This window comes from Alosa sapidissima, chromosome 15 (genome assembly GCF_018492685.1).
Source record: "Alosa sapidissima isolate fAloSap1 chromosome 15, fAloSap1.pri, whole genome shotgun sequence".
NCBI classification, from domain to species: Eukaryota; Metazoa; Chordata; class Actinopteri; order Clupeiformes; family Clupeidae; genus Alosa; species Alosa sapidissima.
The window spans coordinates 5,799,462-5,860,409 of record NC_055971.1 but is presented as its reverse complement, the minus strand read 5'-3'; the positions used below and the strand labels follow the sequence as shown (position 1 = coordinate 5,860,409).

The following is a 60,948-nucleotide window of genomic DNA, read 5'->3' as shown; positions in this document are numbered from 1 at the left end:
AACGGCAACGAAATTGTGAATTTCCAGAGCGTGTTACTCCAAACTCGGCAATCGACTCCTACGGACTTTCCCCTAAAGACGCCAGCTGCAGCAGCAACATTTCCGGAAAGGTACTGGCTTGATGAAATTCATTCTGGACTCTCTGTCCGACCACATAAAGACCTCGGGATACTTCGGTTTGGCTTTAGGGACCCTCTACTCACTACCACGTAAGTGTAATGTTGTTTGGAACTGTAGAAGAGGTATAAAAATAGCGTTTTGTAGCGGCGAAATGACTTGCCCTGGTCACTTCCAGGCTAACGAGTTTTGACTAAAAACGGTAAAATCGAACTTTCTCAAAACACATCCGAATAACATGATTTTGATGTCAACTCAACGTATGTACTCCCAATCATTCGTAAATTGATCTAAAGTGCATTTTACTCCAGATAATTCCTTTAATTTCGCGCTGGATTTCGAAAAACAAAAGCCGACCGAGTGCAAGTTGTCACATGGTTAAGTTGCAATAGATGTATGGGTAATAAGGTCATTTGACAACTTTGGCCAATGAATGTAACCAAAAGCGAACTGCATTACCCACAATTCCGTGCCACGTATAGTTTCAAAACCGGAAGTGGAATGAACGCGCTGCTTGGAACGTAAATGAGTCTGAGCGAGCAGAAAAGGTTGTGCACCGATTCATAACAAGTGTTGGATATAACGACCAGTTCATTTCAGTTTTTTTCCGATACGGGGCTTCACGTATCGATGTAGCCGTATCTTACACGTTAAAAACGGATACCGATACTATCGGTTAATCTTTACACCCCTAATTGATATTATTCTAATCCTTGCAGATAATACTTTTTTGTTCTAATAAGCAGTCTACCTCTTGTATAGCAGGCTATATACTCTTGCCCTTCCTCTTAGTAGTAGAAACTATTGTTCACACACGTTTTTTATATTAAATGCAATAGAAGGTTTTAGGTTTTATAACGGTAAAGTGCTTCTCAGTGTATGATCTATTTTTATCATAACTTGATTTTTTGCCATAGAATCAATTGCTTCTTAATGTTTTACTTGTGTATGGGTGGAAGTGCTGAAACTTCATATTGAAGCTCATATTTATTATGACCGCCGCTAGCGAAGCGGTGATATAGGGATTGTCAGTTTTTTTTTTTTTTTTCCCCCGTCATCTACTTCCTGAATGTTTGGTCAACGATACCCGGGACACCGAACCACATGAAATTTGGTGGGTATGTAGCCCCACTAGACTTTTACGGAAAAAATTTGTTTTGTCCCCGGGGGCCACTCCGCCCCCCGTGCTGGGCCACCCGAACCGCAAAAAAAGCTGTTTTTCCTAAATAACTATGTGAGAGAGAGGCATTTGCAACCCCCAACTCACATTTAAGGGATGGGCGTGTCCAGAAAACTCCAGTGGTTGAAGGGTTGGCAGACAACAAATAGCTCTCGAGATTTAAGTGATAAAGGTGCAGGTTTATTTACAGTGCGCAGGTGCAATATATGAAATAACAAACAAACAAACAAAAATACTTTGAAAAAGAAAACAAAACCGGCCATCATAGGCATTACAAACTCACACATACAGCCTCGCAGCAAGCTGACGCAGTACTCTGCCATTCCAAACTACTTCCCATTCCACTCTCTCTTTCTCCCTTAAATAGGCCTACCAATCAAAAGTGAATTGGTAGAGCTCACTATCCAACAGGGTGTAATACATGAGGTATGACTATGGACCTTTTCCATACAGATACATAACCTATGACATAACACATAATTTTACCATACAAAGTACATAAATGGCCACACATATACTTTACATACAGACAGGGACTTTACATGCAACAATCATAACAAATAATAACAAACTAATTAAACACACGCCAACTCACCACCCCCGCGCCAAACAACCCACTTTCCACTGTCCCGGGACAGTGAATAAGGAACTGGCTCCAATGCGGTTCGTGTTTCCCCAGGGGACCAGTATTCGGACGCACCCAACAGAAAGTCGGCCAACAAGATGCGTGAGTGTTGTATATGTTTCAAAAGTGAGTTTATTGCTACTACGGAACGAACAATGGAGCTGAATCAGTGGGTACCTCACTGTTCGCTATGTATGTTGATAAATAAATGTAGTAGACTGAACTGACATGCATTGTGGTTGTTTTAAATGTAATGTTTGTAGCGGTCACTAGCACGGTAGGTTTTGAAACGCCGCGGGTCGGTGTATGTGATGCACGTCGGGAACTGTATGCGTTTATCAGTGTAAATGCTATGTGGGAGCTGCATGTAGGGAATTAAGGCTCACTAACGGTGAGACCCGTGAAAGCGAGACCTTCGCTTTTCACAAACTACCTGAACCGTGGCACTGAGGATGAACAATCTTTTATGGTATGTTGGTCTCAAGGGCCCACATCAACCTGGCCCATAATCACTCATTTGTGATTTGCACCCTCCCGGTGAAAATGCAATATTATTCTGTTTTAATCGCCCCTATCTTCAGTTAAGATGTTCAGAACTGCACCAAATTTTATGTGTATGATTGACCTGGCATTCTCTGGGGGTATGCCAAGTTTTGTAGAATTTCATCCATGGGGAGGTTTAAAAAAAAAAATGGGGTTATGTGTACATTTAGTGACTGTACACTCATTGGCCTGTATATGGCGGTGCACACATATACACATGCACACACACACAGGCACCCACATACTATCGGTATTAGAACGGCCGATACATAATTACAAATTCAGTAGGATTAACAGAAAGCCAAAATAAATATTCATCATCATCATCATCATGGCTGCATTTCCAGTATTGGCGATAAGTAGTCGTTTGTCCACTAGATGGCGCATCGTTGCAGTGAGACGTAATTTTGTTGGAAGTTAAAAGTAGGTTGGAAAAACAATGGACGCTTCCTACAAGGACTGTAGTTTACCGCAGAGAACAAATAAGGATAGGACGATGTTCACATGAAATGTAATTCCCATTTCTTCTTGAAGCCGAAATAAATCTGAGGATGTTTATCGGACATTCTTGGTTTTTACTGCAGGTACGTTAATCTTATAATATCAATAAGGACCTAGGTAATGTTACCGTTAGCGTTGGTTGAGTGATGGAGGCATTGATTGATTGGATTTGTAGAAAACTATAAATGCGGTTATACCAAGCAAATTGATAGCAGCACTGTAATTGTATCTTTCGACTGTCATTTGTTGCACATGCTACAAAAATCATTCTGTGCAATGGAAGATTTACCAACGTTACACCGGTCTGATACAGTTTTGCCTATACATGCGTGAGACTGAGACGCCTGTTTATTTTGTTTTAAGTGCGTGCAGGGTGTGAGAGGGGAATCGATGTGCTTTGATTCCAGCTTGGTAGTTGTAGTCTGTGAAATTAAAAAGCACGTGTGTGTGAAGTATCCAAACACTGACCCCTTCATTTCATTATGGCTGCTTTAGCAACACACCTTAAGCTACTGTGTAGTGGGTCCCATTTAGAAGTGGCTACTTCATTCGCGTTTTCCTTGACTCATGGAGCTGCGTGAATTTTATTACAACTTTTCGCCACGATATGGCAGTTTAAGTCCGCTTGATACTGTAAGGCGTAAGCCATTGGTTTCCAAAGGAGATTTTATTTGTGTCGCCAGCATAGCCTATTGACAATTTATGTTGTAAATAGGCCTACCTTATAAGCCTACCTGTAGCTTAGGGAAGCTAACAGCTTTCTATTAGGATCTAGTTTGTTAGTTACAGTTTTGTCATAACTCCCTGATGCATTTTTGCATTTAGAATAGCCAGAGCGTGGATATCTCAATCGGAAAATTAAACCATATCGGGTGCCTATGGACTACTGGGTGAACCCAGCCTGATCTGCCCGCTATTTATTTTTTGATTTCTTAAAAGATTGAGCTTGGTCTGGTGAAAGCCAGACTAGCCATGGACCTCAGTTACACAATGCAAGGGAACATGAATCAGCCTATATTTGCACGAACAATAACGGACAACAGCTCTTCAACTTTGGCCCGTTAAAATGTGTATGAACAGTCTAGCGACGCATTTCATCAAGGCCCATTTGGACATGTCAGTTATTTGGACCACTGGTTAGATGTAAAACAGCATTTCATTTCAGACTACTGTTACTTAATTTGTGCATTAACAATAACGTTTCAGACTACTGTTACTTAATTTGTGCATTGACAATAAAGTATCACATGAACTAAAGATGACTAAAATCTTATGTAGAAGAAGAAACATTCACAAAAAATCCATCCATCCAAAAATGACCTTTGTTTTTGATAGCTGTTGAAAACGGCATGGAACTGACAGAGATGTTTTTGTTAATAAATAAATAAATAAATAACATTATGCTGATACCTTTTGCTTTTCCCAAATACAATGTAGCCTACAGGTGTAAGTGACCTTTCATCAATCCAGTTGCAATGGATGAACTGTGATGAACTACCCTATTTGTGATTGTTTAGAGATTTTAAAGGTTTTATAACAATGCTACATCTTCTTTGGCTATTCTACAATCTATTCACCTTTTCAGCACCAGTAGGCTACTTTCTGTGCAGCCGCACACACACACTCAGGCATGCCAAACAAGCATATACAAAAGTTTCAAGAGTGGGGGATGGAGTAAAATATGGAGACAAATTGAAGTGTGATTTCTTTTCGCGGAACGGATGTACAGGACTGAGCTGCGGTCATATTTTGTACCACTATGCGGTACATCTAATTGCATATGTTACACAAAATCATTGTCACAATCACAATCACAATCAACCTCCTGTATAAAATAAAATATATGAAATGCATTTTAACATATGTATTCACCATTCATTATGTGTACTACAGAGACTTAGAAGGCATTTTACCCATCATATGCTTCTTTGTGTTTAATTCAGGCCGTATTAGAATAATATAACACTTTGGAGCAAATATACAAAACAATAAACGAAAGCTGGATGCCAAAATAGCAAATATCTCCACAGCTACAGTAAATTGTCCTGGAGAGCTGACATAAGCAGGAATAAAAGTGATCCAGACTGCACAGAATATCAACATACTAAATGTGATGAATTTGGCCTCATTAAAGTTATCAGGCAGTTTACGAGCTAGAAAAGCCAGTATGAAACACAAGAGTGCAAGGAGTCCAATATAGCCTAATATTGCCCAGAATCCTATAGCTGAACCCACATCACATGCAAGAATGATTTTGTCTTTGAAAAGGTTCATATTCTTGTATAGGAATGGAGGAGATATAGTTAACCACAGGACACATATAAGCACTTGTATGAGAGTGAAGCCAAGAACACTGAGTCTCTGTTGCAGAGGCCTAAACCACTTCATGACATTACTGCCTGGAAGAGTGGCTCTGAAGGCCATTAACACCACTATTGTTTTCCCCAGAACACAGGAGATGCAGAGAACAAAGGTGATCCCAAACGCTGTGTGACGCAACATACAGGACCACTCAGAGGGCCGACCAATGAAAGTAAGAGAACAAAGGAAACACAATTTTAATGAGAAGAGCAGCAGGAAACTCAGCTCTGAGTTATTGGCTCTAACAATAGGTGTATCCATCGTTAACATAAAAATAATGGCTGTGATTACAGTTAAAAAGACAACAAACAATGAAAAAAACAGTAAGACTATTCCCATAACCTCTGTGAATAAGAGAAACTCGAGAGCTTTTAATACACATTTATCTCTGCCAGGATTTGGCCAGTATTGTCCTGGGCACAGTTCGCAGTTATTCGAATCTGTAAGAGAATTATGATCACTATGGTTAGAGATGCTGACCCGCAGTATTGGGACGGGTTATGTAAACCAGAGCTCAGACAGTGCATCCTGAACAGTGTTAAGAGAATGCATAATGACTCACAGGCCAGGTTTCTATGCATTCTATACCTTGTCTCTGAATTACCTGTTTCACTGCTGATCTCACCCTCTCCACATGGTATACAGTCATAGCAGCAGACAGGCCTGCCTTTCTGTACAGCCTTCCTGGTGCCTGGAGGACAGCTCTCATTGCACACAGACACAGGCCTCTGTGTGACAAATCACATTTCAGATACCAACGTATTATGATAGAATAGCCACACAATCACTCTAAGATCATTTTCACTTATTGAAATCATTTTAACACAGTCAATGTAGCTGTAACCTCCAAGTCATTTAAGCCCTGCCCTTGCCAGCCTGCAAGATTGTAATAATAATAATAATAATAATAATAATAATAATAATAATAATACATATTCACTTTGGACAAAAATGTCTGATAAATACCATAACCATAAACATAGTATTAATAGTAGTAGTAATAGTAGTAGTAGAACAATTATAAATATGTGACTACCTGAAGATATTGAAAAGTTGAGAAGCAATTATATAAATATGCACATAAATCATGTTATCAAGATGTGACAGTTTTATCATTTAGGTACACTCCTGCTATGGATATGGTGTGCATTATTACGCATTATTATTATAGATAACTCCTTTACAACTCATATCTATCATATTTCCTGATTCTGCAAAGATTAGATTTTTATTTTTGTATTTCATATAGCTCTGTTTTTATTTCATATAGCCCTGTGGATTACTTGTAACCTCATTTTTAAAAAGCCAAGAGGTGAAGACCATTTACCATTCCCAATGAAGATGGTGACCTGCCTCTAATCTTTCAACAGTACAAATTATCATTTGAAAAAGGAGGAAATCCAAGGCACTCTTTGTATCCAAAAATATATAAAAAGCCTTTATTTTACATGGCTATGTCACATTTAAAAACATGAACTGGGCAGCAACCCACGCGTATAGCCTTCACAGGGTATCCGGCACAGATACCCAGACAGACATTGACCTGACCATTTACATTAGACTTGTTATGTAAAGGCCAAGCCAAATGTGTCATACAGTGGCGTAACAAACCAATGGTGGGCCCAGGTGCGAGAGCGCTACGCGGTCCCCATACCGACATACTTTAGCCCAGGATGAATTAGCTCTGATACATGCAATACACATTAAGGGTGACTTCAGTTGTTTATGCAAAGGGCCTGAGGCACCGAAGTAGTTTAGTAGTTACAGATTACAATTTCAAATAAAAAACACACGATTACATAGGATCCATTACATGTGAAAACATTAAAAATAATTTTATTAACAGCCTGCAGGCCAGGGTAATCTAATATTACTGCATTAACATCAACTCGCATGGAATTATGGGAACACTCAATGCGCTCAATGCGCCTCTTCAACCCTCTGCTGAAACTGCAAGCGTAGATTGCTTGCTTATAAACTCGCACTGCGCAGAAACAAAACGTAATGTAGCCTAACTTATTTAACCATGCAGAAACCAAATAAAATCATTCATATGCATACAATCACCAATATGCGTGAATTAGGCCATTAGAAGAAGGCCATCTTACAAGCCTTTCGTTGTGCAAAACAGTCAACGATGTTCCCAATATTTAATGCTCTGGCTCTCGTATTTTCAATGGAAACATGCTGCTGCTAGGTGTCCTGTCCTCACGGTCACTCTTGGTTGCCACCCTTTCCCCTTGCTCTTTACGCTCCTGCCGCTTCTTGCAGACGCTCTCGTGTTTGAAGGACATTTTGGTCGGAACGATGACTGAAATGTGCAGCCACCATCCATTCAAAAATCAAAAAAATCACTTAGCCTACCCAGAAATCCTTGCTGCATCTCAGTAGAAAGAAAGATACTCTGGCGAAACAGTATGACGACAAAGAAAGATGGTAATTTGATTTAGCCGTTTTTATTTGACAGTTTGATTCTTAATGGTGAAGTTCTTAAAAAAAGGAGGCAGGGCGGGGGTAGCGACGGGCCCCGGGAGGTCACGGGCCCTGGTGCAACGGCACTTGCTTCACCTACTATAGTTAAGCCACTGGTGTCATATGATTATATCTTTACATTCACTTTTACTGTTATGTTGAGAAATATCCCCTATATCTATAATTAGTATTCATGATCCTGTGGATGTTTAAATCTGAGCTGCCCTGACAGGCCTAACCCATGCAGGCCGAGCAAAAAGGGAAATACTGAAATCAGTCTCTCCTGAGGAGAAGGTCAATTGTTTAATCTTGACCTTAAAACATTAATAAGTGTGTGTGTGTGCGCGCATGCACGCACACGCGCAAGTGCGCGTTTGTTTGTGTGTGCGTGTGTGTGAATTTGTGTGGTTATGTCTATGTGTGCGTTCATGTGTTTTTTGTTAGTATATTACGGTATGCATGTTTTGTTTGGGTGCATGTACTGTTGGTGTGGGCCATCAGGCATGTCCATACAGGGCATTTTTGTAGTATATGCTTTGTTTGGAAGCATGTCCGACAAATCTGACCACAATGTTCTGTCATCGTAGATTGTCATCAGAATGATGACATGCTGTGTGTTTTTCCAGAGTAATTGGTCTCACCAGTGTGTATTTTCAGATCACTTAATTGGTGAGCCTATTGTAATTGTTTTGTCTTAGTTTGTCACTTTGCTCTGGGAAAGACATTAGGTTAGACTACTTGTGACAGTTACTCAAAATAAACAATTAATTTCTCACGCTTGGTTTGATTGGGACCTGTGTTGCTATTGTATGCCCCATAGATGTCATTTAAATTTATTTTCTTGCCAGGTGAGGTTTAATTAAAGAGCCAGGTGTTTACATGTTTTGAAGGCTAAATTTCATCCAGGTGACTGCCTCTCAGTCTGAGCCCATCTGGCAGCTTGTGGCAGAGTCAAAGCCTCCTAGGGAAACTCTCAAAGCAGTCTGCCTATCAAGAAGCAGCCCTTAGCTTGGTCCCCAGAGAGTCCCTCACCTGTTTGTCCCACTTCACTGTAAACAGCAACTCAGGCCTACTTGTCCAGCATGACCCCTGTTCAAATTAGGTAAATGAGACATGGACATGAAAATAGAACTTTGAACTTTAAAACATTCTATACCGTATTATTCCTTTAGAGTACTTTACTTTAATTCATATTCAACCTTCTCCCAACTCAACACTGGATGTTTGTAATGCTAAACCAGTGTGCACTTTACATAGAAATGAGGTGAAAAAGTTTTTGTCATGGTCAGACACAAAAGGCCTCAGGCCAGTAGTCTCTCTGACTTCAGAGGCATTCTTACTCAGAGTCAAGGTCATAACCGCTACGCACTGTAGGCCAACATATGTTCCCACCAATGTTTGGGAATTATCCAATATTGTCCTTCAGAATGTGCCCTAGGCTTTATTCTCTTCTTTCTATGCTATTGTATTCTATTCTATTCTATTCCTAGTGTGAGTAGGCCTGCTTGGTGTTCAGCTTTTGCTGTATCTACGTTGCAGTGATGTTGTATGACTATTTGTTGGTTCAATGGTTTGTTGACTTATGTGGTAGGCCATTTTGTGGGGGGGGGGGGGGGGGGGGGGTTGCCTAGGGGCCCACAAACCAAATTAAAACATTTAGTTAACATTTAATTAACACAAACTTTAGGGGAAAGTCCGTAGGAGTCGATTGCCGAGTGTGGAGTAACACGCTCTGGAAATTCACAATTTCGTCGCCGTTTTTTTAAAAAAAAAAAACATAGTCCAGGGGGGCTACAGACAATGTTACCTAGGGGCCCACAAACCAAATTAAAACATTTAATTGTAGCTGTACAACATTTAGTTAACTCTTCACACATGATGTCAGTGGCATATCCCATTTAGAATAAGCATCAGTTGAATAAGAAACTTTATAAGAAGGGTTGGGAGAGGTTTTGTGTAGGGATAAATTATATGAAGTTGGGTAACATTAGCTGTTAACCATAACATGCCGAACACAAAATTAATTGGAATTGGAAGAAATCCTAACGGGTCCATCACATAGGCTACTATAGTTTGTATTACTGTTAACTTTTTGAAGCTATAAAGTTAGTAACATACGTGGCATGTGGCAAAACAAAACCGCATGCATTTTTCAAGCTTGTACGACCAAACTTGTCCAACCTAGCAACAGTGGCAATGGGGCTTGGGATCGACCCAGCTGGGTCTTCCTCAGGCAAATGTCATTAAGCAGTGGCTCAAGCGTATAAATAGAGCATATACCTACTCAGTTGATCATTCATCGGCTGAGCACATTCACACTAATTACTTAGTCCCATCACACTAAGTGTGTGGGATTGCTCTGGTGTGAAATTATGTCATTGTGGGATAAGGTAACATACAATGTATTTTTTTTTTACTTTGCGAGCCATGGAGTCTTTTTCTATTTCTTTGTTTTTTTGTGGGGTAACTGTATATGTATTTTCATCACTACTTGTCTTATGTGGTGACACATGTGTGATGGATAAGGTGATACTTAGGCTTTCAAGGCCTTGGTAATTAGTGTGAATGGGCTCAGCTGATGAATGATCAGCTGAGCAGGTTTATACGCTTGAGCCACTGCTGAATGACATTTGCCTGAGGAAGACCCAGCCGGGTCAAAACGTTGCAGCACATAATAAATGTATGGGAGTTTTTAGCAAAGTGCGGGCATCTCATCCTTTTTGAGTTCTAGTGCCATTTTCCCTGCACCTGACCGGTGGGGACGTGCACACTACTACAACTACTCTAGAAGGTCCAATCATGACCAAACATTCCTTATATGCAAATTGAATTTCATGATATTCCATCCATAGGGGAATCTCCAACTGACACACATCTAGAAGCGCTTGACATGAAAATGTGATACTTGGCCCTATTTGATGACATACCCTAAATTGGTGTGAACTGTTGTGAATCTGCTTGGACCCCGCAATCGCCGCTTGATTAAATATTTAGTATACTGTCAATCAATCAGTTGTCAATGAAATTTACTATTTTGATAATCAATAGATTAGTTTGAGTAATTTTTTTTAAGCGTAAATGCTCTGATTGCAACTTGAACTAAGCTTAATATATTTGGGGTGTGGATAAAACAAGACATCTCAAAATGTCATCTTGGGCTTTAGGAAACACTGATAAACATTTTTCAATATCACAATAGGAAATTCAAGCAGTGGTATAATTAAAAAATAATAATTGACAGATGAATTATTGTTAATTGTTGTTTATTGTTAGTTGCAGCAATATTTACATGTGTCATCACATAGTTCTAAACCTAAAGAATGAATTGATATTATTCTAATCTTTGCAGATAATACTTTTTTGTTCTAATAAGCAGTCTTCCTCTTGTATAGCAGGCTATATACTCTTGCCCTTCCTCTTAGTAGTAGAAACTACTGTTCACACACATGTTTTTTTTATATTAAATGCAATAGAAGGTTTTGGGTTTTGTAACGGTAAAGTGCTTCTCAGTGTATGATCTATTTTTATCATTAATGGATTTTTTGCCATAGAATCAATTGCTTCTTAATGTTTTACTTGTGTATGGGTGGAAGTGCTGAAACTTTGGAGTCATATTGAAGCTCATATTTTATTACATATGTTACACAAAATCATTCATCACAATCAACCTCCTGTATGAAATAAAATATATGAAATGCATTTTAACATGTGTATTCACCATTTATTATGTGTACTACAGAGACTTAGAAGGCATTTTACCCATCATATGCTTCTTTGTGTTTAATTCAGGCCGTACTAGAATAATATAACACTTTGGAGCAAATATACAAAACAATAAACCAAAACTAGATGCCAAAATAGCAAATATCTCCACAGCTACAGTAAATTTCCCAGGAGAGCTGACGTAAGCAGGAATGAAAGTGATCCAGACTGCACAGAATATCAACATACTAAATGTGATGAATTTGGCCTCATTAAAGTTATCAGGCAGTTTACGAGCTAGAAAAGCCAGTATGAAACACAAGAGTGCAAGGAGTCCAATATAGCCTAATATTGCCCAGAATCCTATAGCTGAACCCACATCACATTCAAGAATGATTTTGTCTTTGAAAAGGTTCATATTCTTGTATGGGAATGGAGGAGATATAGTTAACCACAGGACACATATAAGCACTTGTATGAGAGTGAAGCCAAGAACACTGAGTCTCTGTTGCAGAGGCCCAAACCACTTCATGACATTACTGCCTGGAAGAGTGGCTCTGAAGGCCATTAACACCACTATTGTTTTCCCCAGAACACAGGAGATGCAGAGAACAAAGGTGATCCCAAACGCTGTGTGACGCAACATACAGGACCACTCAGAGGGCCGACCAATGAAAGTAAGAGAACAAAGGAAACACAGAGTCAGTGAGAAGAGCAGTAAAAAGCTCAGCTCTGAGTTATTGGCTCTAACAATAGGTGTATCCATCTTTAACATAAAAATAATGGCTGTGATTACAGTTAAAAAGACACCAAACAATGAAAAAAATACTAAGACTATTCCCATAACCTCTGTGAATAAGAGAAACTCGAGAGCTTTTAATACACATTTATCTCTGCCAGGATTTGGCCAGTATTGTCCTGGGCACAGTTCGCAGTTATTAGAATCTGTAAGAGAATTATGATCACTATGGTTAGAGATGCTGACCCGCAGTATTGGTAAGGGTTATGTAAACCAGAGCTCAGACAGTGCATCCTGAACAGTGTTAAGAGAATGCATAATGACTCACAGGCCAGGTTTCTATGCATTCTATACCTTGTCTCTGAATTACCTGTTTCATTGCTGATCTCTCCTTCTCCACATGGTATACAGTCATAGCAGCAGACAGGCCTGCCTTTCTGTACAGCCTTCCTGGTGCCTGGAGGACAGCTCTCACTGCACACAGACACAGGCCTCTGTGTGACAAATCACATTTCAGATACCAACGTATTATGATAGAATAGCCACACAATCACTCTAAGATCATTTTCACATATTGAAATCATTTTAACACAGTCAATGTAGCTGTAACCTCCAAGTCATTTGAGCCCTGCCCTTGCCAGCCTGCAAGATTGAAGACAGACAGCTGTATATGAGGACGCCATTCTCTTTACATTATCATTACATTTAATATTCGCTTTGGATTACCGTACTAGGTTTTTATCATGTTTTATTATTTGATTGATGAGCATACCTGCTTTGAACCCCCAGGCCACACTACAGTGTCCTCACTGAGGACAAAGCGACGTCCTGCTGGCAGTGAGGCATCATAGTAGCCCACAGGCTTAAATTGCACTGTTCCATCTGGCCCTTGATGCCAGTTCACCACTTCATACCTGGCTACGGCCGCACCTGTACTGTCAAACCACACCTGCTCCTTGGTCTTTATAGTGAAATTTACTCTTTTCAGAGACTCAACCACCTGTGGTAAAAGAGACATGATATGCTACTTTTGTATGCAGTTGAAGTGTAGTCATAGCATTATTTCTTTGCTTTTTTTTGTACTATAGTAGATGTACCTTCCAAGGCTCGGTTTGCAATTCTTTGTCACATCCAACATGGGCCTTGCATTGTAGAAGGCTGTGCAGAGAATGTGCTATAGCATAAATGGCTTTATAGATGTTGCTTGAATATCTAAGTTCTGGTACATCCTCATTATAGTGCCTCCACTCAATAAGGTCTTGATGTTTACTGCACAGATTCTCATCTCCTGATCTGTTATTCTTGTGACACTGGAAAGACGTTTCCCAAAACTGTTTTATCACAAAATCATTAAAGCCACTTATGTTGGCTTTCCCCACCGCGAAGCCAAGTGACCCACCCAAAACGCTGAAGCTTGTTGGGGTAATCAGACTGTCAGCCGTAATCCAGGCCTCAACACCAATCATTTGTAACCCGGTTATGTTTTGGAGAGTGAGCTGTTCCAGCAGATTATTCATCTCAACATGGGCTAGAAATGCTACTATCACTTTGGCAGTTCCCGCTCTGATAACATCCACAACCTTTAGCAATTTATTAGGCTCTGTTCTGTGAAATTTTTCTGAGTATTCCACGCATATGCCCTCCTCCTCTGCAGCGTCAAGAAATATTGCCATCCCATTGTTGCCGTAGTCACTGTCACTGTTCACTGCGCCCACCCAGGTCCAGCCAAAGTGTTTGACCAGCTGAGCCAGGGCCCTGCTTTGGTAGTAGTCGCTGGCTATGGTTCTGAAGAAGGAGGGAAACTCTTTTCTACTGCTTAGACACTCACACGTAGCAGAGTGGCTGATCTGACAGATACAAATGAATTTAAATATTTATATATAAATAAAATAAGGAAAGTTAAAAACAAATATGTATACTGTATTTTTCACATTGAAACTGTTACAATTATAACATAGATATTACCACAGGTATTTTGAAGGGTCCGGTTGTTCTGGAAAGCACAATAGTTGAGGAGGACTCTGATTCTCCTATAATAGCATGGACAGCTGATTGTCCCGTACACGATTCCTCTGCTATGAGTCCATGGCCATTCATTAGAGCCATGGCAGCCCTCATAGATGACAGAGTTGAACCACAGTTGTCATAGATCCTATAACCGATGGTGACATTTGGAAGCAGAGTTCCACTTCTGTTGATTTCCTCAATCGTGAAAATCATAGTCTGAGCAAAACGGAATTCTCTGAGGTTCACGCTAGGGAAAAATAAATGGGGGAAAAATAGCTATCAAATTTTAGCATAGAAGTCATGGTGCGTCCTCACGTGCACACTCAGAGACACACAGATATTTCCATTCCAGTATTTAACAAACCTAGAGCACATAAGTTGTTCTGGTCTTTTAGTAAAGGTTAACTGTGGCTGTGTGATTTTGCTGTGAATGGAAAATGCTCCGCCAATGGTCACGTCTCCGTCCTTTGACAGCAGAGGAAACTCTGGAATCCCTCTCAGCCGGCAAACAGGCTTCTCTGCCTTTGCTAACAGGGTGCAGAACAGCAGCACTGCGCAGAGAGACATTCCTGAGAAATGTGTGGCCTGTTCAGTCATCGTAACAATCCATTACTTTGTTGATTACATCCATTATATAGTTACACATGGACATCATCAGAGTATGAGAATATGAGTGTGGGCGAATCAGAGAAACAGTGGACTCTCCACGTGAGATGTAGTACAGTATGTCACCAAAAAAATCATTTCTGGTGGCGTAACTTTCCAGAGTAGTATTAGATAAGATAAATGTAATGTAGTCTGAAATACTATTGAGTTATACATTTAATTATGATTTTGTTGTATTAAATTGATAATCCATATATTTGATGGTAATCATTATTCCCAAACTATAAATCAGATTAATTATGCTACTGTGCAGTTTATTATTATTATTATTATTATTATTATTATTATTATTATTATTATTGTTGTTGTTGTTGTTGTTGTTGTTGTTGTTGTTGTATAATAATGATGATAATAATAATAATAATAATAATACAATTATAATAATAAATATTCACTTTGGACATAAACATAGTATTAATAATAATAGTAATTGTAGTAGTAGAACAACTGCATCTATATAAATATGTGACTACCTGAAGTTATTGAAAAGTTGAGAAGCAATTATATAAATATGCACATAAATCATATTATCAAGATGTGACAGTTTTATCATTTAGGCACACTCCTGCTATGAAAATGGTGTGCATTATTACACTCTATAGATAACTCCTTTACAACTCATATCTATCATATTTTCTGATTTTACAAAGATTAGATTTTCATTTTTTATTTCATATAGCTGTTTTTATTTCATATAGCCCTGTGGATTACTTGTAACCTCATTTTTTAAAAACCAAGAGGTAAAGACCATTTACCATTCCCAATGAACATGGTGACCTGCCTCTTTCAACAGTACAAATTATCATTTGAAAAAGGAGGAAATCCAAGGCACTCTTCGTATCCAAAAATGTATAAAAAGCCTTTATTTTACATTTTGGCTATGTCACATTTGAAAACATAAACTGGGCAGCAACCCACACATATTGGCACAGATAGCCTTCTTCAGGGTATCCGTCACAGATATCGGCACATATTGCCTGAAGAAGGCCTGATGACTATTGTATTCCCTACACCAAAGAGCACCTTCAATTTTTTTCTGCAATTCCTGAGCACTTTGGATTGTTCCTCATCTCATAGTACAAATTATCAATTGCAGATCATTCTTAAGTGAAGAGCAATTATGTACAATGTGGATTTGGTCTTGATTAACCCAGCAATTGCTTTGACAGTAATTGCCATCATGATTTGCTAATGGCAATTAAAATACTGTTACTGTGGATAAAGCTAGTGTCCACCCAAAAGGTCACTTCCATCAGTCTCTTGAGATGTTATCTTTGGATACATTAAGTGTGCAGAGTGACAGTGCCCTCTATAGTCACGCAGCCCTTGACAAGCAAGGTCAAAGACATTGACCTGACCATTGACATTAGACTGGTTATGTAAAGGCCAAGCCAAATGTGTCATATGATTCTATCTTTACATTCACTTTTACTGTTATGTTGAGAAATATCCCCTATATCTATTATCTATAGATATCTAAGTATGTGTGTGTGAGAGAGAGAGTTTGTGTGGTTATGTCTATGTGTGCATTCATGTGTTTTTTTGTTAGTATGTTAGTATATTACGGTATGCATGTTCTGTTTGGGTGCATGTACTGTTGGTGTGGGTCATCAGGCATGTCCATACAGGGCATTTTTGTAATGTATGCTTTGTTTGAAAGCATGTCCGACAAATCTGACCACAATGTTCCGTCATCGTAGATTGTTATCAGAATGATGACATGCTGTGTGTTTTTCCAGAGTAATTGGTCTCACCAGTGTGTATTTTCAGATCACTTAATTGGTGAGCCTATTGTAATTGTTTTGTCTTAGTTTGTCACTTTGCTCTGGGAAAAACATTAGGTTAGACTACTTGTGACAGTTACTCAAAATAAACAATTAATTTCTCACGCTTGGTTTGATTGGGACCTGTGTTGCTATTGTATGCCCCATAGATGTCATTTAAATTTATTTTCTTGCCAGGTGAGGTTTAATTAAAGAGCCAGGTGTTTACATGTTTTGAAGGCTAAATTTCATCCAGGTGACTGCCTCTCAGTCTGAGCCCATCTGGCAGCTTGTGGCAGAGTCAAAGCCTCCTAGGGAAACTCTCAAAGCACTCTGCCTATCAAGAAGCAGCCCTTAGCTTGGTCCCCACAGTCCCTCACCTGTTTGTCTCACTTCACTGTAAACAGCAACTCAGGCCTACTTGTCGAGCATGACCCCTGTTCAAATTAGGTAAATGAGACATGGACATGAAAATAGAACTTTGAACTTTAAAACATTCTATACCGTATTATTCCTTTAGAGTACTTTATTTTAATTCATATTTAACCTTCTTCCAACTCAACACTGGATGTTTGTAATGCTAAACCAGTGTGCACTTTACATAGAAATGAGGTGAAAATGTTTTTGTCATGGTCAGACACAAAAGGCCTCAGGCCAGTAGTCTCTCTGACTTCAGAGGCATTCTTACTCAGAGTCAAGGTCATAACCGCCACGCACTGTAGGCCAACATATGTTCCCACCAATGTTTGGGAATTATCCAATTGTCCTTCAGAATGTGTCCTAGGCTTTTTTAGGCTTTGTTCTAAGTCTTTGGCTTTATTATTATTGGACAGGCATGGTGGTCTCAGGTTTTCCCATATGGTCAAATATGGGAAAACCTGAGATATCAAAATAAGTGTGGACTGTGGCATTGAGCTCATTATTACAGGGACGTTATAATCTGGATGCTAAAACCAGTGCTTCAGTCTGTTAAGACATAATAGCAGTATTAAACAGGCTTATTATTCATTGGGCAAAAAACTTTAATGTGCTGTCATCTCTGAATATGTTTAATATATCTTTCTTAGCTGACCCCACATTAGTGCAATATGACATAATACACTGTAGCAATTTGGCAACCTGGGCTTTTGGCCCGATGGAATATTTGCCATTATATTCTGTATCCTCAAAGATTTCTATTAATTTGAGCAAGTTTCTGATGTTTTATATTCACATCAATAAATTATGAATGGCAAATATAAACTAACATTTGTTAGACCATGGATGCTGATTTTGAATTTCCCCTTGGGGATCAATAAAGTATCTATCTATCTATCTATCTGGTTGTACTTTTAATGATAACGGTTCAGCCAATTGCATGGATTAGCATTTAAATCCCTTAAATTAATTTAAATTAAGTTCCGATTAAGTTTCCTTGAATTAAGTACCAAGCAATCAATACAGTTTGCGGGCATAGTGGAGAAGCGGTGACGTAACCGACTGATAATCGGTCGACCTGGGTTTGATTCCCGTCATCCATGTTGCTTTGGATCAAAGTGTCTGCTAAATCTGCTAAATCAGTCAACTTTAACTTAAGCTTTAAGTTAAAGAAACAATGATGAAGAATGCTAAACACACAATTGCAACACAATGCACAGCACTTGGGTATCATCAGTAAAAAGCCCACTAAGATCATTTAAGAGACTAGAGGCCTTAATTTGAATGATGGGCAAGTATAGCTAGGCTAATTTTATCAACTAGACAAAATCGATATCCTAATTTAACACCATGAGCATGACCTTAACTGCAAACCTAAACTTCCTAACTTTAATACATTGTGTTAATTAATTCTCAATTCTTCCATTAACTTATGCAGTCACTCAAAATCTCTTTGTGCTGTTGTGTCTTATTGTATAGTAATAGTATGTGTTCATTTGCATCATTGCTGACACTTCTTAATAATCAAATGTTTTACTGAATAATGCAATATTGTGGAATTTGAAATTGTTTTACAAGATAAAACAATATATATGTTTAATCATGGCACCAGAATCATTCCCTATGGTTCACAAGCTGACTGTAAGATACTTTGACACTGAATTAAGTTGACTGCAGGGCCTGTAGATGCAGGAGGGGATTTGTCTTTGAGAGCTGTCAGAATGCTGGTCTCCAGCACCATCTGCTGATGAGATATATAACTAGCAATGTAGCCACGTAGGCCCATTATCGTCACACCACCACAATGGAAAAGTTTAATTCTGATTAATATAATTGATTCATTTCCAAACAAATTGCTTTTGTGAATGCCACATACATATTTTGCATGAGAACAATAATAGTGCACTATTGTTTGAATAATAGAGCACTGCTTAACAATAAATAAACAAGTATAATGTTTTATAAAGTATAATCCTGTTATAGTATAATTACTTTTTCTGCTGTTAGTGAATGTGTGTGTGTATGTTGTCTTTATGCTACTGTGACCTTGAATTTCCCCTAGGGATCAATAAAGTATCTGTCTATCTATCTATCTATCTATCTATCTAACTATCTATCTAATAATAGTTAATTACACTTGGTGTGAAACATGTTTCTATTATATGAAGAGATACATCAACAACATAGATTTGATGTATCATAAAACAATAGCTTTATCTGTAGCCTCCAAAAATGAAGATACTTCTGAGGCCCATTTGCTATTGCAAAATGACCCGATCATAATCTTGTTATATTCATTCTCCTCTGTATGGAGAGTACCATGTGCCTCATTCAACTGTTATGTGATAAAACACAAATATTATAATGATAAAATCTCTTTATTGGAGAGAGAAGGACAGTAAAATTATGATTGCAATATAATTTACAATGTTTGCTGAGTTTGTATTGGATCATGAAAAAGTTACACAGGCCCAACAGAAAATATGTGTATATTAACTTTATTAAAAATGTATTAAGTTAAGTACATCTAAGGTACTTTCTACATTTCTGTTTACTCCCTCCCCAGACATTTTCATTACAAGGTGGGCACATTATTTTCCTACTTTGTAAATACAAAATTAAGACAATGATGCAAGTAATTACAACCAGGAGACACCTGAGTCCTCCCCTCCACTACACCAGGCTCCCCTTTCATCGTGTGATTGGGAAACTGTTTCCTGTCAGTACATGTTTAGCTGTTTCCAACACACCTGCCACATCTCTAAGGACATGAGAAAACAAGAAAGAATTGAGCGGCCTGGGCCAGCATCCCCCACTGGTGCCTCTACCCCCGCTGCAGTTAAGGCTGTGTGCTTGTGTTTCCTCTCTTTCCATCATTAAAACTACACCTCGGGGCAGGTTTTAATTGCTGAATGAAAACTTTCGTAAGATGTTGATTTCCTTAAGTTCACAAACAGCTTAGCTCAACCCCTGAGACCTTTTTTAAATTGTTATTATCAGTTAGCAACAGTTGCTTTGACCTGTGAGACTAGAATGGATCAAAATAAAGCTGTTACCACATGTTTACTCTTGCTTTGTTATTTTATCCAGGTGGGCACAAACAACTGTTTTAATTATATTGTGGATAGCAAAATCTTGCCAATCCTCTACTGTATAGCTGTAAACATGATTAAAAATGTCTGCGCCCTGATCTCAAGGGTCAATTAATTATTTGGATGTCTGTTAAACTAATAACGTCATATTCAGCAATCACTCAAAATGTTGCATCATAAAACTATGTTCACAAATTGAATAACTGTAATACACTCTGCTATAAACTTCATTATAAATCTAAGCAAATATTAATTTAAAATTAAATCATTACAGTATAAATAACAATACAGTGCATATGCTACTCATATTCACAATGTTATATATTCAGAAAGCAAGTGCTTTGCAAACTATATTCTCAGCCTTTTGATATACTGTTTGATTGAGTAACTTGGCCTTTTTGTTGACCCCACAATGAGTTTGTACATCTATTCATGGAAAAGGGTCATGGATAATCAATAGCACTGAAATTATTACATGGACCATTATCAGTTTACATATCTGACTTTCACATTGGCCATGAATGACATTGTTCAATGCAGATAATGTTCTCAATGGAGGTTCACATAGCTTGTCTGATCAGACACAGGACCACAACATGCAAGTTTCAAACCGGACATGTGCAGCTTTAAGCTACTTTCATTTCAGTTAAGCACATTTCTAGTTTAAATGACGGGCAAAACACCAAGCCTAAACTAAAACTAAAGCTACCGGTAATTAGCACAATCTGTGAGCTTATTTTAATACCAATATTTTAAACACAACCATCAGTTGGTCAACTCAACGCTCCTTTATACCACATTATATGCTTTCATTTATGCACGAGACACTCATTGCCTGACTGGCTCATGCATGCGCATTCCCTGGGCCCAGGATCTTTTGTTAGAGCAGAGTGGTCCATTCACACACAAACCAGACCTCTCTAAGTAACGGTCATACATCTTTATCCATAAAGTCATAGAAGGACTATTTTTCTATGAAGAAACAACAATGCTCACTATGGCTTTGTATTTCCAATCAGAAATCACATGATAAAATTCCACATGATAAACTGAAAGGCCACCTTATGTGTGACATCGGCACAAAAGAGATGTGCATAAATGTAATGGATTAGGCCAGGATGTATACAGTTTGTTTACTGTGTAAAATGGATTATGCTAAATGGCACTGTTGTTTTTTCTCTGCACATTTTCTTAATGGGGAAATAATATATATATATATTTATATATATATAACTTTGTTTAACTTGATGTTATACTTGATAAGTATTGATAAATGGTGCATTGTCACTTTAAGAGAGTCTAAACGGTTCTCATAATGTCCTTTTGCAGCTATTGCTCACAATGGATAAGGCTGATAGGCCTACTCTAGCCTTGTTTGTTTGCACCACATTGACAACACAATATTAAGTTATTACAAGGAGCCTTCATTGTTAGGATATGGAAACATGTAGGCCTAATGAGATGCTGCTAGCGTGACATTTCTGTTTGCAGTTGGCCATTAAAAGTGCAGTATGAGCATGGTAGCCACCTATAGCTATCTGAATGGAATAGACTATGTTTCAATCGGCATTATGCTTAACAAAGGCTAGTTAGTCTGTTAACATGAATACTGTATTTGCAAGCCTTCAAGCACAGACGTCATCACTTTAAATCCTACCTTTAAAGGTCACCGTCCACTTATTTAACTGCTGTTGCATCCCTTGACATGCCGTCTCCTTTTCCCTCATTCTTTTTCTATTTTTAGCAGCTTTTTTTGCTGTATCCATCTTTTTCCAATTTCCATAGACGTTTCGTAGGCCTATCTGCTCGCTCAGCGCTCACGGCGCCCCCACTCCCTCTTCTATGTAAAAATTCTATTATGGAATCTAATGAGATAGGGTGCCTACTCTAGCCTGTTAGTTCTCTAAAATGTTATTTAACATTGAAAAAATGTTGAAATGATTTAGAAACGGACAGCAGTAGCTACATATAGAAAATACCAAATATATATATATATATATTTATTTTTTTTACCATCGCTTTGGCGCTCCCATGGTGCTGCGCCCCTATGCGCCGCATATAGTGCATCCCTGGTCTAATATTTCACTGCCATGAGGCGATTTATCATTTTGTGCAATTTCATTCTTAATGTCAACAAGAAGGAATCTGCATTTATAATCAGGGAATTTTGCATGTAGATTAGTGGTTCTCAACCTTTTTTAAGCAAATGCCCATACACCCATAATTGCAACGTTACGTGAACATATAAGTCAATTGGACCTGAAATGTCTTTCCTCGTTGGCATTTCTAGAGATCATAAAAGCGTATTGCTGCACAAATGTTTTGTGATATAACACCAGGCGCACAATGCACTAGGCTACATGAAATGCCTAGGCTAAACAACGTGAAGATATTTGTTTTCCAACCATGAACAAAAGTCGAACAAGTCATTTTTTTTTCATTTGCTTGATGTTTGGTAGGCTCAATCAAATGAACCAAAGGCAGGCCTTGTATTAGGCTAGGTGAACTTGGCTATTAAACGGGAGACTTTCTGTAGCCCATCTGTAAACAATTCTGGGTCTTAAATTTAAGTCATATGTTTGCCATTTCTGTGCTATTGGTCTGTATGCATTTCCATGTTTGCATTGCACTGCTATACCAAAAAATATCTTTTGACTGTGGCGTGCAATTTTACGCACGGGGCGCACCTTGAAACAGTGTTTACCCCTGCCTAAATTCAACCCTTCCCATAACTTGGGAAGGGTGCATTGCTAGTATGATTAGTCTCTTTTAACTTGTCAGCCAGCCAGCCACATTCATATGACCTGTATTTCAAAGGAAAATTGACTATGAACCACAAGTGTGAAATCATGTGTGTAAGCCTATATAAAATGGAGAGTGACTTCACCAGTCTAAATAGCTGTACCCCCTGAAGCTCATGGTATGATCTGAACACTGATCCCAGATGTTCCATTTTGCAGGAACTGTGACCTATTACTCAATAGGATGGTATCTGAACATGCACAGGACTGTGGCGATGCAGAAGGATCGCTTTAAGTAAACTAGTATGCTGTCATAAACAAAGGATCAGCGGCATGTCAGCCCAATGACCCCCGAGCCATAGAGGGAAGGGGGAAAACATCTGTCATTATGCTGTATATCAGTATGGGCAATGCGCATTGCCATATGTGACATACTCTTAGGTGCTTGTGCACACAACAAAGGTGTGGATGGATCCAGCTGCTCTACAGATCTCGCTCACAGAAAGGCCCCTGTGGAGGACCATGGTGATGACACACCCCTAGTTAAGGTTGCTTGTAAATCCATTGGAGGTTATCTTGGTTCCGATAGGTGATTCCTATAGCCTCCACTATCCAGTGCACCAGCCTGTCTTTGCAAAGGGCTTTGCCTTTTGAAGCGGCCCCATAACACACAAACAGCTGGTCACAACCCCTCTAGCCGAAAAAACACATACAGGACTGATGAACTGAGAGGGTGTGTATCTCACCCACACGCTCTGCAGATGCCAGAGCCAGAAGCAGAGCCATTTTTAAGACAGAATTTTAACGTCTATAAACTGAAGGGGCTCAAAGGGAGGCCCTGACAGCTCACGCAACACCACCACCATGTCCCAGGGCAGAAAAAGAGTGGAGTGGTCAGTCCTGTTCCATTTCACCCCTGCTATAAAGCATGAAACCAGCAATTGTGACCTGGACCTCCAATGCCGAAATGACATGGATGGTTTCAACCACAACATAACACAAGCCTGCCGCTAAAAGTCCCTTTCAGCTGCCAAGCTCACAGTTTCCACAGTGCCGGTTAGGGGTGCCACACTGCACCACGTATCTGTGTCAATAGGTCCCGCCACATAGGGAGATCCCACAGCGTCCCCATTGACAGATTGCACAGAACCATGGCTGATTAGGGCACCTCGTGGCAACCAGGATCAGAGATCTTTGCTCCTCCCTCACTCGGGGGAACGCATATAGGCGAGCCTCCTGCCGTGAGTGTGCCAATGTGTCCACTCCGAGGGGAGGCCCAAGCGTAGAGCTCCAGCACATTTATGTGTGACCTGGTCTGCTTTTGAGACCAGTGTCCATTCACTTTGTCCATTTCACCCCACCGGGTGGTTGATGCATCCATCGTCCAGCGGCGCCCCCTGCTGAGGAAGTTGTCACTCCTCCAGATAGCAAGGGTTTTCATGCATCGGGGGGAACCAGCACCTGGCGATATCTGTCTCTGGATGGGTGTAATTTGTGTGTGGCATACTAGATCTGAAAAGGCCTCATGCATAATAAGCCCATAGGCATGGCTACATGCAGCGGCCATCATGCCCAATCATTTCTGGCAGAGAAGTGAGGACACTCGTTGGCAGGGTTTGAACCTTCTGACGCACATTTTTAAAATTCATAATCCGTTACGACGACAGACTGTTTAATTTCAGCCCCAGAAAGGAGGCAGATAACATCATTGTGGCATGAGGAGAGGCTTCTTCCTTTGAGTGACAACAGAGAATCTTCCCCATCCCCCTGATGACGCAATTGCAGCCTCCACGCATTTTGTGACGACAAATTGAGAGAACAGTACTTTTGCCCGTGGAAGTCAAAGTGCAAAAATGTCCTGTGTCTGAAGTGGATGGGAATATGGAAATAGGCTGATAGGCTTCCATCTTTTCGCTACCAGAAAATAATAAAAATCAGGAGAAATCTGTTATGTGCGTAAGATGGAAATAAACTATAAAATTTAATTTCGAGGAAATTACATGTGCATGAAAAAGCAAAACATACATTAACATAAAATGCAAAACAAACTTTTATTTGGAAACAGTTGTGGGCAGAGGAGTCATAGTTGATGACAACTGACAGTTGAAATGGGCAGGGGCGTTAAGAACCCCCATGGGCAGGGGCATTGTTAAGAAATGGAAACATGTAATGAGTTGTTGCTAGTGTGACATTTCTGTTTGCAGTTTGCCATTCAAAGTGCAGTATGAGCATGGTAGCCACCTGAATCTGAATGGAATAAGCTATTCCAATCGGCATATGCTTAGCAAACGCTAGTTAGTCTGGTAACATGAATAACGTGAACATGAAACGTGTGCCTCCAAGCACAGACGTCACACTTTAAATCCTACCTGTTGCTTTTCACCATCCACTTAATTAACTACTGTCGCATCCCTTGACATGCCATCTCATTTTCCCTTTTTTTTCTATTTTTAGCCCCCGACAGCTTTTTTGCTGTATCCATCTTTTTCCATAGACGAAAACTCACTACTCGTACCTGCTCACTCAGCGCTCACGGCGCCCCCACTCCCTCTTCTATGTCAAAATTCTATGATAGAATCTTATGAGATAGGGCGCGAGACTTTAGCCTGTTAGTCCTCTAAAATGTTATTTAACATTGAGGAAATGCAGAAATTATTTAGAAAAGTACAACAGTAGCTACATATAGAATGTACCAAATATATTATTATTATTATTTTATTTTTTTTACCATCGCTTTGGCGCCCCCATGGTGCTGTGCCCCTAAGCATACCCACTTTTTGCGCCACTGGAAATGGGAGTCATAGTTGATGACAACTGACAGTTGCAATGGCTGAATAGTTAAATATTTGAGTAGTTTAAATGGTTAAATTATTTAATGGGGAATTATTGTAGTGAGGACTTTTATTTTGAAACAATTGTGGGCAGAGGAAACAGTTGGTGGGAGTCATAGTTGATGACAACTGACAGTTTGAATGGCTGACCAGTTAAACAGTTGGATAGTTTAAATTGTTATATTATTTAATAGGGAATTATTGTAGTGAGGACTTTTATTTTTAAACAGTTTTAGGCAGAGAAAACATTTGGCGGGAGTCATAGTTGATGACAACTGACACTTGGAATGGCTGCAAAGTTCAATAGTTGAGTAGTTTAAATAGCTGAATTATTAAATAGTGAATTAATATATGTGCATAGGTAGATAGTTTAATGGATGTTGATAGACAGATAGTTTAATGGATGAAGTGAAAAAAAAGAAGTGAAAGAAAGTGGGGAAGAGAAAAGTGAGCAATCTAGTTCAATGGAGAGAGACACAGAGAAGAGGTTCCATTGAAGTTGCTGCAGTCAGTGAGAGAGCACAGGTACAGTTGATTGCATTCTAAGTCGTTAATTGGCTCTGTGAGGGGCCTAGTTGAGCAGCTGTCACTTGATACAGGTGCAAATCAGTGAAAAATACTTTCCTCAAGTGTCCTTTTCAAGACCTACGTTACAAAGTTTTAACAGAGTTTCTACGTTAAACGGTTAAAGCTGAATTAGATGCAGAAATTTGGTGGGAAGAAGAAGAAGAAGAAGAAGAAGAAGAAGAAGAAGAAGAAGAAGAAGAAGAAGAAGACGACTTCGGATAACAGAGCAGTGCATTTTCATGCACTGTAGAGGTGACAGGACCATTTTGGTCATCATAGCATAGATCATACACCCTTAAATCCAAAACTAAAAATCCAAAAGTCTTTCCACTGAACATGGTGGACCAATAAATCTCTATTGGTGGTATGGGTTAACTGTTAACCCATACCACCAATAGATATTCATATGTCTATGTGCCTGTTGAAGCCAAGCCAAGTTTATTCATTGACACTACTCATTATCACCTCAAAGAGTACAAAGTGGTATTATTGCAGTGTTGCAGAAAACTGGGAAGTCGGACATATCACACTAGTTTTAGCTTGGATCATTCTACCACTATGAACCGATCATATCAATTCTCTGTTCACACTGAGCATTTGCTAACCTGAGCTAAGCATAAACAATTATACCACTTACATGGAGAAGAACTGTCAGTGGTTTCACGAGACAATATTTTTTCTTAGAAGGTGTGATGATATTTCACTAAGCTGTGGGAGAGATATCAAAGAAAATAGGGTTGCTTGTCTAATTGAAAAGGACTTGACTGGTTTCACAAAATAGAGTTGGTTCATGGTACTTTAGCTATTTCCCCCATAGGATTCCATTTAAAAAAAATGTCCTATGATGTTTAAGTCCCAGAACCAACTACCATTACACTTTTTCAGCATAAGATTGGAATCGCCCTTTTCAGATGATCTTTGATGCCAGATGTAAACAAAGCACGTGGCTGACTGAGGCAAGCTGATATTTGTTTTATTTGTAAAAATACAATTGGACAGTCAGCAGTCCAGACTTCTGGCATGCATGAATAAAATAGAGGAGGGAAAACATCACATGGAGTAACAGACCACATAATAGGTATACATTGATGTGTAATGTCAGAATACTGTGAATGCTGACAGAATACATCGCAGTAAAGTTAGAGTAAATCGATATGCCCTAACTTTGTAAGTAGGAACTCCGACTGGTGTTCCTTTGCACTTTTCCTAGTCAGAGGTCTGAAATGTAGACCTTCACAGTTGTTTGCAGTGCAGGAATGCAATGCAATGAGAAAGCCTGGGCTGACTTTAGGTGTTTAGCTCTTCAGTCTATTTTACAGTCTATGGGTTTTTAATCTGATGTCAAATGTTCAATGTTTTAAATATCAATAATATTTACTCTTTCCTTTTTGTCTCATAAATAAGGCAGACATAAGGCAGTCTCTTGAGCCAAGATGTAAAGACAGTTGTGCTATGATAACTGTGATTTCCAGTGTTGAGAATGCTCTCTGTAGTGTGGAATCCTAGGGGAACCCATCATCAGGCTCACTTACAAGTCTTTAGGGGGAGTCTCTTGATAGAATTAGATAGGAAATGTGGGATGCATTGCCTACGGCAACAAAACAGTTTAACTCCTCTCCTTCTTATATTTCCTCCATCTGCCTGCAGCATTTCAAATAATAAAGTACCCGAAACAGCATTATTGCTAATCATCAGAGCCCTAATGAGTCATAAATTCATTCTTTTAATCAAAATCGCAGTTTCAACTAATGTAATTAGCAAATTGCGAAGGCTGCAATTAATTGCACAGCTTGTGACTATGATTATTTGTCTTTAGGGTTTACCATAAATTATATAAGAACAAACACTCAAAGCTTCTATGTAAAACCTATTGTCAAGCAGTTCCCTCCTCCTGAGGAAACACAACACACATGTAGCAATTTGAAAAAGTACCACAGGCAGCAATATAATGAATGTACCACAAAAAAGGCAGAAGCAATGCTGGTCTTTTCCAATAACACAAGAGTAAATAAACAAATATTTCAGAGTCAAGGAATTATGTTATTATTATGTAATGAATATTGAACTGAAGCTTTACTTTCAAAAAATGATATCGCAAATCAAATTGCAGTTGCAATATCTGTCAGAGAAATTGCTGTTAGATATTTCCTCTAAAGGGTTCAGCCCTATATCACAGTGTAATTTAAATGTTCAAACTCTGAACTTGTTGAGTGTTCAGCGAGGATACAGGAGATAGCTGGTGTTTACAACAGTTGGCTGTTGCTTTTCAGAATAGGTATTCAGGCAGAAGAGAGAGATGTACAGGTAGAGCAGCTACTGTCAGAACTGATTATCTTCAGAATCCAGGGGGCGACGATTAAGCAATATAGCACGAGTGAGCAGGCCCCTACATTGAGGGGGATCCCGGTATTGCCGGTAACAGTGTCGTTGCACTTTACTGCACTGACTATCAAAGGGGCGCTCACAGTTTGGCGTTGCATTTTATTCTTAACCAGTCGTCGTCTTGGGGCCCCTGGCCAGCTCGGGGCCCCAAGCAATTGCTTGGTTTGCTTGCCTTCTAGCGACAGGCCTGGTTCCAGAATCACTGTTTATCGTATTTAATGGCATAACATTGCTATAGCTTTGTAATAGGTTTTGATGAAAGTGGCATAGCTTCTCTGCTATGCTAACTATTCAACCGTGATAATCTATTTACCAAATGGGGGTTAGGAAAACCACACGATAAATTCCGTGCATCAAAGCAGACTGGAACTTTCATGTCTAATAGTATTCATGCACGCCAGCTGTTTACTGTCTTTAAAGCACCAGGTGCGTCTGTCTAATTCTCAAACCGCAGAATGCTTAAATGCTATGTTAAGCTACAAGTAGGCCTAGGTCAATGTATAACATTAGCTTGGGATGTTTTTACAGTACGCAATGGTAGTTGTGAAAGCAGCTGCATCCCTTCTAAATACGTCATAAGTCAGCATAATGTAAACTTCCACAGCTACGCAGATGATACCCAATTGTATATTTCTGTGGAGCCAACTAACCCAGATGGCCTTTGCTCCCTCACTGCATGCCTAACCTCCATTAATCAGTGGATGAGCAAAAAAATTTTGAAACTAAATGATGACAAAACAGAGGTACTTCTGGTTGGACCAAAACTAAAGCGATATTATTCTTAGTAATCTGGGGAACTTGCCGCACCAGGTCAAACCAAAAGTAACAAGCCTCGGTGTCATCTTAGATGCAGAGATAAGTTTTAAGCCCCATATCAGTAAAGTTACTCAGACAGCCTATTTCCACTTGAGAAACATTGCCAAAGTGCGGCCCTTTTTAACTCAACAAGATGCAGAAAAACTAATTCACGCCTTTATCACTAGCAGGTTAGACTACTGCAATGCACTTTTCACTGGTCTTCCCAAAAAACATCGAAAGAAATTGGCACTCATACAGAACTCGGCGGCTAGACTTTTAACTAAGACTAAGAAGAGAGAACACATCACCCCTGTGTTGGCTGAACTGCACTGGCTCCCTATTTCCTATAGAATTGATTTTAAGGTTATGTTATTTACTTACAAAGCTCTGAATGGCATAGCACCTTTATATATCTCTGAGCTTTTAATATCTTATCAACCACAAAGGAAACTTCATCCAATTCTAATCTTTTAATCGTACCCAAAGTGCTCCACAAACAAAGTGGAGAAGCTGCTTTTATCCATTATGCCCCCAAACTATGGAACACCCTGCCTCTGTACATCAAGCAGGCGAGTTCAGTAAATATTTTTAAAAAAGATCTGAAAACATACCTGTACAGGAAAGCTTTTAGTTAACTCATCTTATCCTGTAGACTACTTTTTCAGATTATTCTACATCTGCTGCTATTGGAGGGCGCAGCCAGCCAGAAGCAGATGGGCTCCCCCTATTAAGTCAGGTTCTGCTCAAGGTTTCTTCCTGGAATATGGGAGTTTTTCCTTGCCACAGTTGCCATATGGCGTGCTTGTGGGGGGTAAGAGGGTTAAGGCTGCCAGTCTTATGATGTCATTTTCTATATTTTTGATATGTTGCTGAGTGGATCATAAACAGCAAAGAAAAGTGATTGATAATGACTGAATGACTATTATTGTGTTACATGCTTCAAATGTAAAGCACTTTGAGCTGCATTCTGTGTATGAAAGGTGCTATACAAATAAAGCTTATTATTATTATTATTATTGTTAAATATCAAAATATGGAAGTGCTAACATATCTTTTCTTTCTCCCTCAAGGTACTTTGCTTAAATTTCTCAGCCCTCAGGATCTTCCTAAGGATACCTCCACTGATGAAGATGGCCTAAAGGTTAATCTTATGTGTGTGTGTGTGTGTACTTGGATTTATGTTGGATTTTTAAATTGCTATACTTTTTAACAATGCATCCTTTTTCTGCATAAGATGGCAGTGTTTTATTTTCTCACTTTGTGAGAACTGAAAAATGTTAATGTGAGTGTGTGTGTGTGTGTGTGTGTGTTTAAGTATGTTGGATTTAGTTATTGTACACTTTTTTACATTTATATTGGATTTTATGGTACGGTGGTGTTTTTGCAAATGTTCAAATGTTCAAAATGTTCAAAACTAATGCACAGTATATATATGCAACTGCAGTATTTGCACTGTCAAAATGTTGTATTTATATAAACTGTGGGTGAACTTAAACTGTATGGCTATGCGGTGGTTCCTGTAGGCTTTGACTGCAGTGGGCCCTTCATGTCCATTTTGCTTGGGGCCCCCAAATTCCTTGAAACGGCCCTGCAAGTGAGAGTTGGGTTGGTCATGGATATTCCCACGGGTGTTGTTCGGCCGTAGCCACGAGGCCGGAGTCCGAGTGGAGCAGGCAACAACAGCCGTGGGAATATCCATGACCAATCCCACGATCACGAGTGCTATATTGCTTTTATACAACAATTCTACCACAAACTAAATAATCTGAAAACACCCCATTATTGTTTAAAAATGTTAATTTCGACATTGTTTTTACGCATCAAAAAATAGTTCCCTTTTCAATAGACAACGTCTTGGTCGCTAGGTAATCAACATTACAGATCCCTCGTTACGGGTCTTTGTGGTTTACATGTCTTCTTGAAAGAAATGTTTAAAGTCGGGCTGAAATCACATTCATATCTAGGTTTGCTGCATGCATGTTACAAGGACACTGGGCCATGCCATGTAAGGGACATGGTACTGCAAAAAAACAGAAACATAGTCTACATTGCAGAACCACTCAACTTTATTAATTTATGGTGAATAAATGTAACACTACTGTGCACAGCCTGACGTGACGATGCTAGCACGTTAGCAGCGGTTAGCTAATTATGCTAACGTTAGTTATCTACAAGTCTCCTCCAAGTGACAATCATATTATACACAATGCTGAGAACAAGTAGCATCCTCGTTTATCTTACTCACATTGAGTTGACTGTGTGGCTTAATCCACAGATGTGGTGAAGCACTGTTTCGTTATGGTTTGCTAAGGAGTAACCATAGACAGTAAAAGATAGGGAGTAACCCATTGCTTGAAATAGTGGAGAGCTGGATGAGAACATTGTGTCAAATCTTCGCATTGTATCGCGGAGTGATTTATTATTAGCTGTGCAAAGTCTGAGTTGAAATGTCCAGGGATATTCCAACTCATGGAACGTCTCTCGGCCAATCAGAAACAAATAAATAGTTCCATAGAACCCAATTGTTGTATAATTCATAATATTATTGCAAACATTCGACAGGTCTTTCCATTGGGTCAGGTCCCTTGAGACAGGATTGGGTCTCTATAAGGATGTCAAGCAGAGCGGTAACAGTCCTATAAAGGTGGCAATCAACAGCATCAGATAGATTTTAGTAAACCTGGACATGTGTGTTGTAGTGTGTATGTGTCTGTGTCTTTGTTAGCCTGGCCAATCGAATGCATTGTAAGATGCTGCATAATTTGTGATTTTTCTTTGTGCATCAAAGAGAATGCTGTACGATGTGTTCGCGTGTGCTAGGCTGGTTATCATCGGTGGACTCGTATGGTCACATGTGTCTCTGCAGCCCCAGCAAACGCAGGAGTGCCGTCCCATCGGAAACCCCTCAGAGCTACCGGTGCTGGTGAAGGAGGGAGCCGTGGTCCTGGGGGGTCTCTTCTCTCTGCACGACACGGTGCTGGAGTCAGTGGCGTCATTCACCTCACCACCAGCTCCAGCTCAGTGCTCTGGGTTGGTGGAATCCAACAAAAAAATCTTCTTCATATTTGTAACTGTTCTGTTCAGTGTAAAGTTCACCTGTGTAAAACACTTATATGAAGCTGTGTTCTAAAATGTTAAAAGAATGTTTTGTTATGTAAAACATGGGGTGTGTCAAAGGTGTTTCAGAACAGATATGTCATTGTCTAGGCTTGTATTGCTTGTGCTTGTAATGCTCGTAATGCTTCATAATTTCTGCTGCCTGCATGGTTCATTTCAGGTTTAACTTCAGGACATTTAGATGGATGCAGACTATGATATTTGCAATAGAGGAGATCAACAAAAATCCAAACCTTTTGCCAAACACCACGCTAGGATACCAGATATATGACTCCTGCAGCACCCCTGTCCAAGCCCTGCGCACAGCCATGGCTGTGACGAGGGGCCATCCGGGGGAGGGGAGCGTGGGCACACAGTGCAGGGGAACAGTGCCCGTGGTGATTGGGGATGGTGGGTCCACGCTCTCTCTGGTAGTGGCCAGATTCCTTGGGGTTTTTCATGTTCCACAGGTATGACATCTTTGTTGAATTCAACAACACATCTTCAGTGGTGATCTATGCCTATTTTGCATGTTTTTCTTTTCTCTCTCTCTTTTCTCTTACTGTCTCGTCTTGTCTTATCTCCCTCTCATTTCTGTTCTCTCCACAGGTAAGCTATTTCTCCAGCTGTGCCTGTCTGAGTAACAAAGTTGAGTTCCCTGCTTTCTTGAGAACCATGCCGAGCGATGTTTTCCAAGTAGATGCCCTGGCTCAGTTAGTGAAGCACTTTGGCTGGACGTGGGTTGGAGTAGTTGCTGGCGACGATGCCTATGGGCAAGGGGGTGCCCAGATATTTTCTGACGAGGTGAAAAAACTTGGAGCTTGTGTGGCCCTCCATGAGAAAATTCCTAAGAACCACGCCAAGACCCAGATGGCCCACATCGTGGAGCGGATCCGAACATCTGGTACTCGAGTGGTGCTGCTGTTCGCCGTTGAGCAAGATGCTGGAGCGCTCCTCAGGGAGGCTCTGAGGCAGAACCTGACGGGCATCCAGTGGTTGGCCAGTGAGGCCTGGATCACCGCTGCCGTGCTCTCTACCCCACAGTTCCACTCCATCTTGCAGGGCTCCATGGGCTTTGCCATTCGCAAGGCTGATATCCCTGGACTCAAGTCCTTTCTGTTACGTATTAACCCCTCATTTGACCCCCAGGACCCATTTTTTCCAATATTCTGGGAAAACCTATTTGGGTGTTCACTACATCATGGAGACGATGTAGACACACCTGATAAACCACCATGCACAGGTTTGGAAGAGCTTGCAAGGACAGAAAACATTTATGTTGATGTTACTCAACTCAGAATCTCTTATAATGTCTATAAAGCAGTGCATACTATCGCTCATGCCCTGGAAACCATGGCCAAATGCGTGCCAGGCAAAGGGCTTCTTCATGAAGGGGCATGTCCTAACATGTCCACAATACAGCCATGGCAGGTTAGATCACCATTCTCTGTAAATTGCTTCTTTTTTGAGTGCCCCCCCCCCCTTGTGACCCCTCTTCCTCTCATCCATTTGCTCTGCCACCTTCCCTTATTTTCTCTGTTAGCTCCTGGAGTACCTGAAACAGGTGAAGTTCATTAATGACTTTGGTGAGGAAATGAAATTTGATGAGAACGGTGACCCAGTGGCGATGTATGATTTGATCAACTGGCAGCTGAATGCAGATGGAGAGGTGGAATATGTCACAGTGGGGAAATTTGATGAAACCACACAGAACAAACTAGAGATTGATGAAGAAGCCATACTCTGGATAGGGAAGACCAAAGACGTGAGTCTCGCATGTGTTTCAGTGTTCTCCCATATAATTCACTGTTTTTGATTCTGTTTCATTCAAAATTTTTTTTGTTATTGTGTACAGCATTCAGTTTTCATTCTGTATAGCCATGTGCATTAGTGATGGAGGATCTGACCGACTCTTTCACTGGTGTAGCGTGTCCCCTTTCTGCTCCCCAGGTCCCTCTCTCGGTGTGCAGTAAAGGCTGTCCCCCAGGCACTAGGAAAGCCATCAAACCCAATTTCCCTGTGTGCTGTTTTGACTGTATTTTGTGTGCAGCTGGGGAGATTAGCAATCAGACAGGTGAGTGAGACACTGCTGCAGACACTTTATTCAGGTGACAGACTGTGTATCCTGTTTTGGAACTCTAAATGATAGACAAACATTTACAGAACTAGCACCTCAAAAAACCCTGGATTCTTTCTGAACACATGTTAAATAGCTGAAACAGTGCTGTAAATGTATTCTGTTGTACACAGTGAATGTGTTGAAATTACTTTACATAGTCCATACCTTTTAAGAGGCATGAATTATATATAATATATAATATATTGATTGTCAATTACATTTTGTCCTGCCACTTGTTTTGTTTTAGATGCCATAGAGTGTGAACAGTGTTTGCCTGAGTTCTGGTCCAATGCCAGGAGAGACACCTGTGTCCCCAAGCAGGTGGAGTTCCTATCATACACTGACACTATGGGCATCACTCTGATGGTAGTAGCACTCGTAGGCTTCTGCTGCACTCTCACAGTCATCCTGATTTTTGCCTGCAACCGTGGCACTCCCATTGTCAAAGCCAACAACTCCGAGCTCAGCTTCCTCATCCTGGTCTCTCTGGGCCTCTGTTTCCTCTGCGCCCTGCCCTTCATCGGAGAGCCCACCGCCTGGACCTGCATGCTGCGCCACACGGCCTTTGGCATCGCCTTCTCCCTCTGCATCTCCTCCATCCTCAGCAAGACGGTGGTGGTCCTCATGGCCTTCAGAGCCACGCTGCCCGGCAGCATGGTAATGAGGTGGTTCGGCCCCGTCCAGCAGAGGGTCATGATCTTTGCCGGGGCCACGGTGCAGGTGGTCATCTGTGGGGTCTGGCTGGCGGTAGCGCCTCCGACGCCAAGGACGCTCTCGAGCCGGGAAAGCCTGCGGCTCATCCTGCTGTGTGACGAGGGCTCGGCGCTGGCCTTCTCGCTGGTGCTGAGTTACATTGGACTGCTGGCCAGCTTCTGCCTCCTGCTGGCCTTCCTGGCCCGGAAGCTGCCGGGCACTTTCAACGAGGCCAAGCTCATCACCTTCAGCATGGTGATATTCTTCGCCGTGTGGGTGGCCTTTGTCCCGGCCTATGTCAGCTCTCCAGGGAAGTACACCACCGCCACAGAAGTCTTCGCTATCCTCGCCTCCAGCTACAGCCTCCTGGCTTGCCTATTTTTCCCCAAGTGCTACATCATTTTGCTGAAACCAGAGAAGAACACTAGAAAGCACATGATGGCTAAGACTACATAGGACAATAGAGGACAAAAGATACTAAGATGTCACAGTTTAAGCATACAATGTAAAAAATATATGTAATAAATGTTTGTATGTTGTATTAAACTGAACAATGATTAATGATTGGTTATTAAATGATTACCAGTAGAATGTTAAAAGAATGTTCACTTGAGTACACCAGTACATCATGAGTACAGCAGTTTCTCACAAGTGGTGCTCATGCATTTTTGCCTTTTGTCCACAAAGCTGTGCTATTGCACAGCAGGTTTTTACTAATACTAATTCAACAAAGCTCAACATGTTTCCAGTCTACTCCTAATGTATCAGCATGGCAGCATAGCCCACTCAAATCCACCATATGCAGGACATCCATTTCAAATTAACTAGCATATCTATCCACATATGTGTTTTCATAAGTTTTGTATGGTTTGAAGGGATTTTCACCTGCAGATGTGTGCCTTCTTGGAGGTGTACAGTCTTATGATCTGTGAAAAATGCCCAGCTGGCTCTGATTAATGAATTCCCTATTCTGTGTAGCCTGTCAGCGTGCAAACATCACACTTCACTGACCCCCCCCCCCCCAAATTGTTCCATTGGCCTCCCCTCTTGTTCCAAGTCATACACATGACCAGCTGTGACTGATTAGCCAGGGCTCATTATTTGTCGTTGTCTTCACCAGTCAGGGCAGGGAGAGACACAAGCTGCCCATGGTCCCCTCATGCGCAAGGGAACGTGATGGAAAACAGACCGGCCACAGGGACACGTGCCAAACTTGAAGCTAATGTCACTTAATGAAACGCTGCACTCAGTCCTGATTGCACCTCTCAATGGCTCACTCCTAAACACACACGTGAAACTGCATACTTCAGCACACCCTCCTCATCACCTAGGTATTATATTTACCCTGAGAACAGATGCACAATGTGGGATAATGAACATGAATACAATTGCTGACAGCTGCAGCCAATATTCTGAAAACATAGCTGTTGTTTTGAATTTAATGAGCAGAAAATGCACAAATATGAATGTCAGTCTTGATAGCTCAGCAACTGGCGATAGATGAACCAACTTCTTGCCAAAATGATCACAATGGTCACAACAAAACAATGTTGCTTGTACAACATCGTTATCTCAACAAAACCTCTTTCAATATGTAAATCATCTCCATTTTCTTTCATTTTTTATAAAGAGAAAAATGTTTATCCAGAAAGGCCCTGCTGTATACGGAAATACTAAATATTGTGAGTTTGTGACACGTGTTTGTGTGTGTGTGTGTGTATGCTATGTGAGTACCACATGTTTGTAAACTATGCACTTGTGTGTGTGAGGGGATCTGCGCATGCCTGTACGCATGATGCCTCTTCCTTCTCCCCCATTTCATTTCCCTGAAGATGAGAACCTCATTAATTCCCACCAATAAAGGCTCACTGAAGAGGGGCCAGTGTTCAGAGTAGGGGGCAGTCTGGAGGTCCAGAGGCCCTGTATGGAGATGGCTTTGCTCCCCCCTGCTGTCCTGCTCCTCAGCCTCCTCTGCCCCAGCCTGAGAGCAGCCAGTGGGGGATGCCAGCGTTGGAAGGACCTCGACTCCACCGTGGTGCACAAGGATGGGCAGGTTGTCCTGGCCGGGATGTTCCCCATTCACTCCAAAGGAGTTGAACAAGAACTGACCTTCTCCAAAGAACCTGGCAAGAGGCGATGCCGGGGGTAAACAGTGCTCATACGCTCCGAGAGCACATTTTTTAGTTAATCCATCATCTCGTAATACTGTTGTAATGATTTGTTGTCTTGTTCCCTCTCTCAACCTTTCTCTTCTCGTTTATTCCATTTCTGTCACTCTGCATTTGTTGTTGTTGTGCATGAAATTATGAAATGACGAATGTCTTTCTGGCAGGTTTAATCTGCGGGTGTTCCGCTGGTCCCAAGCCATGGTGTACTTCATTGATGAGATCAATAGCAATCCCGCCTTGCTGCCCAACATTACACTGGGCTACAGGCTGTATGACACATGTGGAGTGGAGATGTTCTCTCTGAGGACAGCTCTGTCGGTAATCTCACAGCCCCTCAAGAGGAACGGAACAGGGGTGTGTGTGTCTCCCAGTGTCCCCCTCATAGTGGGAGATTCTGGATCCTCTCTGTCTATGGCCATCTCCAGGCTGCTCAATCTCTTCAAAGTTCCATTGGTGAGAGACAAACACAAATATGTGTGACATTTTTGTGTCCATGCAAAATGATAATATTACTTATGTAGAAATTGCCTCAAATAGGGTGTGATTTTTAAACGTAACTTGCTCTCTCTCTCTCTCTCTCTCTCTCTCTCTGTCTCACACTCTCTCTCTTGATATTTGTTTCTTTGTCTCTTTCTCTGTCCTTGTTTCAATCTCTCTCAATCTTTATTCATCCTCTTTTCTTTAGGTGAGTTACTTTGCATCCTGTGCTTGCCTGAGTGACAAAAGCCAGTTTCCATACTTTTTCCGGACCATCCCAAGTGATGTGAACCAGGCGAGGGCCCTTGCCTATTTGGTCAAGCACTTCGGCTGGACCTGGGTGGGAACCATGGGGGCAGACGATGACTACGGGCGCATGGGCATCGATATGTTCACGGCCGAAGTAACTCGTCTGGGCGTGTGTGTGGCGTACCGCATCACCATCCCCAAGCTCCCCTCCCGACAGCAGCTGCAGGAGATTGTGGGAATCATCCGGGACTCCACAGCTCAAGTGGTGGTGGCCTTTGCCATCGAGGAGGACATTGAGCCTGTGGTGAAGGAGATGGTGTCCCAGAATGTGACGGGAAAGCAGTGGGTGGCCAGCGAGGCCTGGGTCACGTCCACTCTCATCTCCACCCGGGAGAACTACCCCTCTCTCAGCGGCACCATCGGCTTTGCCATCCGCCGGGCAGAGATCCCGGGCCTGAAGCATTTCCTGCAGAACCTCAGACCTCTGGGCAGTCCCTACAACCCGTTTGTCCGGGAATTCTGGGAAACGCAGTTCCAGTGCTCCTTCAACACCACACTTCCCGCTGCCTCTATGGCTGACCCCGTGCCTTACACTAAGACCTGCACGGGCAGGGAGAGTGTACAGGACACAGACAGCATTTACAACGACGTGTCTCAGCTCAGAGTCACGTATAATATGCACAAGGCCGTGTATGCTGTGGCACATGCTCTGCACAACTTACTGACTGACCACAACTCATCCATCTCAATCCATAGTCTCCATCCATGGCAGGTGGGAGATGTACAACTGGACTTTTATGTGCTATGCAAATATGTGTTATTCATGATGATTATGTTTGTGATTTTACTATAAGTGTGTGTTAATTGCCTTATTAAGCATTATAGATTCTGCTCTAAGACTGTAAAACTACTCTTAACGCAGGAATGTGTTTTACCTGTTTGTTTCCTGCATGTATGAAGTTGCATATATGTGTTCTGTTCTGTATTCCTTATGGCATTATTTGCCATTATTTCCCCCCAGGTGGTTCAGTACTTGCGTACGGTGAACTACACAAACCTCTTTGGTGACACGGTGCATTTTGATGAGAACGGAGACCCTGCGGGTGCGTATGACATTGTGAACTGGCAGACAGGCTCCCCTGGTGGGCCTGTGGAGTATGTGACCGTCGGCAGATTTGACTCTAGTCTGCCTCCCACACAGCAGCTGCTGCTGAACTCCGACGGCATCATCTGGTATGGGGGAACCAGAGAGGTGAGTAGCAGCAGCAACACATCGTGCTGTATGAACAGTTTGCTTCATGAACAGTGTTCTGTGTAGTGCTTTAAAATGTAATGTTATTAATGTGCTATATTACCTCTCCTTTGTTCTTCTTTCATGCAACACTTAATATGTCTGGTGTTATTATGCATAGGTCCCCAAGTCCGTTTGCTCTGCCAGTTGTCAACATGGCTTCAGAAAGGCCACGAGGGAAGGCCTCCCTGTGTGCTGTTATGACTGTGTTCCGTGTGCAGAGGGCACCATAACAAATGAAACAGGTAAGGACAGAAATCACTTAAGCAACAGGACCATTCCTCCTTGCCTGAGCAAAAACATAAACACACGTGCATGCACACACACACACACCACACACACACACACACACACACACACACACACACACACAGTCTCTGTCATGAATCGTTTCTTTTTTATAAATGAGACGTGAATCATTTTTGAAAATAATAATTTAGTAACTTGTAAGCCTATATTAGTCTCATTTCAGTGTTTTTCATTCAGTTTTTCATTTCATTTAGTGTTTATCATTGTTCACGTAAAGTAAGACCCTTTGACTCTGTAGACCAGCCTGAATGCACTCCCTGTCCTGCTGACTTCTGGTCCAACGCCCTGAGAGACGCCTGCGTGCACAAGCAGATTGAGTTCCTGTCCTACACCGAGGCCTTCGGCATGGCTCTGGCAGCCACGGCCATCCTTGGCGCCGCGTTCACGCTGGCGGTGGCGGCCGTCTTCCTGCGCCACCACAACACGCCCATCGTCCGCGCCAACAACTCGGAGCTGAGCTTCCTGCTGCTGCTCTCGTTGGGCCTGTGCTTCCTGTGCACGCTCACCTTCCTCGGCCGACCCTCGCCCTGGGCCTGCCCGCTGCGCCGGACCTCCTTCGGCCTGAGCTTCGCACTCTGCCTCTCCTGCCTGCTCTGCAAGACCCTCGTGGTGCTCATGGCCTTCCGGGCCACGCTGCCCGGTGACAACTCGGCCCGCTGGTTCCGGCGTCCGCAGCAGCGCCTGAGCGTGCTCCTCGGCTCCTCGCTGCAGGTGGTCCTCTGTGCCGTGTGGCTGGTCAGAGCACCACCGTATCCCATCAGGAACACGTGGCTGTACCGAGACAGGATCATCCTGGAGTGTCACATGGGCTCGGTGGCGCTGTTCTGCTGTGTGCTGGGCTACATTGGCTGCCTCGCTGCTTTTTGTTTCATTCTGGCTTTTCTGGCTCGTAAACTACCTGATAACTTTAATGAAGCCAAATTCATCACATTCAGTATGCTGATATTCTGTGCAGTCTGGATCACTTTTATTCCTGCTTATGTCAGCTCTCCAGGGAAGTTTACTGTAGCTGTGGAGATATTTGCTATTTTGGCATCTAGTTTTGGTGTTCTTTTATGTATATTTGTCCCTAAATGTTACATAATCATATTTCTGCCAGAACATAACACAAAGAAGTTCATCATGTCACAAAAAGGAGGTCGATGAGATATTCATTTCCATAAAATATGCATAAATGGTTGAAAAGCTGGAAATAGCTAAACGTTATTTTATGTTTCAGTCCTGCCCATGTGTAATGTTAAGTATCTGTCTTCTTTGAAAGACAGTAAGGAGTAGTAGAGTGGTGCAAGAGTGTAATGTGTATTTATCTGTTCTGAAGTGTGTGTGCACTCTGACCACCAGAGGGCGCAGAAGTTCTAGTGAATTCTATTACAGTTTTTTACAACTGTTTACACACGTTTTCAAAACTCTGTGTCTATTTTTCAAAACTCCACACACAAAACCAACAATTGCTCACACAAAATGCAAAATGCCTCAAATCTCCAGCAAAATGACACACAACGTTCAAAATGTCATAAACACATCTTTAAATCAAACATTCGCCTCACATTACAAACACTTTTGTCATAATATGACATTTTGGATACATCATGTACACACTGTTGCTCAAAACCGCTCTTCTGTCTTTCATAGGCTTTATGCATTTCCATACAAGAAAGTTATGGTATCTACAGAGAGAAGTTGAAATACACAGTAAAAATGCAAGCAATATTGAAACCAAAAAATAGTGATTTTTTCCAAATAATTTGCTGTTGTGAATACAGTATTTTATAGCCAACAAGAACAAAGCAAAGCAAAATAGACCACCAGATGAGGCAATGACCACCAGATGTTCATGGAGTTCTGAACAAGCTGATTTTGCCTATGGAAATGACTGACTACTATCAAATTACTTTGGATGGTTACATTTTTCCAAAGAAAAAAGTGTGTGTGTGTGTGTGTGTGTGTGTGTGTGTGTGTGTGTGTGTGTGTGTGTGTGTGTGTTTGTCTGTATGTATGTGTGTGTGTGTGTGGGGGGGGGGGGGGGGTGTATGTATTCATAGGTCTATAGAAAAATGACACAAAAACACAAAAAAGACATAAATATAGTAAAAAAGACAAGTTTTACTGTACATAAAGTCGACATTTTGTAGAACATTCCTTTCAAAGTATCTGCATTGGTTCTAAAATCCTCTAGGGCCAGATTGAAAGGGTCCATACCTACATATAGAGTATCTATTTATAGGCCTATACTAAGACAATGACTGGATGGTGTTCCGTAAAGTAATGAGTATTTACACATGTGAAGAGAGAGAGTGAAGCACTGGTGATTTAGTGTGGCATTTTGATGGGTTGTGTTTGAAAAATGAAATCAAGTTACTTCCTGTTCGATTTTTGTGTGTTAAGTAGAAAATTGTGTGTGGTGTTTTGCAAAATGTGTTTTAGTCAATTGAAAACTGAGTCAAACACTGAAAATTAGTTTGGTTTTGCAGATTTGGTGTGGGGTTATGATGTTTGGAAGACATGATTAGAAAATTGTGTGACAAGAAAAGATTTATTGTGTAAGCATTTGAAAAAAGTGTAAACAACATTCTCACAAGACACTTGGAGGATGTGCACTGAGTGACCCATGGACAAGTCCTGTAAAGAGTCAATAAATGGCTCGTTTGTTGTCTATTGAAAAGTCTATTATACTTGTGGATCTGCATTTGGTCAAAGTACATCCACCAGAAGTGTTTTCCTTTGTGTGTTTCCAAAAGCTGTCCTAAGTTGCTAGTGCAAGCACTTAAAGACGATTTAGCTGAAAAAGGAAAGATTCTAATAAGAAGAATTTAAAATATTAATGTATGAAAGTGTAAGGAGATTTGTGTTTCTGAGAAATGACTTGTAAGAATGATTTATTATGATTTTATAGGCCATTTTCCTCCTCTCTAATGTAATTGTAGAATATTCCCTCTTAGTACAAAGAAAATATGATAATTGTGAGCCAAATTGGCTCCACAAGGAACGGTAATTTGGCTATTACCTCAGCCAACTTGTGAACCGCTGCATGAAAATATGTACAAACAACACCAACGTAATACCACCAAATCTCCTTTGCCTTGTGTATGCTGGTTCATCAGGGACGCGTGTATGACATCTAAGACATTCACCCACTCCCCCGCCCCTCTCTCTATAAATCAGAGTGTTGTAATGCCAATGATGATGGCACACAATAATCAGCTGTCTGTCTCACTGTTCAAGCACAGAAGCACAGCCACATAATGTGTGTAAGCGCTGATCTGTCACAGTCTCGTATCCCCAGTGACGGTGGCAGTGATGGATGGCCTGTGAGTGCGGGCCTGCTTCGGGGGGACCGGCCCGGCGGAGGCGGAGCGGAGGCCGTTCCTACGGGCACGTCGGAGGAGAGGAGGGGGCCAGGCCGCTTGACAGCTCACACCTCCTGACGTGTTGGGAAAATGACTGCGGCTCAGAAAACAGCCCCAGGCTGTCTGCACAGCCCATGCCAGCTCTGCTAATGAGTTTTAATAACTCGTTCAGCATGTTCATCACACATGTTCTAGACACCCTCTAAACTCCAACCCCTCCCACTAGACCTCACGTAGCAAAGGTGTGTGTGTTTGTGTGTAGGTGTGTAGAGACAGAGCAAAAATCTACTAGGATATGTCTATTGTCTATATTTATTGATGCTTGGTCTGTCAGTTAAGTATACTATTATTATTATCTAAAAAGTACAGGGACAAAAAATACTTTCAGAGTTAACCTGACTATGGTTGTTTATTTTCATAATTTCTGTTTTACTGTATTTCATTATGTTAGGATAAAATGTGTGTTATGTCACAACTCCAGTTGTATTAAATCGAGCAAAGTCAAGAAACGCAGTTTGAGTATAGAATGGATTCATTCCTCTGCTGTTCTTGGAGGGGGCTGCTTTGCTGATCGCCACAGAACACTTGGTTTGTCTGTGTTGCGCCCTTCTGGCTCCCACCAGATACAGTGTCGCTCCAGGCGGCACAATGGGCTCATTGGGGGGTCATCTCACTGGGCCTTTTGTCTGCTGGGGTTTATCTAGTGATGGCACTGAGGTCACACAAGATCGTGGACACTCATAATAACAAGCAGCTCCCTGAGGAAGGCCAGTCGACAGTGGACTGGCCAGATGATGACTGAGTGGAGGTGGAGTGTTGAAAGAGAGGTCTGTTTAGTGTGTGTGTGAGTGTGGTGTGTGATTAGAAGCCAGAACATTGCAGAGGAAGATAACTGGTGTGGTGTGTGGACAGGGTTCTCACGGTTGAAACATTGGTTTGCACATGAACACTTTTGTTCATTTGTTTGAGGGAAGAGTTACAGTTCTGGCAAAGAGAAATATTGTTTTTGTAACATGTGGCACCATTTACAATTGCGTGGTTGCAGAGAGAAAAATGGGGCAGTTGACATTCTCACAAATCATTATATTTTACTAAAGCATCACAAGTACAAGAAAGTCTGACAAACATAACCCAAAACAAATATATGTCACTATAACAGATGAATGAGATTTATGGTATGGAATTTAGCAGACACTTTTGTTCATAGTGACTTACAGAATTGAAAATTACAGAGAATTAACAGTAAACAGTTGTCAATTAAGCCTGCATTAGTCAGCATATTAGTAGACCATTTTGAAGAATGGCAAGAAGTAGAAAAAGTGCATTTTAACAGAGCGTATCGTCATTTGGCCATCATGCTTTTCTTGGTATTTTTATGTGGTTGGAACAGAATGATGTAACATTTTGGTGCAAAAATGCATAAAAGCAGCCCATAGCTGGAGGCCAGGATGGCAAAAATTTCCACAGCAACGGTGTACTTTCCTGGTGAGCTCACATAGGCTGGGACAAATGCTATCCACACAGCGCAAAATATCAACATGCTGAAGGTGATGAACTTGGCCTCATTAAAATTGTCAGGGAGCCTCCTGGCAAAGAAAGCCAGTAGAAAACAGACAGTTGCCAGCAGACCGATGTAGCCCAGCAAAGCAGCAAACCCAGCCAGTGAGTGGGCTGCACACTCCAGGACCACCGTGGCACTGCGGATGGTGGCTTTGTTTTGCGAGGGCAGTGGAGGGTCCAGCGTAAGCCAGAGCACACACACCAGCACCTGGATCAAGGTGCACACACAGATCCCTATCCTCTGCTGTGCCGGCCCAAAGTAGCGCATCAGGTTACTGCCCGGTAGTGTGGCCCGGAAGGCTACAAGGACCACCACTGTCTTACTGAGGATGCATGAAATGCACACCACAAAAGTCACCCCGAAGAGGGTGTGTCTCAGCATGCAGGACCAGGCCAATGGCCGGCCGATGAAGGACATGGCGCACAGGAAGCAGAGGATGAGGGACAGCAGCAGGAGGAAGCTCAGCTCGGAGTTGTTGGCACGGACCAGGGGTGTGTCCCTGTGGAGGATGAAGGTCACAAGGACGGCAGATGTGAGTAGCGCTCCGGATATTGAAAGAGCCGTCAGAAAAATCCCCATTGGCTCCTGGAAGGAGAGGAACTCCTCTTTCTTTGGGATACATTCTGTCCTCAGGTTGTTGGACCAGAAGTGCTCTGGGCATCTTATGCATTCAGTTGCACCTTGATGGAATAGTAGATAAAAGACAACAAATACAACAATACATTGAATATTATGTGAGCAGTGTAATTCACAAACTTATGACAAAGTAAGAATGAATGTTTATGTGACAAAAGAATTGTACCCGTTTCATTACTGATTTCCCCATCTGGACATTGTACACAGTCGAAACAGCAGACTGGTCTTCCCTTTTGCAGAGCCTTCCTGGTTCCAGGAGTGCAAGGGGTGCTGCATACTGACACGGGTATCTGCAGAGGAACAGTCAAAGGCCCTGCTAGTGACTATATAAAATATGCTGCTCAAAAAAATTAGGGGAACACTTCAATCATACACTGAATCGGGACTCTGACACTGTTTGGTTCTGAGCACAAGTAAAACCTTTGAGGCGAGCGTTTTATTTTGCAAGAACTGTAAGACATTCTGTGAATGTAGTTTAAGAATGGAGAAAAGGGTGGAAGGTTTCAATAAATGTGTTTTTAACAATTGTGGAATGTGTATATTCATGAAGAAAAAATGGCCCTTTCAGGTTTCTGAATTTTTCATCATGCTTTAGGTGATTCATGGGACAACTTTTTGAGCAATGTTGAGGGTAACCACATAACCGGTTCCATGTGTTCCTATTGGATGATCATGTTGCCTACTGATGATTCAAGTTCTCAAGAATAAGTTGCCTACAGTTTTTCTCGATCGTTTTGATACCTGTGTCAACTCTGACATCACATTCTCAAAACAGTTAACACCTGTGTCTGAACAAAAGCACTCTGGACAAAATGACACATTTTGTTTGCAAAAGGCTGTTACTCTCTTAAAACACTTAAAACATGCAGCAAAAGCAAATCTTGCCTTCAAACACTACAACTTGTTGCCAATTCAAAAACACTCTTTAATCAATCATTACACACTGGGCAACAAAATGCAAAATCTAGTTCTCAAAATGAGCATTTTTGCTATGTCTGTTTCATTACTTTCTCATTTTTCTGGTATCAGAAAAAAACTCTGAAAAGACTGAATAAAAAAACAAATTATTCATTCCTCCCAAGATGTAACTGTCATTGACATGTAAGACATACAGCAAACACCTAGCAATATACTGTAAATTTCATTGAACTACAACTTTCATCGAAATAGACATACAGTAAAGACCTTTTGTACTGTTTTCTCCACCAAATAGGCAATACAGTACTTTGCCTAAATGAATGATTGCTGATTGAAGAATTGTGCAAAGGGGTTTCACACAGGTGTATCAGAAATTCAGACTTATGCAAGGAATCTATACCACCTGTGAAAAGATGTTTTCCTTTTGTTTAGCATGGGAAAACCAATAGAGTTTGAGGCTTTTGAATGACACCTGTGTTAACTGTTTTGCAAAAGGGTGTGAGAAATGTGTAAACCCAATGAAAATGTGTGAACACATTCGCAAGAGATGACTTCTGCTGTGCAAAGAAAGTAGTCATGAAGACCAAGTGGGTTCTAGTTAACTTAAGCAGGTAAAAGCAATCGAGAAAAACTGTAATAAAAACATAAATAAGTTGCCCAATATCAACGTGAACATGCCAGAAAAACAACACTTGCAGAAAATTCATGTTTCTGGCGAACAATTGCCACAAATTTGCAGCAAGGTCATATTTCCACAAGCAAATGAGCTTTCTGGTGCAAATGAGTTTTTGTAAGGGAATACTCAGGAACATTGCTCAGCAACATTGCCCAGAAAGGTGCCTTGTGTATATCAGCTTTGGAGGACACATACACATCACAGTCAAAGTTGTCCAAAGTTCTACCAAAAACAGACTAACTTTTAAGTGTGGGTGATCAAGTAACCACGTGGTTCAGTAAGTGGGTTGGTGTGAGAGAGGGAGTGTGTGTGTGTGTGTGTGTGTGTGTGTGTGTGTGTGTGTGTGTGTGTGTGTGTGTGTGTGTGTGTGTGTGTGTGTGTGTGTGTGTGTGTGTGTGTGCGCGCGCGCATGGGTGTGTGTAACCTACACGTTACTCAGCACTGGATCTTCCTGAATCTCAATATTCTGATCACAATGAGTCTGGGCAAGTTACTAAATCAGCACCAGTCAGAGGCTATATTCATTTTTTTGCATTTTTATGGTGTATGGTTTAGCAAAAATATTTGGCAGTAATTTTAAACTACAAAAATACACACCTATAAAGTATTTTGATACAAAATACGAAGCCATTTTCTTCAACCTGATAAAATACAAATTACAAAATACTATGTTGTATTTGAAATATGTATTTCAAACACATGTATTATAAATACTGCCCATCCCTGTCTTATTTTTTGTGAAATAAATCCATATTTATTCCCTCAGGCATTCTTTGGACCGTTTTCTCTCCAGTGGGTTCTCGAGTGTTGGCTTAATATGTCTTTATAAATTGTATAAACATATTCATATCTTTCTAATGTAAACAGACTCTCCTGAGTACAACAGAGTCTCTCTTTGTTCTTTTCTAATTTCTCTGTATTTAACAGACAACATACGCTTGGTTAAATGGCTGCTTTGGCTGTCAAAACCCATTTTTGTACTCGTTAGCTGACATTTTACCTTGCTGGTCCATCCACCACCCCACACCACTTTGGAGAGGTTCAGCTGGAGTTTCTGACCCGGCCCTCGGCTGGAGTCGTACTGCCCCACCTTCACAAACTCAGCTTTGGCTCCATCACCTATGTGCCAGTTGATGATGTCATATGAGGCAGAGGGGTCTCCATTCATATCAAAGTTTACAGTATCTCCCAGAGGTGTTGTAAAATTCACCTTCTTCAAGTAGTGAAGGAGCTCCAAATATGGATTAAAAACACATGGAGAGAGAGAAAGACAAACAACCATGCTCACAGGGGGGAGAGAGAGAGGGAGAGAGAGGTGCAAAGGGGAGGCAGAGAGAGAGAGAGAGAACATAATATTTTTCATTCACTGAGCAGCAGGCTACAATCCAAACGAAAGCAAAAATGGTCATATGACTGATGAGATGGCAGGAAAAAGTAATAAAGTTAGAGTGCCTGCCCTACCTGTTTTGGTGTCATCTTTTTGACATTGGGACATGTCCCATTCTGAAATGGCCCCTGGCCTGGTGGGCAAGCGAGCATGTCCTGAATTGCATGGGCAACAGCATACACAGCCTTGTACACATTGTAGCTCACTCCCAGCTGAGTCACATCTGAGTATGAGTTGGCCTTCTTCTCCACGCTCTCTGTGCCTGTGCAACGGGGCCTGTTGTCTCCAGAGGAGGAGTTTCCCTCCAGCGAGCACTCAAAGAGAGTCTCCCAGAACTCTCTCACAAACGGCTCAGTCCTCGACCCCGCCGGCTTGATGCTGGTGAGGAAAGAGCCCAAGCCTGGAATATGGGCCTTTCTCAGAGCGAAGCCCAGTGTCCCCACCAACGAGGGCAGATTCTGAGGAGTTGAAATGTCAGGAGATGTAACCCAGCCTTCAGAGCCGATCCACTGCCTGTCACTGATGTTCTGCCTAACCACCTCCTCTAGAATGACTTGTGCATCATTGGTGATGGCAAAGATGACCACCACCCTCGCTGTGGACAGGCGAATGGTCTCCACGATGTGCCTTATCCTCTGGGGGTTGTAGCCTTTGGGGATGACTTGGCTGAACGCGACACATACGTTGGAGCCCTGCAGCTCCTTCAGGAGCAGCTGCACACCGTAGTGGCCGTAATCATCATCTCCGAACACGACCCCGATCCACGCCCAGCCCAGCAACTGCAGCAGATGGGCAAGCTCTTTGGCCTGGAAGGCATCGCTGGGGACGGTGCGAAAGAAGTTTGGGTACTTCTGTCTGTCACTCAAGCATGCACAGGAGGCAAAGTAGCTGACCTAAAGAGGATAGATATAATCTAAAGAATAATGTACTGGAAATATTTCATTTTTAACTTGCATCTGCAATTACTTTCATTCTGTGCTTGTTGTAAATACACAACATATTTTTCCACTATGGATCAATAGCCTGTTAAAATAAAAGCAGCATAAAAACAACTGAAATATAATTGGTGAGTCCATTCATAGTTCCAGAGTAAAATATAATCTATAATTACAGTGAGCAGAGAGAATAAACAGTTATCAGCATTGTGCCCTAACTCACCATAGGGATGTCAAAAATACCCAGAGTCCGGGCAACTGCAAGGGAGCCAGACGACCTGGCATCACCGATGATTATGGGCACCTGAGGGCTGCCAGTGCAGCTGGAACCCCAAACCGCAGCCTCCTGCCCCGTCATCATGGCCAGCGCAGCCCCGACTGTTGTCTGCTCCTGCAGGCAGGTGTCGAATGCCAGGTACCCCAGAGTGAGGTTTGGCAGCAAAATAGGGCTACTGTTTATCTCCTTAATGGCGAACACCATAGTCTGAAGCCAGCGATAGTGCCGTAAGATGAACCTGCAAAGAAAATCAAGACTTACAGTATTTTATATATAAAGATAGAGGTCAACCCTCTGCACAATTGCATATCAAAATATGTAAGGTTCAGAGTTTTATATAAATGTAGAATTTGATAGTAGAATACAGTTTGTTTTTTTCGCCTCTACTTACGTTTGACATGCAGCGTTGCTCACTTGGCCTTTGAACGTCAGATCAAGCTGAGGTGCCAAGACATTAACAGGAAACAGCCCCCCAATGATCACATCTCCGTCCTTGTAAAGACTATTAGACACAGTCTTCCACTGTAAATGACAGGCAGGCTCCTCACCACCCACCTGGCCCTGACCACAGAGGACCAACAGCAAGCAGAGACCAACACTTACACCCATCCCCTACAGTACACGTCACCTACAACAGAGAAAGACAAATGGCAAACGAAGGGCCTGACATCCCCTTACAGAGAGAGGCAAGAGAGAGGGAGAGCCTGCTTAAGAAGAGGCAAACTTGCCCAAAGCAAACAAGCCAAATCCCTTAGTGTGGGGAATGAGTACACAGGAGCACAGGTACTGTAAGTGGGCTGGGTGGAGATAATTGATCAAAGCCCAGATGAACAAAAAAGAAACAAAACAAAAACACTCAGCTATTACTTTACCTCAATTCATGTGGGACACAGAGGTCTTGCTACAGTAGATATAGTATTTGATAGTATAATTCGGTTTTCTGTTGGTACTTCAAATATATAGCTATGTAAGATGTACAACATGTGAATTGCCTGTTTGTAGGCCTGCAGTGATGAGAGAGACCCTGTGAAATGCCCAATTTGACATGCATGGAGGGAAAAGTGTTTCATTTGCAATCCACAGGGAGTTGTGTTTAATTATAGCAAATGAGATAATTGTTGAGACTCTGGAGGCAATCATTCAATCACTTTGTTTTCCAGGAATTTTGAGGACCATTATTCCACCCACACTAACGACTCCACACACTTCACTTGCACAAAGACAAACGCACACACACACACACACACACACACACACATGCACGCGCGCGCACACAACAACCACAACACACATACAAACAACTAGACTATCCCTTGCACCTTTTTGTCCTCATTATCACACCGTAAGCTCTGAGCACACAAACATGCAGGTGCAGTAGGAGAAGATGAAGGAGAAACGGAAGAGCGATGAAGTGAGGATGAGAGTCGGGCCGACTCAAGTTCCTCTAGCAGAGCCACTCCACACCACTCAGCCCTGATGAGAACCAGGGGTCAGTGCTCAGCTTGACCTCAGCCAATTACTGCCAGCCGTCCTCTCTACTGCACTCCACTCCTTTTCACAACAGTATAGTCCAGGTAGTTCATGGTCCTATGACAAAGCATGCAAAAGGTTTACAGTAAAATCCAAATGTCATTTTTTCAGTTGTTTATAAATACTGAAAAATTATATATATGTTTACCACTGTTGTAACACTTAAAAATATTTTTAATAATTTAAACAGATATACTTTGAGGTATATTGTATCTATTGCTAAAAAGTCAGTAAATTATAAAAAAAATAGATAAACCTTGAATGCAATAAAATACATTTGTTTACATTCTCTGTATTACACTAATGTATTCCTTGTGTGAATTATTATTGGATTGTAGTCTACATCTATTGCCTACATCTATTGCATAGCAATAAAATTACCTTTATATTTACCCCCTTTCCTCTTCAAATCTTAGAAACAATTAAATTAACTTCATAACATAAAGATTTATGATCTGATCTGGTCGAATGTATAATAGCATCCTCATCGTAGAACAGATTTTATTGTTGATTATTTTTTTAACATGTGATTCATATGTTAAGATGAATGTATTTGAGGTTATATGTTTGTAGTTTTATTGCAAATAATTTATAAAACACTACCAAAATGTTAACTTTACAAAAATGATAACAGCACAGCTGCATGTATTATCTGTTTGTGTGTGTGTGTGTGTGTGTGTGTGTGTGTGTGTGTGTGTGTGTGTGTGTGTGTGTGTGTGTGTGTGTGTGTGTGTGTCACATTTATCCAGCTTGTGGGGAATTGTGCTTCTTTGTGATGCCCTAATCCTACTGGCTGTGCTTGTGGGGGCAGCATGTCATGTCACCTGGCAGGCAGAGTGGGCCCTCACTGAAGTCCTCATTCCCTTTTCTCCTTTGTGCACAAGTCCTTGAAGTCTACTTTTGTTCACAGGGTGTCAGGCGCACAAGCAGACAGTGCTGGGGGGCAAGGAGAATTGATATCCATGTGTCGTGTAGAATATCAATTCAGAATGGACTTGAACAATGATACCTTGAACAGTGATAATGATAAGATGTTTGTCTTCTTTCCTCAGAAATTCTGCTCTGCTATGTTACATGTAATGACATGCAGTGTTTGGACAAAAAAGACATGTTTTGGATCAGGATGTATGAAAGCTAGAAAAGGATACATTGCAATAATGAGATATTTTGTATTGGTTTAAAGACCCCAGATCTAAGGCAACATGAATAACTAGTCTGTCATACCAGTGAAGGAAACAATGTTTATTATTGCTACAATAGTTACTATAACCCAGAGACCTTGAGCATCAGACAGGGTATGTTGACTTTCTGAAAACGTTAGATTTGGCTTGAGGAAATAAAACAAAAGCATACTGTCTGAATAGTTAAGTCTAAAGCCAGTTGTTAGTTACAGTATGTTAATCACTTTAATTACATTGCTCTTGGTCACTTCACTTTCTCTCAGTGTTGTGTAATACTCTTGACTGTATTATGGATGGGGGTCAACATTTAATTGCACCTTTTTGGTAAGTCTGTTTTGTACAAGTACTGATTGGCTGCTTGCATGTGACTGGTGGCTGGTGGCTGATGACGGATGATGGTGGTCTGGAGGTATGGAGAAAAGTGTTCTTTCTCTCTCCCTCCCTTCACCATTCTTTATTTCTTCATCCAGTCTGAAGAGGAAGCATTTAATCTGACTGCTCGTTCCCTCCCTCTTGTCCTCGACCAGAATAGGGGTGTTAAAGAGGCCGTTTGTCAGCAGGAGCCCAAGTGCCAGTGAGAATTTCTCCAAACACCAGGCTGTCTCGTGGTGGGATGAAATGGCCATGTTAATGGCGGAGGTTCTGCCTCAAATTCCCAAGCTGCTCTCCCCCGATACATCTATTGATTGAGATACTGTAGAAAGAGGTCATGCTAAATTGTTTGATGACTTATTCAGTAACATGCCTCATTCCAAATCACTGAACCTTGCCTAATCATAAACATGTGAACAGTCTCATTTGTGGTAATGGACCTCCAAAAGAGCTTTACATTCCTTGAACAATGAAAATGACTGGAAATAGAACTGCTAAGTAGAGAAACATTCTATCAGTGCCTGTTAATCAGAACTGCACTGACTCTATCTACACCCTCTGCATAAAGTCTGTACACGCTCTGCATAACGTTTTCTTCTTTCCAAAGACATTTCATTTAAGTTTAAATCAGGACTCTGTGATGGCCAATTCATCTCTGAAACTGAGTCCTCATCCTCTCTGAACCACTCTTTCAGAATTTCAGGCAGATGACTCCTGGTGTTGTCATCATGGGATATGCCCATAGGGGAAGCAAAGGGTGGAGGGAAGACAAGGTTGAAGCAACACCAGATCATAACACTGCTTGTTATGATGTGAAACGGTTACTGCGCAGAAGAGAAGTGTTTCAACACACACAATACGACATATTCAGTCATTGGTCTACAGTGACATTATGTGGCTATCAAACCTGGATGTACTGAATGTTTTTTTTTTCTTGCCCGACTGCACAAGCATATTCCAGGAAGACAATTTTAAGATTTACTTGGCTAAAATGATGGAAAAGTGGTTCCGAGAACATTAGGAATAATTTTCACACATAAATTGGCCACCAAAACCACTGAAAGTCTTTGCAATGTGCCAAAGAAGCCTTTACGCAGTGGTTCCACTTTCCTGACGTCCATACAATATCTTGGCAGTTTGAATGAAAATTAATATTGTGAGGTTCTCAAAATAACGCCAAGGGAAATGGGAGCTGTGATCAAAACTAAAGGTGGTACAATGAAATATTAGAGTATGCAACGTTTCTTTTGGCCAGGCAAGTGATAGTATCAGACTTTTTTTCAATCCTAATGTATAAGTCGAGGGTGGAAGAGGGCAAGATCCAATGCAGACAAAATACAAAGGCAATATTCCATAGGGTGCATCTGTTGGCTGAAGAACACATTCACTCAGGTTTAATGAAGTATAGGCTAGCTGAAATACCCTCCCCCCCCCAAACAATAGTTTCTTTTTTCAATTAGTATTTCATGATTCCATGGCATTCTACAATTTCATACAGTAAGTGATGACTCGAGAGAGGATTGTTGTGCAAATCAAGTCAGTGTTTTCCCAGGCATTTTGAGCTTTGAGCATTTTTTAATATTGGGAGGGACATGTCCCCCCCTTAAAGTATATTATGATTATGCCGTATTGCGCATTGGGATAACTCACTACTGGTTATGCCACCTTAAAGATACATTTGGAACAGCCTAGAAACACAGAGCCAAGACCTCTTCAAACAGGTGGAATGATTATGTGTTAATACCCCACAGACTTGTGTGAGTCAGATCCTTAACAATTGGCACATTTTGTTTAGCCAGACCTCAGATAAACTTCCCTTCAGTGATGACATATGTGGTCTTCAAAAATGTACTCCAGATGTGCTCGCTCGCCTGCTGTGCTCTGTAGTGACCATGAGTAATCGCTCCAGCACTTCAAGCATAATGCATTGAATGTACAGTAGATTCTGGATCCCCAATGCAGCTGTTTTGTTTCAGAACAAAATGAAACATTGGTGTAAATGTCATGATACACCTTACAGTTGTAGACATGTTTATTTCGTAACTGACATGCCAATTAATGCCAATTTAATCCACAATGCCAGCTGAACAGAATGTCTGGAAGCATGTACTAGTGTATGGATTGTAGTGCAACTTATATAAGCACAACATGTAGATAGATGCAATAGATTCAACACAGCTGGTTATATTTCGGAAGCTTTGTCCATTCCATTTTAACATGCATTGCTTCTAACCTGACCCTAGCCAGATGAATTTCGCTCCGCCTAGCTCCACTCATCCATCTGGAACCGATCCATTGAAGTGTTGCTTCAGAAGGCTGGGCCTAATCAAAAAATGCTTGCATATGATTGAATAAGCCACTTGTCCGTCATCTATTGACGTGCTACTTCAACCACTCACATCGAAGCCAACCCGTGACGCTAATAACAGTCTCATAGTCGCTTCTACGCTATGTCACATCTAGGAAACTCCCGCCCTGCGTCCTGATTGGCTGAACCATAAAGTCGGTTGCAGAAATCACTCTCAATGGAAGAGGCCCCAGATGGATGTGAGTGAAGCTAGGCGGAGCTAAGCGGAACGAAATTCATCTGGCTAGGGTCAGGTTACATTGCTTCATCATTCAGGTTATGAAATCTGAAAAGGTTAAAGAGACGAATAGTTTGACCAGGTGTGTTTTAGAGCTTTCATCACATCATGTCTGTCCATTCAATATCCCATTCATTCAAACACACAGACCTTTGTCCAGTTATTAGTGTTGTTACCTTTTCTGTGACTCAGGTAGTATTCTTCATAGAATTCCATAAAATAGGCATTTAGCCAGTAACTAATTTAGTCACTGTGACATTGTGACAGTGAGTGACATTAGGCTAGTTGCATTTTGTTGTCTCTGTACTTGTACTCCGCACAATGACAATAAAATCTAATCTAATCTAATCTAATCTAGTCTAATCTAATCTAATCTAATCTAATCTAATCTAGTTAAATTAGGTTTAATGACAGCCAGCAAGTGCAGTACTCCTTTTGACCACATGAGTCCACTGTTTGACCTTTTGTTTCTTGGTGTTGCACAAAGAAGGCAGAAAAGCCGGTAGCCTTGGTGTGAAATGCCACAGTTTATTTGTGCTGTGCTCAAATGCACACAAACACAAAAGCAAACAAACAACTGGGCAGGAATGCAGGGACACAGCAGCTTTGATAGATATAGATGACACTTCAGTTCAGTTGAGGGTGAATTATATTTTTAATCTGTGACTGGGCTCTGTGTAGCTTGGTGGTAATATCTTGCATGTTACTTCATGCCATATGCTATTCCAGATGGAATGGTGATAACCTTTCTGCTATACTGTGTTATACTGTGACAATAAAGCTGATTTAAATTGAACTGAACTGAACACACACACAAACACTGAGACACACACACCCATGCGCGCGCGCACACACACACACACACACACACACACACACACACACACACACACATCAAGCAAGAGATATTTTGAAAATGTGATTGTTCAAATGGCCTCAAGCCGGATGATCATTCTTTTTTCTTGTCCAGAGGTTGATGTCATGCCCTGAAATTATACACATCCAATCAGTGTCCCTAAGGGGACATAATGGACAGTTTATTACTGTTAGGTTTTCGTGTGCTGTCACTGAAAAATAGTTGGCGAGCATCGGCTGCTCACTGAAACGAGTTCCAGGGGAAGATGCGTTTGAAGACACATTGGGAATTATGCTATTTTGTTTATCAAGGCCTTTTTGTCTTCCTGTCATATTTTCATCCGTGTGTAAGATCTCAGAACAGCTGTGAAGCATTAACTATTTCCCTGTTGATGATTCCTAAATAGAATGTCTATCATTCTATTTCACCACCGTTAGGTCATTCTATTTTTTGCCTCTGTGTGCTGCACTGCAGTCCACCTACCTGGCCGTCCGACTCTACAGTGGGTCATTACTGTAAAAGCACAGCTGACTTTCAAAAAGTGTTTGTTCTCAATGCAAAAATGTGACTGACAGATTGCCGAGATGTGTGAAGTGGCGTGAGCTGTCAAAGCTGCCTGCCCGAGGTATTTCAGACATGTGGTGGCCTCATGCCATCACATGCCAACGACCCTCCACAAAACAGGGTCACCCAGAGTTTCCTCATGGCCCTGGTCACTCAAAAGGCCCGGGGAAGAGGGGGGAAGGAATGAGGACATGTTGACACTGGAAGGCCCTGAGATGAAGGTGCTTTCTTGGGCTGGAAGGGCTCGTCTCAGATGGCTAAGCCGGTGCTTCACATGTGTGTGAGTGTGTGTGTGTGTGTGTGTGTGTGTGTGTGTGTGTGTGTGTGTGTGGTGAGTGTGTGTGTGTGCGCGTGTTTGTGTGCGCGCATGTGCCCTGCTTGAAACGGCGCTGGGCTCGTTAGCGGCTCCTCACTATTGCTGACTCCTGGGCTGTAAAGGTCACGCTGCTTCAGTGGCAGGCTGCTCAGAATTTAACCCCTCTGTGCCAGCCCAGCTCTTATTCCACACTCAGTGCTCTCTCTCTCTCTCTCTCTCTCTTTCTCTCTCTCTCTCTCTGGGCCCTCTCTGCTCACTGCTACACAGCACTTTCTTCACTTCAGAAACACGTTCTCTGCTTTGCACTTTTTAACAGTTCTGTTTTAACTGAGAAATCACACATCCTACTCGCTGTCCTCTCTGAATTCATTAACTACATGTACCATGTCTGGAATACTAAGTTTCCTTATTTCAAACAAACTAAGTTGAGAAACACCATATGAAGTATAGTCTGCGGCTTTCCTGTTTTTATTAAGAATCATACAGTAGTCACAATACTACCGGTAAATGTGAGTCATGTCATTTCTAGTGACACAGTGTGTGGTGGCATGAGCTTCCTCTTCTGTCTCTCCAGGGATCTACACAAGCTCCTCTCTCCACACCCAGCTCCTTCAAATCCCCCTTACATAAGCACAGCCTCCTTTAACACTTCAGCCACATTTAGAAGCAGTGAATTTCCCCTCAGCTTATGCAACTTTTCATTAAATAAATTATCTAAGCCCCCTTCTGACACTGAAGTTGTGATAAATTGCTTATTTGTCTTGGTTTAACAATTTCAAGGGACACATTTTCTTAGAATCTATTTTCATTCAAGGTAAAAATGATGTAAATGATGTTTTACAAGAAAAGTCACCTCTTATAATCTCTGCCAGCTACTCTCCACTCCCCATCATTTAACATCAACAAACGGAATCCATAAGGTCCCATGGACTCTGTTTTATTTGTGCTGTTGTATCAACATTTCCTGGTTTAGTTCAGCAGTTAACACAAATGCATAAATATTTTCATCTAAATGTTTCAAATGTAACCTCTCGCTTTTGAGATAAAGAGTGTACCAGAACAACATGGCATGTTGACCAAGAACTTCCTTAGATCAAGTCACTTGCTTAAATCAGTGCAAAACATTTGTCACAAAGCTTTAGGGTCAGTCCCCATTCAAAGTCCAAATATACACTGTGTGCCCATCTTCTGGAAACTGAAAATCTTTGAAGGCATTTGGCCCTTAGTTTTCTGGAACACATTTATCATGATGTTAACAGTCATCTGATGTTTATGAGGGTCAGGTTTTGGTCAGCTCTGATGTTCCGCAATTGTAAAATGTTGAGGGGTAGGTGACATCTGTGTCCCAAAATAACAACGTGTCATTTATATCTATGCATATAAAAGCCTGTGGTTTGGATAATCACAAACCACAGATGCCTTAGCTGCAGGCGGCCCTGTTACTGTCGGTCCAAGTTGCTCCAGACATAGTCAGACGTGTCTTCCCTGCATCTGATCTTCCCTGTGATAGATCTGTTTTGTAATAGATATCCAGCCTTTCATGAAGGAAATTGAAATGGGACCTCATGCAGAGATGAAATAACTCTTCTAAGGACAACAAATGAAATCCTCATGGCAATGCATTGTCAGACTCCTTATTCATCCGAAAACTGTTCTTGGTGCGGTTTATCATCTACCTCTAATGCAACAAATACATGAGCCAGTCGTGCCATGTCACTCTGCCACTGGATTCGAGTCTATTTGTCTGTTAGGAATGCTGGTAATCTCATGGTTTGAGACATGAGACTGGGACTTGGAGGAGGAAGCAGACTACACATCACTGACCAGAGTCTGGATAAACAGAGCCCATACTCTCTAATTCATTTATAGTCCTAGCTTATGTGATCTCTGTCGGAAAAACAGAGTGTTCCGTCTTGTTCAGTTCAGAGTGTTCCGTCTTGTTCAGTTCAGTTGCTCAGTCCGCTGCTCTTCACCCTGCTGACGCATGACTGCACTGCAACCTACAGCAACAATCACATAGTGAAATTTGCTGACGACACAACTCTGGTGGGTCTCATCACCAAGGGCGACGAGACTCAATACAGGTTGGAGGTCGACCATCTGACCACATGGTGCAGGGACAACAACCTCCTGCTGAACGTCAGCAAGACCAAAGAGATTGTTGTTGACTTCCGGAGAGGTCACACCCAACACCTGCCACTGACCATCGACGGTGCTGTGGTGGAGAGAGCGAGCAGCACCAAATTCCTGGGGGTGCACATCAGTGAAGACCTCTCCTGGACCACCAACACTGCATCACTGGCGAAGAGAGCTCAGCGCCGCCTGTACTTCCTGCGGAAACTCAGGCGAGCAAGTGCTCCACCAGCCATCATGACCACATTCTACCGAGGCACCAGCTGTATCGCTGTGTGGGGCGGAAGCTGCACTGAATACAACAGGAAAGCCCTGCAGTGCATAGTGAACACAGCTGGAAGGATTATTGGTGCTTCACTCCCCTCCCTGAAGGACATTTACACCACCCATCTCACCCGCAAGGCGACCAAAATTGTGAGTGATGCAAGTCACCCCGCTCACAATCTGTTTGATCTACTGCCCTCTGGGAAGAGGTACAGAAGCCTGCGCTCCCGCACTACCAGACTCACCAACAGCTTCATACACCAAGCTGTAAGGATGCTGAACTCTCTCCCTCCTCTCCCCCCTCCACCCTCAGCTACATAACATCCTGGACATTGGACCCACAATGGCCGCCTGCACTACTCCACTTGCACACTTGTACACTTTGCAACTTGTTGTTGTTGTCCTGAAAACACAACACTTCTGCTGCTCTTACATAACTTGCACCACTATGCCACTTTCTTTCTTACTTAGGTCAAACAGAACTACCCCAGCCTTTTATTGGCCTGACTTTGCACTAGTATTTTATTGACTGTCTATGCACAATTTCAACCAAATTTTGCTGCTCTTATTTTTTCATTATATGTGCCCTCTTATTTACTTATTTACTTACTTTTTTGTTTACTTGAATGTTATGTTTGTCTGTGGACTTAAATTGGTAAAATATGTCTTGTCTTCTCCGTGGGATAGTGAGAAACGTAATTTCGATCTCTTTGTATGTCTGGAACATGTGAAGAAATTTGACAATAAAGCTGACTTTGACTTTGACTTTGTTCTCTGTAATCTCGATCCGCTTGTGAGAGAGCATGACAACTATGCTCTTGATAGATGTCCTGGATTGTTTTTTTTTTATATATAGAGTGATATTAAAGTACAAACTCATGCAAGTTCTGACACACCACCATGGCAAGAGGACCATATTAGCCATGGGAGAAGATCTGCCTCCTGGCTAATTCTCACACATCGATTTACTGTATTATATTCCTTCCTTTGGCCAAAAACATTCCCAAGTTCTGGCTTTAGCATACATGAAAGAAAAACATATTTCTATTACACATTAAAATATGCTCTCTGATGTTGTTATTGCCATTTCTTACATGTTGTTTCCTGAATGGTTTGCTCTTAGTACTCTCCAATATCCACTGCTAATAATACTTGGTCATTCCACCAAGATCATATATTAACTTTTTTAAGAATAATGATAGAATTAAAATGTTGAAATTAGAATACATGGCTAACCTGCTAAGCATATTTTGTTTATTCAATGCTGAAAGTGTTGGTCAAGTTTGTAAAAGTAATTGTGTAATTTTTATTTCATTCAAGCCACAGACATAAGAACCCTTGGTGAGCACCCTCAGTGTTAGCGTTACTCAACGAGCCTCTCTTCTGAAGTGGAGGCCTGCTGTGTTTGTTGGCTGTCTACTTTCTTCTCCAGTAACCACATGATTTACACAATCATTTATCGACTCCAGTTTCCTCTCATCTGCTGTTCCAGGCATGAATCCAT

At 41.5% G+C, this 60,948-nt stretch overlaps 5 protein-coding genes across 8 annotated transcripts; 2 read left to right on the top strand and 3 right to left on the bottom strand.

Annotated features, from left to right (window-relative positions):
• Positions 1–4,853: 4,853 nt before the first annotated feature.
• Positions 4,854–7,621, bottom strand: LOC121684540 (extracellular calcium-sensing receptor-like). The gene is made up of 3 exons (XM_042064601.1): positions 7,559–7,621; positions 5,932–6,055; positions 4,854–5,767 (listed from the first exon to the last, which is right to left on the bottom strand). The coding sequence occupies exons 1-3, from the start codon at positions 7,619–7,621 to the stop codon at positions 4,854–4,856; spliced, it is 1,101 nt and encodes a 366-aa protein (XP_041920535.1).
• A 3,911-nt stretch (positions 7,622–11,532) lies between these two features.
• On the bottom strand, positions 11,533–14,637 carry LOC121684163 (extracellular calcium-sensing receptor-like). Its single transcript, XM_042064125.1, has 6 exons — positions 14,612–14,637; positions 14,206–14,494; positions 13,338–14,087; positions 13,013–13,240; positions 12,611–12,734; positions 11,533–12,446 (listed from the first exon to the last, which is right to left on the bottom strand). Exons 1-6 carry the CDS (start codon positions 14,620–14,622, stop codon positions 11,533–11,535), a joined length of 2,316 nt encoding a protein of 771 aa, XP_041920059.1. The 5' UTR covers positions 14,623–14,637.
• Positions 14,638–32,068: 17,431 nt separating this feature from the next.
• On the top strand, positions 32,069–35,909 carry LOC121684150 (extracellular calcium-sensing receptor-like). 4 transcript variants are annotated; one of them, XM_042064106.1, is made up of 7 exons: positions 32,069–32,148; positions 32,371–32,534; positions 32,782–33,070; positions 33,210–34,031; positions 34,144–34,365; positions 34,551–34,674; positions 34,967–35,909. In XM_042064106.1, exons 3-7 carry the CDS (start codon positions 32,807–32,809, stop codon positions 35,866–35,868), a joined length of 2,334 nt encoding a protein of 777 aa, XP_041920040.1. In that variant the 5' UTR covers positions 32,069–32,148; positions 32,371–32,534; positions 32,782–32,806; the 3' UTR covers positions 35,869–35,909. The 4 variants fall into 4 exon arrangements, with proteins under 4 accessions (XP_041920040.1, XP_041920038.1, XP_041920039.1 ...); XM_042064104.1 differs by having other exon boundaries at positions 32,073–32,178; XM_042064105.1 differs by having other exon boundaries at positions 32,089–32,148; positions 32,325–32,534.
• A 1,571-nt stretch (positions 35,910–37,480) lies between these two features.
• LOC121684152 (extracellular calcium-sensing receptor) lies at positions 37,481–41,052 on the top strand. Its single transcript, XM_042064108.1, has 6 exons — positions 37,481–37,557; positions 37,745–38,033; positions 38,266–39,078; positions 39,328–39,558; positions 39,719–39,842; positions 40,145–41,052. Exons 1-6 carry the CDS (start codon positions 37,481–37,483, stop codon positions 41,050–41,052), a joined length of 2,442 nt encoding a protein of 813 aa, XP_041920042.1.
• A 3,406-nt stretch (positions 41,053–44,458) lies between these two features.
• On the bottom strand, positions 44,459–50,251 carry LOC121684158 (extracellular calcium-sensing receptor-like). The gene is made up of 6 exons (XM_042064117.1): positions 50,035–50,251; positions 49,590–49,881; positions 48,506–49,324; positions 48,045–48,275; positions 45,617–45,740; positions 44,459–45,494 (listed from the first exon to the last, which is right to left on the bottom strand). The coding sequence occupies exons 2-6, from the start codon at positions 49,845–49,847 to the stop codon at positions 44,596–44,598; spliced, it is 2,331 nt and encodes a 776-aa protein (XP_041920051.1). The 5' UTR covers positions 49,848–49,881; positions 50,035–50,251; the 3' UTR covers positions 44,459–44,595.
• Between the last annotated feature and the right edge of the window lie 10,697 nt (positions 50,252–60,948).

Bases quoted from the DNA above. Each gene is read 5' to 3' on its own strand.
- LOC121684540 (XM_042064601.1), bottom strand. From the start codon at position 7,621: ATGTCCTTCAAACACGAGAGCGTCTGCAAGAAGCGGCAGGAGCGTAAA. The intron at 6,056-7,558 runs GTGGCAACCAAG...TTTGTCACACAG, and splicing joins GTAAAGAGCAAGGGGAAAGG to AGGCCTGTGTCTGTGTGCAA. The intron at 5,768-5,931 runs GTAATTCAGAGA...ATTCTCTTACAG, and splicing joins TGAGATCAGCAGTGAAACAG to ATTCGAATAACTGCGAACTG.
- LOC121684163 (XM_042064125.1), bottom strand. The intron at 14,088-14,205 runs GTAATATCTATG...TGTATCTGTCAG, and splicing joins GACCCTTCAAAATACCTGTG to ATCAGCCACTCTGCTACGTG. The intron at 12,447-12,610 runs GTAATTCAGAGA...ATTCTCTTACAG, and splicing joins AGAGATCAGCAATGAAACAG to ATTCTAATAACTGCGAACTG.
- LOC121684150 (XM_042064103.1), top strand. The intron at 32,535-32,781 runs GTTGGTGGAATC...GGTTCATTTCAG, and splicing joins GCTCCAGCTCAGTGCTCTGG to GTTTAACTTCAGGACATTTA. The intron at 34,032-34,143 runs GTTAGATCACCA...TTTCTCTGTTAG, and splicing joins CCACAATACAGCCATGGCAG to CTCCTGGAGTACCTGAAACA.
- LOC121684152 (XM_042064108.1), top strand. From the start codon at position 37,481: ATGTTCCCCATTCACTCCAAAGGAGTTGAACAAGAACTGACCTTCTCC. The intron at 37,558-37,744 runs GTAAACAGTGCT...TCTTTCTGGCAG, and splicing joins GGCAAGAGGCGATGCCGGGG to GTTTAATCTGCGGGTGTTCC. The intron at 39,843-40,144 runs GTAAGGACAGAA...TTGACTCTGTAG, and splicing joins CACCATAACAAATGAAACAG to ACCAGCCTGAATGCACTCCC.
- LOC121684158 (XM_042064117.1), bottom strand. From the start codon at position 49,847: ATGGTGTTCGCCATTAAGGAGATAAACAGTAGCCCTATTTTGCTGCCA. The intron at 49,325-49,589 runs GTGAGTTAGGGC...TATCCTCTTTAG, and splicing joins GTATTTTTGACATCCCTATG to GTCAGCTACTTTGCCTCCTG. The intron at 45,741-48,044 runs GTAAAATGTCAG...GTTCCTCTGCAG, and splicing joins GTGGTGGATGGACCAGCAAG to ATACCCGTGTCAGTATGCAG.